At 41.9% G+C, this 72,089-nt stretch overlaps 1 protein-coding gene across 1 annotated transcript; it reads left to right on the top strand.

Moving 5' to 3' along the window:
* Positions 1–19,249: 19,249 nt before the first annotated feature.
* fam83c (family with sequence similarity 83 member C) lies at positions 19,250–48,838 on the top strand. The gene is made up of 5 exons (XM_079681016.1): positions 19,250–20,039; positions 31,798–31,965; positions 34,565–34,689; positions 44,930–45,157; positions 45,469–48,838. The coding sequence occupies exons 1-5, from the start codon at positions 19,533–19,535 to the stop codon at positions 46,235–46,237; spliced, it is 1,797 nt and encodes a 598-aa protein (XP_079537142.1). The 5' UTR covers positions 19,250–19,532; the 3' UTR covers positions 46,238–48,838.
* Positions 48,839–72,089: the final 23,251 nt, after the last annotated feature.

The following is a 72,089-nucleotide window of genomic DNA, read 5'->3' as shown; positions in this document are numbered from 1 at the left end:
AACATTTTGAGAAACTAAATCATTTTTACCACTTCCTGTTTCACCCAATGGCTGTTTACATGATGATGATGATGATGATGATGATGATGATGATACAGAGGGAAGAGTGTGGGCCTCTTTCAGTGTGAAAACATGAAGCTCATTCAAACATCTCAGAACATGACGTTTTCTCTCTCTTTAATTTGTGTTTTTAAACTCAGTGGAAAACCCCCTGACCTTCCTCTTTATCTCTGGAAGATTAAAGCTCATCATCAGTATCATGTAAACAGCAGTGGGTGAAACAGGAAGTGATCTGACTGAGTCATCTGTTCACGAGACAAGAAGTCAGCAGAGCTTCTTCTGTTTTCTGTTTTTCAGATATTTTTGTTTAATCGAATGAAATGCCAAAACATTTCAAACATATCTTCAAAATTATCCTATTTCCTTACTATTATTATTATTATGTTTAAATACTGTATGTCTATTATTATTATTTTATTTATTATATTTTTATTATTATTTATTTTTAATACAACTTTTTTGTATATTATTATTTATTTATGATTTATTATTATTTGTATTTTATTTATTTTTACCATATTATTTCATTATTATTACTTTTTTGATATATATTTTATTATAATTAATTATTATATTACTTTATTTTTCATTTATTGAACATATATTTATTCATTTTTCATTTATATATATTTTTGTATTATTATTAATTATCTTTATTTATTTTATACATTTATTTTTTTATATTTTGTACTTTTGAGTGTTTTTTGCTTTGGCCCCATTTAATTGAACTGAGTTTAGTAAGTATTAACAACAAAACAAATGTATATATAATATAGTACTCACTTTGATGTCTGTGTTTATTTTATTTCGCAAGTTCAACCAGGAAGACCGTCTTTACTCATTCATTTACTATGTCCATGTTCTCTCTCTCCTCTCAATGAGTGAACGGGGGCGTCACTCCCCAGCTTAACCAATCACTTCGCTCTATTCTCACAAGCCTATCATAGCGCTCCGCTAACTCATATCATCCGCTAACTCTTTTAAATCTGCTCTCCCCTCTGACAGCTGTCAGCTTTCATTTCAGGTGACTCGACGCGACTTATTGTAAGTCCCTCTGGATAAAAGCGTCAGCTAAATGCAACGTGATGCAACCCCCCTCCACCCCTTCCCACCTCCTGTCCCTCTGAATCCAGGGTCAAGCTAAGCCCCTCCCCTTCAGACCGACCCCAACTATCCATTCACCACCACCAGGGTCAAGCTAAGCCCCTCCCCTTCAGACCGAAACCCAACCATCCATTCACCACCACCAGGGTCAAGCTAAGACCCTCCCCTTCAGACCGACCCCAACCATCCATTCACCACCACCAGGGTCAAGCTAAGCCCCTCCCCTTCAGACCGACCCCAACTATCCATTCACCACCACCAGGGTCAAGCTAAGCCCCTCCCCTTCAGACCGAACCCAACTATCCATTCACCACCACCAGGGTCAAAGTAAGCCCCTCCCCTTCAGACCGACCCCAACTGTCCATTCACCACCACCAGGGTCAAGCTAAGCCCCTCCCCTTCAGACCGACCCCAACTATCCATTCACCACCACCAGGGTCAAGCTAAGCCACTCCCCTTCAGACCGAACCCAACTATCCATTCACCACCACCAGGGTCAAGCTAAGCCCCTCCCCTTCTTACAGACCCCAACTATCCATTCAACACCACCAGGGTCTAGACCCCGGGGGTTTCATCGGGTCGGTTCTCCCCCCCCCCGAATGATACTCCTGCACAACGGGGCCTAATCACCAAAACTCCATTACACTCATTTGTGTATTCCTGGCACTAAATATGTATTCTCATCAAAACCGTCTCCTGATCGAAGAAGAAGGATCCTGCAGATCTGAAAGAGTTTTAGGTCAGAGTCTCTTTCTAGTTTCTGTGTTGGGATTTAAATCAGGTCACCATCTGGGTCACTGAGAGGCAGAGTGCATGATGGGAAAACCTGTTTGAGTTCATGAGTCTCTGAGTGGCTAAATATGAGTATTTCAACTTTAATAAGTCATTATTTATACGTAAAAAGGCGCTGCTTTCCCTTTCCTGTCGTGTGTTAGAGAGGTTTTCTGAGAAACTCCCTTTTGGAGGAAACAGGGATTTTAGCCTCTGCAGACCATTGACATGCACTAAAACCTATAGTACACACAAATGAAACCTGTGTGCAGAAAGGAACCAGAAGGCCTGAGCTGTGACCTACCTGTGATCAGATTTACCTGCAGATTTTGCACACGTCTCTAATCTTTATCACATGTTATGTTTACTGCAAAAAGGACATTTAATATTAGGATGAATTCATGTTTCATTATTTGATCTAAACATGTCTGAACTGGCTGCAATCAAATGCAGTCGCTCATTAAGCAGGAGATATTGACGCTCCAGGTGACACACACACACACACACACACACACACACACACACACACACACACACACACACACACACACACACACACACACACACACACACACACACACACACACACACACACACACACAAAGGAGTCGCTCACTGTGTAATTGAGCCGTTGCTCTGAACCCGCAGCAACAGGATCAGCTTCAGGTGATTTCATGCTTTTCTCTTCGTTCTCCGGCTCTTTACTTCATTTTGATTTCATTACTCAGTGTTTCGACCTTCGTCCTCTGCTCTCTGGAGCCCTTCTTCATTATTTTAAGCTGAGGCAATTATTGAAATTGAAACTGAAGTTATTTGAAAAATGTAGTTAATTTAAATATACACATTAATAATACAAAATCAAAAAAAGATCTATCATTTATTATTTTAGGCTATGATATCACCCCTCGCCTACCAAAAAAAAAATCACAAAAAAGTCCCGTACACTATGAATAAAAAAATGAAAAAAAGTTCAAGAATTTAAAATATTAAAAAACTTAAAAATGTAAATATTTAACATTTAAAAAAGTTCAACATTTTAAAGTAAAATATATATTTTTTAAAGATCAAAAAAGAACATTTGAAATATATAAGTATATTTCAATAATCAAACAAAAATGTAGACAAAATTAATTAAATAACACATTTTTTGTATTTACTTGTACCAGAGTTTTTTTTACATACATTTTGTGTTAATAAACTTTTCCATAGAAATATCTTTGTTCTCCTCTGAAGCGCCCACATACTGTGTGCGTGTTATAAACCAGACTCTCTGTACATTATTATGGGATGCTCTTGAGTTAAATTATGAGCACTGACGTGTTTTTGTGTCACACACTGAGTCGCTGTCTTGTGTTCCGCAAACACCGACCGTTTCATAACTTCTGCGTGTCGCGCCATGAGAGGTCTATTGTGTGCTTTATTTTAATTTCAACCTTTCATTCTGCTTCTTGTCAGAGAGAACAAATTGTCTTTTGACAGAGCTCGAGTCTCTCACTGTTGTGTGCTGTAACCTTTAGCTGCTAACCGCGGCGCTGTCAGTGTGGAGCTGAGAGGCTGTGAACGTCTGTGCTGAGAGGAAGACTGCACGACTAAAAAAGGAGAAATATGAGAAAATAAGTCAGAGTTTGGGGGAACATTTTCAGAAAAAGTCAGAAATCTTAGATAAAGGCGAATTATTAGAAAAAAGTCAGACTTTAAAGTTTTCCAGAATATTATGACATGTCGCTGTGTGTGAAATGTGGTTTAGTTTCTTAAAACCATGAGGTCAACTCCCCTATTTATTTACACTCCTGGTTTATTGCAGCGAATAGATAGTTCTTCACATTCCTGCTCGACACTAGCTCTCTTTAAATCTGCACAGCTCTCCACTTGTTTGTCATATATTTTATATTCTACTGTACTCAGTCAGAAAAGAGTCCGAATATTGAGTTTCAAAAACAATTGGGAAAATAGAGCCTAGGAGAAAAAAGTCAGAAATGTTCATAAAAAAAATAAACTTGACATTTTATAAAAAATTCAAACTTGATATTTTCATTTAAAAAAATAAAACGTTTGAAATGTTCTAAAAAAGAGTCGGAATTTTGAGAAGTTCAGAGAAAGTCAGCCTTTGTGGTAAGAAAGGCAAATTGTGAGAAATAGGCCTAAGTCATAATTTTCCTATTTTTCGGAAAAAAGTCAGAATTGTTTCGATCCAAGAAGCGACCAGGAAGAGACTCAAGAAGACCGGAAAGAGACCGAAAGAGAGTCCGTGGCTGTAATTGGATCGTTGTTGGGGAATACAGCAGATCTGTGTGAACGCTGTGGGTGTTAATAGCTGTTCCAAAGTGCAATCCTCCCCCCGCTGCAACACTGCCTTGCAATTAGAATATTTCCTCGTATGACTTTAGATAAATGAGTCGTGAATAGCGTTCATTACTGCCTACAGAAACCCTCGTTTGGTCAGGAACAGGAAGTAAGTGGTTTACCTGGAAACCTTTTGCTTTGTCTTTTGTTGGTCAATTTGAATTTAACCCTGCAGGTTTATTGTTGTTGACGGCGTCATCGCCACATATTTCTCCGTGATGGTTTCTTTTGAAAATACAATTGTTATTAAATCTTTTAATCCTTCTTCAGAAATGCTGTTTGCTTCCTACAATGAGATTTAAAAATATCTGGGTTTCATCCACAGTCACTAGTTTCCACCAGACAGAGATCAGTGTTTCCTTTATGACATGTCTCGTGTTCACACTGTCCAACACGACTGCCTTGATGTTTGTTATGTAACACACACACACACACACACACACACCCCCCCCCCCCCCACACACACACACACACACACACACACACACACACACACACACACACACACACACCATTTTGCAGCAGAATGGAGTTTCACGGAGAGCGGCTGAACAGGAGGTGGAGTGGGTGTGTGTGTGTGTGTGTGTGTGTGTGTGTGTGTGTGTGTGTGTGTGTGTGTGTGTGTGTGTGTGTGTGTGTGTGTGTGTGTGTGTGTGTGTGTGTGTGTGTGTGTGTGTTGGGGGTCGGTGGTATCCGGTTGAACCTGATCTGTAGAACAGGAGGATGCTACTCCATTGTCATTTCAGTCCCTTTCTCACAGGACAGAAAAACATTATCAGTCAAATCTGTGTTTTGTCTTCAGTGGCCAAGGTTAACAAGAGAGAGGAGCGGGAATGGGTCTGAAAGCTGGGAATTAGAATATCAACACCTGGTCACATTTTAAATGTTGTTTGACACAGAGATTATTTCCTGCAATAATCCAAAATCAAATGGAGAAATCCCATTGGACCGGGGAGATGCTGCCTTCAGGGACCAACACAGAAACACAACATCACAGCACCACTTAAGCATTAAACTATAAAAGATCAAAGTCTTCAAACTGAGCAGGAAACAAATTAATTTAAGTATCGCTGCTCAGGTTTAGCAGTGTGTTACCGTCACTCTGTTCTCTGAATATTTTGTTATCGGCAGCGACTGGATGATCTCCAGCTGTAAACAAACTTCATTCCTGTCTTCACCTGCCAATAGAAATGACAAACAGCCCCATTGTGCGTGCCGTGGATCAGATAAGCTGCTGATGGATGAGTTATTCAAAGCTTCACCGTTGTCAGATCTTCATGCTTCATCGTATAGCTGTTGAGCAGCTTTCTGTCACAGAGTGATTTATACAGAAGTACACGCAGGTTCCAGCCGGATACATGTTTAATGTGTTGGGTTTAATGATATTGGTCATGTGTGGATAACGAAACAATGGGCACAGACATGCAAAGGGTGCCAAACATACGGCCCATGGACCAAAAGCGGCCCTCCAGAGGGTCCAATATGGCCCGCTGGATGACATCGCAAAGTATAACAAACACAGTGAAGACATAAGCTGCCACTTTCATAACTTGTGCATTTTGTACATTTACAAGACAGGGGGATAACTCTAACTTCCTCCTTAATAGTTCCCACTTTAGTTTGTTTGGTGGTGAGTCAGGATTACTACACACATGTGGAAATGAATGTCAAATCATTTCTAGATCTTGACAAGTTGTTTATATTGTTCAGTTCCAGAGACATGTGATCTGTACGTTGTGATGCATGTGAGTAAACGATGAGGCCTGAAATGGTTGAAATTGCACTTTTTGTTTTTTTAAATGTCAGGTTGTTCATGAGGTTTCATAGAAAGACAGTTCATAAAAAAAAAAAATTCAGAATGTGTTTTTTGCACTAAAACAAAGGAGTTGTTGTTATTCCTAGGTTATTATGCTATGTGTTATATAATGACTATAAAGGGACACAAAACAACTATGCATACTGGTCTGGCCCACCTGAGATCACATTTGTCTGCATGTGGCCCCTGAACGAAAATGAGTGCACCTGCTTTGTTGGTTGTGTTTAACCTAGTTTGTAGGGACTCTGTTTCCTGAGGGTCACTTTGAGGGTCTTTGTAGTTGCTTTTGTCTCCTTGTTGTCATTGTGTGTCTTTTTCTGACTGCTGTGATCTAAAAGAAGAATGTTTTAATTTCTCCTCGCCTATAAAGTGAATCAGCGGTCACACCTTAATTTGGAAAACAATCAAATGCTTAAGATGCCAGCGTCGCTCTGCATTCCAAACTATACAAACAAACTGTCATCAAGAATGTGTTGTAACAGTTCAAAGTATTTATATTCATCAGGTTTACTGTTACTACAGTATGACCTAGATTGCATGTAGGCCTACTGGACTTCGATTTCAGGATACAAAATCTAATCAGTCAGAGAAAAACCGAGCAGTCACCTGTTATTAGGATAAGGAATGAGCAGCCATTGATTTAGCAAAGGTGAAGATAAAGTGTTTTATACAATGTTGTGATATCTCTCTTACAAGATCGGGCAACACAGAGCGCTAATGTTAGCAAAACATGTGTCAAATGTTAAGCTAACATCACCTTACGTTTGAGAATTCACTACCTAACTAACGTTGACTACACGTCACCACCACTAAGCTAAAGGTGGCTAATGTTGGGCTATAAAGGAACTACAGCACGGTCACATGACTTCACGTCACCACCGCTAAGCTATAGGAGGCTAATGTTGGGCTATAAAGGAACTACAGCACGGTCACATGACTTCACGTCACCACCGCTAAGCTAAAGGAGGCTAATGTTGGGCTATAAAGGAACTACAGCACGGTCACATGACTTCACGTCACCACCGCTAAGCTAAAGGCGGCTAATGTTGGGCTATAAAGGAACTACAGCACGGTCACATGACTTCACGTCACCACCGCTAAGCTAAAGGCGGCTAATGTTGGGCTATAAAGGAACTACAGCACAGTCACATGACTTCACGTCACCACCGCTAAGCTAAAGGAGGCTAATGTTGGGCTATAGAGGAACTACAGCACGGTCACATGACTTCACGTCACCACCGCTAAGCTAAAGGAGGCTAATGTTGGGCTATAAAGGAACTACAGCACGGTCACATGACTTCACGTAACCACCGCTAAGCTAAAGGAGGCTAATGTTGAGCTATAAAGGAACTACAGCACGGTCACATGACTTCACGTCACCACCGCTAAGCTAAAGGAGGCTAATGTTGGGCTATAAAGGAACTACAGCACGGTCACATGACTTCACGTCACCACCGCTAAGCTAGAGGGGGCTAATGTTGGGCTATAAAGGAACTACAGCAAGGTCACATGACTTCACGTCACCACCGCTAAGCTAAAGGAGGCTAATGTTGGGCTATAAAGGAACTACAGCACGGTCACATGACTTCACGTCACCACCGCTAAGCTAATGGTGGCTAATGTTGGGCTATAAAGGAACTACAGCACGGTCACATGACTTCACGTCACCACCGCTAAGCTAAAGGAGGCTAATGTTGGGCTATAAAGGAACTACAGCATGTTTTTTTTCTAATACTGTCCTGATAACACTGGAGACGTGGACTGACTGAAGAACTCTTACTCTGATATTTAACACATCTTGCTGATTATACTTTACTACTTTCCCCTCAGGGTTTTATAGTTTGTTTTGCTATATTTACTGAATAAATGATCTGAATACTGGTATCTCCCAGCTCTACTACGCAATATGGACTCAGGTGTTTCCATAATGATCTAACCATGACTCAGGTGAGACTTCCCGGTCAGCTGACAAACCTCCAACATGTGACCTTGAAGCCTCTTACACCTGTAAACAGGAAGTGATGCCTTATAAGGACACTCACCTGTCTTGGTGAACCTCTTACAGTGACAGGATAACGATCATCCAGTTACCATAGACAGCATCTCTGAGGAAGAAGGAGATAATTACGGTTAAGCCTGAGGCGATGCAACTTCATCAGAGCACACAAGGTCAAAAGGTGATACAGCACCTTCCTGTCAAACACAAACAAGTTATTGTACTGAAAAAAACCTGCTTTAAAGAAGCCCTATTCTGCTTGCTGTGGTTATCCCCTTCCCCTCAAACTCCTACTGTATTTTAAATGCCAGCATCTCACTCTGATGAGGGAAGGAAGTGGAAATATTTTAAGGTTGAATGTGGTGACTGTGTCGGGGTGTCGGAGGGAGCAATGGGGGGTGTAATCCTGAAGGAGGTCGGTCAGATAGGTGGAGCTCCAGGTGGTGAAGGGCTTTGTAGGTGAGCAGTTTTTGTCAGTTGATCCGGGATTGAACAGGGATCCAGGTGGATGAGATTGAACAGGGATCCAGGTGGATGAGATTGAACAGGGATCCAGGTGGATGAGACTGAACAGGGATCCAGGTGGATGAGACTGAACAGGGATCCAGGTAGATGAGATTGAACAGGGATCCAGGTGGATGAGATTGAACAGGGATCCAGGTGGATGAGATTGAACAGGGATCCAGGTGGATGAGATTGAACAGGGATCCAGGTGGATGAGATTGAACAGGGATCCAGGTGGATGAGATTGAACAGGGATCCAGGTGGATGAGATTGAACAGGGATCCAGGTGGATGAGATTGAACAGGGATCCAGGTGGATGAGATTGAACAGGGATCCAGGTGGATGAGATTGAACAGGGATCCAGGTGGATGAGATTGAACAGGGATCCAGGTGGATGAGATTGAACAGGGATCCAGGTGGATGAGATTGAACAGGGATCCAGGTGGATGAGATTGAACAGGGATCCAGGTGGATGAGATTGAACAGGGATCCAGGTGGATGAGATTGAACAGGGATCCAGGTGGATGAGACTGAACAGGGATCCAGGTGGATGAGATTGAACAGGGATCCAGGTGGATGAGATTGAACAGGGATCCAGGTGGATGAGATTAGGGGTGCTGTGCTCGAGGACTTGGTTGGATTGTTGACATCCACCCGGATCCATCTTCTTCTTATTATAGACACATGCATTTCCAAGCATTTGGACGTTGTAAATATTCAAGGTTCAAGGCTTTTATTGGTCATGCGTGCAGCTACAGTTATGACGATGAAAATCTGAGGTCACAGTGTTAAATGTTTTATCTATTGCAGTCTGTCCGCCCTGAGAGGGGGTCCTCCTCTGTTGCTCTCATCCAGGTTTATAACATTGTTCCCATTGACTGAGGGGTTTCTCTGGAAGGTTCTCCTTGTCCGATGTGAGGGTCCGAGGACAGAGGGGGTCGTACTGATACTCTGTACAGACTGTGAAGTCCACTCAGACACATGTAACATTGGTGATAGTGGGCTATAGAGATAAACATTGATTGATGTCGATACGGGATGTGATGAATGCATGATTACGGCATGCAGAGAGAATATGTTTTATTTTAAATGCTTTTCATTGTTTACAGTTAGAAGGCTGAAACAGTCAAGAGCCTCTTTATTTAGGATAAGATGAAATGTACTTTATTCATCTCAATTTGGGAAATGTTTTTGTTGCAGCATCACAAAACAAAACAAGGCATTGCACAGAATGAGAAATAAAAAAAGCAGACAATAAACAATTCTAAAATATAAACATCTGGAAATAGAAATAGAAATAAACCAACATTAGAGAGTCAAAGAAAAATACAGATGACCGCGAAGAGAAAGATGGACCTTTATTAACCCCCGTGGGGAAATTCAGTGTTTTAGCATCAAAAGGGTGAGAATGAAAAACAGCCCGGATTCACACAAGATTAAAGATTAATTAAATTAAAGATACAATTCAAAGTATATACAGTTCAGTAACTTTTAAAATAAGAGCTGAATGAATGAAAGGAACAGTCTCTGCTCACACATAACCTCTCTCTGTGCCTCTGGATCTTTATTAGCAGCTTGAAGATATCGAAGTGACTGCTATTCGTATTGATTGATGTGTTTTTATTTTAATGTGTGCATATGTGTAAATGTGTCTGTTGATTGTATGCAGTAGAGCTTATATACACATTTTATGCATATTTGTATATTTGTATTTTGTATTTGGGTTGTTGGAAACGTTATTTGGATCTCTCTGCTGTACACACAGACATGTTGACTTTGAATGCCAGCCACAGGTTTGTCTGCAGGTTTATGGCTTCATCTTATCATACTTCAGATAACGCTGTGGAACCCGTCCGGCCGGTGTGACGGCTCTTACTTTCCACATGCCTCGTGACTCCAGTCCCTTCTCAATAAGTGACAGGCTTCTGTATTTACTTATCCAAACACACACCTCACCCTCATGGGCAAACACTCGCTCACAAGTGTTCGCGGATGTTTACCTCCAGAACGGTTTATTCTCCTGTTTCTATTGTTTGAAAAGTGAAGTTTAAAGTGACTTTTTGTCCTTTTTGGAACCGCGCGTCATCACAGAAAAATCTCATTTAGGACAGACGTTTAATTTGGTCATGTGACCCAGGGGAGCACAGATGATTAGTCCTTCCTTCTTCTAATTCTCTCTGACATCCATTAACGCAGAAACACTTCATGCTTTCCTAGAAATTAAACGGGAAATTATTATGTAGATTCCTGCAAGTTGGTTCTACTCATTGAGAAGCTGGAGAGGGTTTTAAATGTCTGGAGTTGCTGTTGCTACACCTTTTTGAACTTGACAGAAACACATGCAGTTAACAAAGGCAACAGATTTAATATCAACATTTGCAGCAACAAAACGTTTTTTGGGGGGAAACATAACCAGCTTCTGCAAATGACTTATTACATGACCTGTCACATGTTAGACGCTTTTTTCCAAAGTGACTTCAGTACTCGATACTTTGGGGAATCCCCACCGGAGCACTTTGGGGTCTTATCATTTTATTGAACCAACAAAACATCTCAGCTAAAATGAGAGCTATTTCTGTAGTCAGTTTGACCTCCTCCAGTCTGTGCTCGTTGTCTACAATAAGCAGTTTTTCATTAAACACTCTGTTCTTGTATATCTTGTTCTTTTTACATTAGTTTACTTCATCTGCATTACTTGAACAGTTTTATTCTCTCGTTATCTCTCATTAGTTTATTTTCGTCCTGTCGGTTTTGTCTAAATGTATTTATGCTGCTTTTTTATATATTTACTGATGGACAGCACTTTGGTCGACTGTTGTTTTTAAATTTGATTTAGATGAGAGTAACACATGCGTCACTTCTGGGCGAAAAGTACGGCTCCGCCCACTTTCAGGGGAAAACAAAGCTGTCATTTGAACTGCGGTCAAAACTAATTCTGAAGTTTTTGCCAATCCGATCAGAAATGTAAGAAAACCGTGGATTGTCTGATCTTCAAAGAGCCCGATAACGACGGCCAGACAGGCAAACAATCACATTAAATCATTGGAAATCGACGATCGGGCTCGATATATGGTTAAATTAAAAATCAGTAGGCGAGGCTGTAATCTCTCCAGCTGTTACTCTCATGAGCGAGGCAGAAAATAATTGTTGTATCACGCCAACAAGCTGCTGTGTCGTTTATTGCTCCTCAAACATAAAAACAAATCCAGAGTTACGTGTTTCTGAACTTCCTCTAAGAACAAAGGACAGTAACAGAAGATCTCTGTGGCTTCAGGCTTGATCGCCGTTCAAATGACAGCGTTGTTTCCCCCAAAAGTGGGCGGGGCCGTAAAGTGACCTAGATGTTACTCTCATCTATGACCAACAATCGCCTACTGCTATATTTAACCATACATCGAGCCCAATCGTCGATTTCCAATGGTTTCATGTAATTGTTTGCCTGTCTGGCCCTCGTTATCCGGCTCTTTGAAGGTCTGAAAATTCACGGATTTCTTACATTTCTGATCGGATTGGCAAAAAATTCAGAATTTGTATTGACGGCCGTTCGGATGACAGCTTTGTTTTCCCCCCAAAGTGGGCGGAGCCGTCATTTCTGCCCAGAAGTGACGCATGTGTTACTCTCATGTATATCAATAAAGTTGGATTGGATTGGATCTACTGTTTCTAGCACAATTTCTTTTATTAGTTTTTATTGTTGTATGTCCTATAAAACTATTGTTGGAGGATTGTTGGAGGAGCTTGGGACTTATTTCTAAACTGTAGCATCTGTGCATATGGCAATAACGCCTTTGAATCTTGAATCCTCTTATTTTTCATCTAAAATATGGGGCTATTTTGGTGAAGATGTTATTTATTAAACTCCATTTTAGTGACGTTATACTCATGAAACGATGGTTCATATTTGAAGAGTGGCTTCGAAACGTCTGTCCAGGAACTGCAGAGGAAAAATGTTGCAGTTAAAGCAATGTTTGTTAATGTGCACTCTGTTATATACTCAAATAAAAAAAAACGATCATTTTGTTGACGATAACATGTTTAACTAAGAGGGTTAACATGGTGAACATTGGTCTGCTAATTATCAAATAGTAGCGTGCTTCAATGCTAAGGTAAGATGGTTAGCATACTTAACATTGCACCTGCTAAACAGCATGTTAGCATCGCGGTAATGAGCATGTTAGCATGTCGATGTTAGCATCAATACAACCTCAAAGAGCCATCGCTACAGACTCTGAGTTTAAGAGTTGTGGGGTTTTTTTCAAAGGGGGTGGCCTACCTCTTAAGCCCCACGGATCCGTATCCGGGCCCGAAATCGCGTAATTTGCAAGAAACAACGTCTAAGGAACCTTCATATTTAATAAACTATGAATGTTTTATATTCATATAACGGGAAAAAACTCATTTAACAGAACTTTTTCATTTATTTTTTTTAAACTCAAAATGCTAACACTGAGCCTCTGAATTAGCCCAGAGCGAAAAATGCTAACCTATTTCTGCACCGAAAATCACTCCTAGCACCCTGATTACTTATCCTAGCTGCACATCCAACACATCGTTTATGATCGTAAGGAAACACAGAATCTATTGGTACCCACCTCAACACTCAAAGATTACAAATTCGCGGAGAAAATAACAAAAACCTACATCGAAACATGTTGCGCTAGGTAGCCCAAAACGCTAACATGGCTTACCTTGGTCTTTCTCTGGTCTAAACTGGTCTTCAATGGCATTAAAACGATAACAACGATGGTTTAGTTAATCCATAGGTTAATACAATGTGTCTGTGTCCCCTTTAAATGTTCTGATAATCCATAAGCAATAAAAACTGCTTTTCCGTTTCCATAAATCAGAGCAGGGATGTTCCTACGCTCCGCAACAAGATTGCATGCGCAGAGACGGCAGCTTTTTTTTTAACATGAGAGTCTATGGGACGATTTCCCTTCGATTCTATTGGCTCTAACGGTCAGGAAGAGATGTCACATGTCAAAATCGAACAAGGGGGGCCAGAGATATGGAAAATCCACCCAAATGGCCCCAGAAGAGGTTTTTTTTTAATAAATCTGTCTAATAAGATCAAATATCACTTGTTTTGCATCAAACTTGATACAGGGTACTTATTATATGTTGTACTTTGGATTCCTAAAGCGTTTAGTCTACTAACCCATCCCAAAGTTAGTTTTCACTAGTACAAAATGTTTTTTGGACGGACACTATAATTTACAGTTTTTTACCATGTTCAATCTGAATTTTCTTTAAAATAAAAACATCTATATTGATTCTGACTTTTCTACATCCAACTCACAGGTTTATCATTACTTTGAGAAAAAAGATTATTAATTTAACCCTTTTAGAATTGAAGATATGGTCATTTGTTCTGGGAATTTCATTTTCGAGCCTGAAACCTGAAAAACAGGCTTGGGGCCTGAAAAAAGTTTGATAATCACTGATATAGGGTACACTTTTTTTGGATGTCATTGATAAAACTGCAGACACTCAATGACCGTACGGTTCACCTCTTTAATCTGAAGTGCATAAAGTCAATGATTAACATAATTACATGGTATTAAAGGATATTAATAAAAGGGCAGTTACATGCAGATAAATACAGGATATTAGATGATTGCAAAAGCATTAAAGATATTGTTCTAAAGGCTAAATCGAAGGTATATCATTATAATGAGCACCGCCCATCCGCCAGATGATTATAGTTCATGTTGTCTATCATTTCTTTAGATGAACTAATATGAGCACAGTTTCATTAACAGCTTGTGGATCGACAAAACAAAAGACTAAAGTCACTAATCTGTGTCCGTAATGACTTGATCCCTAAAGGGCATATGGTCGTGTGTGTGTGTGTGTGTGTGTGTGTGTGTGTGTGTGTGTGTGTGTGTGTGTGTGTGTGTGTGTGTGTGTGTGTGTGTGTGTGTGTGTGTGTGTTTGTGGTGTGTGTGTGTGTGGTGTGTGTGTGTGTGTGTGTGTGTGTGTGTGTGTGTGTGTGTGTGTGTGTGTGGTGTGTGTGGTGTGTGTGTGTGTGTGTGTGTGTGTGTGTGTGTGTGTGTGTGTGTCTGTGTGTGTGTGTGTTTGTGGTGTGTGTGTGTGTGGTGTGTGTGTGTGTGTGTGTCTGTGTGTGTGTGTGTGTGTGTGTGTCTGTGTGTGTGCGCATTATTCTAGCAAGCATTTGTCCCACCACAAAGGGTCTTTGATCAACAGGGTATAATATTTGCCTAACAGATATCACCATGAACCCTCCCCTCTTCATCACTGACACGAAGACAATTATCTTTTATATTACAAGTTCTCTGACATGTTATATTTAAATATGCAAATGAGGCATTATGTTATTAACTTTGTGCTAATTTGCATCATTTCTGTCGCAGAAAGGTGAGCGTGTTATAAAGCCGGTTCATATTCTTGTCTCATCTTGTTGATATATTAGAGTCAAAGCTTTCGACAGAGGGAATGGTGTGAAAAGCTTCAGGATATAGAGAGGAATGAAAGTGGACAGTTTGGTGTGTGTAAAAGATGTCTGCTGAGATCGGAGGAAACATTCGAGCAAAGAAAGTCAAACACTTTAGAGGTAAAAGGTCGTAATAATTCCGAAAATAAGTTGTAATTTTTTTACTTAAAAATATTCAAATATTTACAAAAAGACAGTCGATAACATTTCAAAAATGGAAAGAAAGAAGTCATAATAAATAAGGTGAAACAAATACAAGGGAAGTCGAACATTTCAAAGAAAAAAGTCATCAAAGCACCCTGCAGGTGAAAGGGTAAACTTCACCACTTCATGACAAACACACAATTATTTATTTTTTTACAAGTTTTCTGAAATCTTATGTCTTAATATGCTAATGAGGCTTTATGTAACGCAAACTGTTGTTGAATTTAGGAAGAATCTGCAGACAGGAACAGACAAAGTTAGTAAAATAAAGTCCTGAATCTGTATCATAGCTGTTTTCTTTCCATTGGGTTAAAATAAGACGTGTTATGGTAGAAAAACCCAAACTGTCAGGAAATAACTATATTTTTGCCTTTGGTGTCTTTTCATAAGGGATTCTTATCATGCATATGGTAGAGGTATAACGGCCCGTCCACACGGCAGCGTCGCGTGCTTCAACGGAGACGCTTCCCGTTCACTTTGAATGGGATGACGTCACGCTTTGCCGAACTGCATTCTGGTTCCTTTGCGGCGCTTTGCCTCCGTTGCTCGCGATGAAAGTTGAGAAATGTTCAACTTTCAAGCATCGACGGAAGCGCCAGCCAATCAAATCATATGCCAGTACAAGCTCTAGCCAATCAAACCATGTGCTTGTTTGTCCGGGGCGGGAGATTCATGTGATTGGTTGTTGGTCGCACGCCAGACACGACGCTGCGTTGAAGCTTGAAAAGTTGAACTTTTCTCAACTTTCGAAGTGTGTGTAAGCTCCGTTACGGAGCATTGAAGCCTCAACACTTCTGACCATTCACTTTGAATGGGGTGACGTCATGCTTCGCCAGACTGCATTGTGGGAGCAAAGCGTATCTTGGCTGATCGCGTTACTCTTAGCTTCAAAAGTTGAGCAATGTTCTACTTTCGAAGTTTCGACGGAAGCGTCAGCCAATCAAATCATATGGCAGTACAAGCTCTAGCCAATCAAACTGCTGCTTGTGTGTCAGGGGCGGGAGATTCAGGTGATTGGTTGTTGGTCGAGCTTCAGACACGCCCACCGGCAAGCGTCAACGCACGCGGCCGTGTGTAAGCTCCGTAACGGCCCGTCCACACTACAGCTTCAAAAAAAGCTTGGAGCTGGGCGTATCAGAAGCTTGGGGATTTTATTCGAGCACCACGACCAACAACCAATCACATGAATGAACGCTTTTTTTGAAATATAGAAATGAATGGCGGGATATCTCTCCCAGCTTAGACGCGGTTTGATTGGCTAGGGCTTGAGCTGTCAGATTTTCAGAAACGGGATTTGATTGGCTGGCGCTGGCTACTCCGGCATCTCCGGCTGCAGAAGTTGAACATTGTTCAACTTCTGCAGCCGGAGACAGCGGAGACGGACCGCTATGCTACCCACAATTCAGTTCGGCGAAAAGCGAGGCAACGTGACGTCACCCCATTCAAAGTGAATGGGCAGACGCGTTGGAACCGTTTTTGAAGCTGTCGAAGCTGTAGTGTGGATGGGCCATCCACACACAGGCATGAAAAAAATCTTGAAAAATCTTGAAGCTGGGCGTGTCTGAAGCTTGGCTATTTTTTGCGAGCAACCAATCACATGAATCTCCCGCCCCCGACATACAAAGCAATAGCAATGTTAAAATGAAGTAAACTGGATATAAAATCTCCAAACAGGCGAAAACCTACCAGTTTCACCCACTGTCTCTGCCACCTCCCTCCATGCCTGGTTCCTCCGGTTTGTATCCCGGTAAATAGTTCTGGTCGTAAAGAACCGGGTGATTTGCTACCCTAATTTCTCGTTTGGAATATGAGGAAATGAACTGCGGTCTGGCTCTCCCAGCTTGCACGCGGTTTGACTGGCTCGCGCTTGCACTGGCGGGATTTCCATAAACGGGATTTGATTGGCTGATGCCAGCTTTGCAAGCATTGGGAGCATCAAAAGTTGAACATTGCTCAACTTTTGATGCTCACTATGCTTGCTAAGCCATGCTCCGCTCCCTACAATGCAGTTCGGCGAAGATTACAAATCTTCTACGTCACCCCATTCAAGTGAATGGGCGAAGCTTTGAAGGATTTTTTTCATGCCTGTGTGTGCCGGACGGGCCGTAAGAGTTAAGGAGCTCTTAGATAAACTAGGAGAAAAGCGTTCATGTAACATGCTCCCAGAGAGAGATACTCCCGGGGGAGGAGAGAGGGAGGGAGGGAGGGTTTCATATTTCACATCATTTATAGAAGAGAGGCAGAGAGAACATAGAGTGTTTACTAACATATTTCATCTAAAAATGAAATGTTAAAAGTCAAAAGGATCAGCCAGAGAGACATTTTTGCAAATAAATCAAGAAAAATAACATTAAATCAGCATTGACACGCAAACTTGTCCTTATTTGTTCTTGATTATATTGATACATCTAGATATTGTTATATAATATTAGTGATCAACCACACCTCATATTGAAGGAGCTAATGTTTATGAGCAACAGGAAGTGGAACAAAGAGACCTTTTCATGTTCTTTTTCTGGCCTTTTGTCTTCATATTTCATAACATATGTTCTAACATGTCTTCCACTATGGTCCATAACACACATCACAGTGATCTGACAGAGTTGCTTTTTGCTTTTGGGAAAGAAAGGGCAGCTCTGCTAACAGACTCACTGAAGAACCGGAAGTCAGGCAATACCGCCTTCAAAATAAAAGCACAGAATTCGTTACACCTGAAAATAAGCACACGTTGAGCCACAAACAAGATTTAAAGGTTGAGATATTTAATAAAACTGGTTATTGTATATTTTACTAAAGCACAGCTAAACAATATATCTTTATAAAGTGTATTTTATTTTGCATTAAGTGGGATGGATTGCAGTCGTTTGTTATGCACAAAGTACAGAACTTAGTCCGGCGATATACACCTGAACATCAGCAGGAGAGGACTCTTTAAAGTAGAGACACTACATACTGATATACACCTGAACATCAGCAGGAGAGTACTCTTTAAAGTAGAGACACTACATACTGATATACACCTGAACATCAGCAGGAGAGGACTCTTTAAAGTAGAGACACTACATACTGATATACACCTGAACATCAGCAGGAGAGGACTCTTTAAAGTAGAGACACTACATACTGATATACACCTGAACATCAGCAGGAGAGGACTCTTTAAAGTAGAGACACTACATACTGATATACACCTGAACATCAGCAGGAGAGGACTCTTTAAAGTAGAGACACTACATACTGATATACACCAGAACATCAGCAGGAGAGGACTCTTTAAAGTAGAGACACTACATACTGATATACACCTGAACATCAGCAGGAGAGGACTCTTTAAAGTAGATACACTACATACTGATATACACCTGAACATCATCAGGAGAGGACTCTTTAAAGTAGAGACACTACATACTGATATACACCTGAACATCAGCAGGAGAGGACTCTTTAAAGTAGAGACACTACATACTGATATACACCTGAACATCAGCAGGAGAGGACTCTTTAAAGTAGAGACACTACATACTGATATACACCTGAACATCAGCAGGAGAGGACTCTTTAAAGTAGAGACACTACATACTGATATACACCTGAACATCAGCAGGAGAGGACTCTTTAAAGTAGAGACACTACATACTGATATACACCTGAACATCAGCAGGAGAGGACTCTTTAAAGTAGGTACTCAGATGTATTTTCGTCTATCAAAAATATATTATCGAAAGAAACCCAGCAAAATTATTTGTAAATGTCAGATCTAAAAAAATAAAACACTATCAATACGGGTGTGCTGGCTCACATGGGACCTTTATTTTTGAAATATTTACCGGAAGTAGCATATCTGTTGCAAACTGGAGAGATAAGATGGTAAGGGGGAGGAGGGAGGAGGGAAGTGGGAGGAGACTCTCTCCCAGCTGGGGACCAATCACAGGACAGGTAGCAACAGGTGAGAGGGAAACACACACCTCTCACACACACACACTGCTGCGGAGACATGACAGGGAACTAGAGAAGCGAGGACCATTACAGCCTCGGATGAAAAACTCCTTCCTTTGGATTAAAAGCACTTCTATACCCCGGGACAGAATATAAAAGCACTTTAAAGAGTGCCCGCGCAGAGGGAGAGCTACTTTAGAGGTTACAAAACATGTTTTCAGGAGCGGTGTAGTTTATTCTGGGCTGCTTTAGTTTGTTCTGATGTCTCCTCTGTTGCAACAATGCGCGTAGAGACGCTTTATTTCAGGGACTAGTTTGAGGATTTTTAAAATCAGATCTGAATCATGCAGAGCTCCGAGAGTCTGAGGCCGGCTCAGTCGGCCAGGAAGCCGCTGGGGAAGCTCTCTTCCCGGCTGGAGGAGGTGAAGAACCCGTGGAGACAGGTCTCCTCTCTGGAGCTCAGCCACAACGAGGCGGCGCGCCTGGCCACGGACGCGCTCCTGGAGCAAGGTGAGCACGAGTACAGGAGGGTGCTGACGGAGGAGCGCGAGGTGAGCTTCCTGTCCCAGCAGGAGGTCCAGTACATCACCCAGTACTCTGCAGCCGCTGCCTCCAAGACCTCCTGCGGGCCGGATAGCTCCAATGACCGGGACTTCGAGGAGGATGTGTCCGAACTCACATCCGGGACTTATTTCCCCATGATGTCCGATGAGGAGCCACCGATGCTGGAGCTCGGCTGGCCGGAAAACCCTAACAGATTCGGGCCATCAGAGACCCAGATCTACTTCCAGAGGGACAAGAGCCACAACGTGAAGGACCTGATCCGGTCCCTGATCAACCAGGCCAAGAAGGTGAGAGGCTCGGGGTCAAAGTGAGGGATAACGAGGGTACCTGAGCTCATAGAGTCACAGAAACATGAGGATAATATATTGCAGTGTGCTTTAAATGAACATGAGCTGTTTATATATCAGTACATATATTTCTGGAGTCATTTGGTAGTTTTGCACTTTGTACTCTCTTTGGAAGCCAATATTGTACTTTTTATTTCATTATACTTATTTTTAGGGTTAGGGTTCATTTGTATTTCAGCATTCATCGTCCCACAGAGCAGGGGACATTGACATTCTGCATTTGACCTATCTTAGTGTTAGGAGCAGTATCTGAAGTGATGCAGTCACAGCAACATGAGCATAATGTGCAGTGAGCTTTGAAGAACACACATCTCCCTAAGTGCTGCGGTTGTATGTCAGTACATATATCTTTTGTATTATGTCTTTCTGGAGTCTTATTTTGGTAGTTGTTGGTCTTAATTTGGTCGTTTTGCATACTTTATACTTCTAAACCACTATTTTTGGAAGCCAATATTAAAGTTCTGAGTACTTCTTCCAACTCTGACATGTTGTATCTGCGGCTTTGAGCTCGTAGAGTCACAGATGCTCTCATTAACAACAATCCCCCTAAGTGTTGCTATCTTATATCGGCACATATATATCAGTGTCCTTTGTGTCCTATTGTGTCTCTGTCTCTTTTCAGTCTGTCTCCTTTCAGTCTGTCTCTTTTCAGTCTGTCTCTTTCTGTCTCTTTTCAGTCAGTCTCTTTTCAGTCTGTCTCTTTTCAGTCTGTCTCTTTTCAGTCTGTCTCCTTTCAGTCTGTCTCTTTTCAGTCTGTCTCTTTCTGTCTCTTTTCAGTCAGTCTCTTTTCAGTCTGTCTCTTTTCAGTCAGTCTCTTTTCAGTCTGTCTCTTTTCTGTCTCTCTCTTTTCAGTCTGTCTCTTTTCAGTCTGTCTCTTTTTAGTCTGTCTCTTTTTAGTCTGTCTCTTTTCTGTCTCTCTCTTTTCAGTCTGTCTCTTTTTAGTCTGTCTCTTTTTAGTCTGTCTCTTTTCTGTCTCTTTTCAGTCTGTCTCTTTTCAGTCTCTCTCTTTTCAGTCTGTCTCTTTTTAGTCTGTCTCTTTTTAGTCTGTCTCTTTTTAGTCTGTCTCTTTTCTGTCTCTTTTCAGTCTGTCTCTTTTCAGTCTGTCTCTTTTCAGTCAGTCTCTTTTCAGTCAGTCTCTTTTCAGTCAGTCTCTTTTCAGTCTCTCTCTTTTCAGTCTGTCTCTTTTTAGTCTGTCTCTTTTTAGTCTCTCTCTTTTCAGTCAGTCTCTTTTCAGTCTCTCTTTTCAGTCTCTCTCTTTTTAGTCTGTCTCTTTTTAGTCTGTCTCTTTTTAGTCTGTCTCTTTTCAGTCTCTCTCTTTTCAGTCAGTCTCTTTTCAGTCAGTCTCTTTTCAGTCTCTCTCTTTTCAGTCTCTCTCTTTTTAGTCTGTCTCTTTTTAGTCTGTCTCTTTTCAGTCTGTCTCTTTTCAGTCTCTCTCTTTTCAGTCTGTCTCTTTTCAGTCTGTCTCTTTTCAGTCTGTCTCTTTTTAGTCTGTCTCTTTTCAGTCTGTCTCTTTTCAGTCAGTCTCTTTTTAGTCTGTCTCTTTAGTCTGTCTCTTTTTAGTCTGTCTCTTTTCAGTCTGTCTCTTTTCAGTCTGTCTCTTTTCAGTCAGTCTCTTTTTAGTCTGTCTCTTTTCAGTCTGTCTCTTTTCAGTCTGTCTCTTTTCAGTCTGTCTCTTTTCAGTCTGTCTCTTTTCAGTCTCTTTTCATTCTGTCTCTTTCTGTCTCTTTTCAGTCAGTCTCTTTTCAGTCTGTCTCTTTTCAGTCTGTCTCTTTCTGTCTCTTCTCTTTTCAGTCTGTCTCTTTTCAGTCTGTCTCTTTTCAGTCAGTCTCTTTTCAGTCTCTTTTCATTCTGTCTCTTTCTGTCTCTTTTCAGTCAGTCTCTTTTCAGTCTGTCTCTTTTCAGTCAGTCTCTTTTCAGTCTGTCTCTTTTCAGTCTCTTTTCATTCTGTCTCTTTCTGTCTCTTTTCAGTCAGTCTCTTTTCAGTCTGTCTCTTTTCAGTCTGTCTCTTTCTGTCTCTTCTCTTTTCAGTCTGTCTCTTTTCAGTCCGTCTCTTTTCAGTCTGTCTCTTTTCAGTCTGTCTCTTTCTGTCTCTTTCAGTCAGTCTCTTTTCAGTCTGTCTCTTTTCAGTCTCTTTTCAGTCTCTTTTCAGTCTGTCTCTTTTCAGTCTGTCTCTTTTCAGTCAAGTCATTTTTGCACATCTACGTGTCTTCTTTTGGTAGGTTAGGGTCCCCCTGTGCTTTCAGGATGTTTTCTGTTCATTGAGCTCGTGAGTACTTTTAATGGACTCTACCTAATATTGAGGTACTTGTACACTATAGCTGAGTAGTATCTTATTTGCATAATACCTTTTAATCCTCCTCTACATTTTAGTTGACAATATTGTCCTTTGATATTAGTATACTTTGATCCCAACACATTTGTACTTGTACTTAAGGACGGTCCTGAAGGCACGACTTTGACTTACTTCTGCACAATTAACAATAATCTACAGTTATTTGAATGATTGCTGTTTTTATTTTGGATGCTGCCACCTAATAGTGGTAGTCCTGCCACATTAAAATATTACCACAACAACAACAACAACAACAACAACACAACCTTATTCACACATTAACAGCCAGTCTGAAGAGGTGTCTTTACGGTTCCTTTGTGTCTATCTGGTCTTTTTGCAGCAGTTGTTTGGTCTTCTTCTTGTTGTTGTTGTTGTTGTTTACGTCGGCTTTCTGTAGACAGTTTGCCTCTCTTTGCAGTCTTCTGTGTCTTAGTGAGAGGTTTGTTTTGCATGTCTTTCTGTGGTAGTCCTGCATCTGCTGGAGTCTTGCTGTGTGTCTCCATGTCAGGCTTGTCTCTAGTTTGCTTCTTGCTTCTTGCGTCCAGCTGTTCTGTGTATCGTTCTGGAGTTATCTATGGAATGATACTTGTCTCTTTGTTTTGCACAAATAGAAGAGTAGAAGAGAAGGAGGGTTTGATAATGGCCTCACGGTGACGTAGGGACCTGTGAATCAGAGCCACAGAGCCACGGTGTTGCTTCCTGACAACACGTCTCCTCCTGTGTCAGCACTTTTTTGTTTTTCATGCTTCCACCTGAATGCATCCTTTCTGCCTGCAGAGGTCCCCCCCCCTTCCCCCCCCCCCCCTGCTGTCATGTTGGATCCTCTTCTCTGAGCAGGCACTCGCTTAGCAACCAAACCTCAGGGAAAACTCTCTATTGCCTCTCTACAGTACGGAGGCCGCAGGTGCTAACGTGCTACAACGACCCAGAACACTTCAACACAACAGCTCCAAGCAGGAGGCAGATAGAGAGACACAAAGGTTCCACATGAAGAGACACCTCCAGCTACTTCACAACACGTGCAGCGTTTAGAGATGTCCCCTGGTCTCCCAGCTGTGTGCGTCACTCTTTAGTGTCCCCTGGTCTCCAGCTGTCTGCGTCACTCTTTAGTGTCCCCTGGTCTCCCAGCTGTGTGCGTCACTCTTTAGTGTCCCCTGGTCTCCAGCTGTGTGCGTCACTCTTTAGTGTCCCCTGGTCTCCCAGCTGTGTGCGTCACTCTTTAGTGTCCCCTGGTCTCCCAGCTGTGTGCGTCACTCTTTAGTGTCCCCTGGTCTCCCAGCTGTGTGTGTCACTCTTTAGTGTCCCCTGGTCTCCCAGCTGTGTGCATCACTCTTTAGTGTCCCCTGGTCTCCCAGCTGTGTGCGTCACTCTTTAGTGTCCCCTGGTCTCCAGCTGTGTGTCACTCTTTAGTGTCCCCTGGTCTCCAGCTGTGTGCGTCACTCTTTAGTGTCCCCTGGTCTCCCAGCTGTGTGTGTCACTCTTTAGTGTCCCCTGGTCTCCCAGCTGTGTGCATCACTCTTTAGTGTCCCCTGGTCTCCCAGCTGTGTGCATCACTCTTTAGTGTCCCCTGGTCTCCCAGCTGTGTGCGTCACTCTTTAGTGTCCCCTGGTCTCCCAGCTGTGTGCGTCACTCTTTAGTGTCCCCTGGTCTCCCAGCTGTGTGCGTCACTCTTTAATGTCCCCTGGTCTCCCAGCTGTGTGCGTCACTCTTTAGTGTCCCCTGGTCTCCCAGCTTTGTGCGTCACTCTTTAATGTCCCCTGGTCTCCAGCTGTGTGTGTCACTCTTTAGTGTCCCCTGGTCTCCCAGCTGTGTGCATCACTCTTTAGTGTCCCCTGGTCTCCCAGCTGTGTGCGTCACTCTTTAGTGTCCCCTGGTCTCCCAGCTGTGTGCGTCACTCTTTAACCGCTGGAGTTTCACCGCGGCTGTCAGCTGTGTTTACTCCTGTGATTCAAACAGGACGCGCTGGAGAGGGGGCGGGGCTTATATCCATGTAAATACTGTGGTGGAAACCAACTACGACAAAATTAACCTATTTTACCGTGATTTAATTGTAATACACGTTTCAAAATGATGCCAAAGTAACTAAATACTGATACCGGTTAGTAACCAAGCTTTCTAGTCAGGATTCAGACACTATTGCACTTAATTTATTGTCTTGGTTGATTCTGTTGGCTTATATTTTATTTTATCAATAGAGTATTTATATTGTTTTTCCCTTTTGAAACAGATGTTCAGTTATGCTAAAGTCTTTGATTGCACTTCAAGTCTAAAGTTTACATTTTAATTGTTTGGTACTGACTTTTCCTCATTGATGTTTGATGTTTTACTTAGTTATGTGTTACTCTCCTTTTCATGTGTATTGATGTTACATCAGTGCTATTGCTACCCAACACAGGAAGTGCATTTTTATACTGAGGAACTGTGCCTTGAATATTTTATTTTATTTAGCAAGAGAGTGAACTCTACTTGGTGAAGAAACCAGTGTTAACGTGTGTTGTGTAGGGCGTAGGCCTAGCTACTTGAACACTGAGGAAGTTCCTGTTGAATTGTTCACTCAGGGATTCATTGCAGAATTAAGACCAGCTTGAAATGGTATCTTGGTCTGTTACTCCTTTTTAGTTTATTTTGTGTTACCTTGTAGGTGGTTGTTCTGTTAAGTAACTTGAAAAATAACCATAATAACCGACATGAAAAAATATCTTGATAAATATCGTCTATCGTGATACTGCTTTAAAAATATTGTGATATTATATTTTTCAATATCGCCCACCCGTATGTGTGCGTCACTCTTTAGTGTCCCCTGGTCTCCCAGCTGTGTGCATCACTCTTTAGTGTCCCCTGGTCTCCCAGCTGTGTACGTCACTCTTTAGTGTCCCCTGGTCTCCCAGCTGTGTACGTCACTCTTTAGTGTCCCCTGGTCTCCCAGCTGTGTGCGTCTCTTTTGTGTCCCCTGGTCTCCCAGCTGTGTGCGTCACTCTTTAGTGTCCCCTGGTCTCTAGCTGTGTGCGTCTCTTTTGTGTCCCCTGGTCTCCAGCTGTGTGCGTCACTCTTTAGTGTCCCCTGGTCTCTAGCTGTGTGCGCGTCTCTTTTGTGTCCCCTGGTCTCCCAGCTGTGTGCGTCACTCTTTAGTGTCCCCTGGTCTCCAGCTGTGTGCGTCACTCTTTAGTGTCCCCTGGTCTCCCAGCTGTGTGCGTCACTCTTTAGTGTCCCCTGGTCTCCAGCTGTGTGCGTCTCTCTTTTGTGTCCCCTGGTCTCCCAGCTGTGTGCGTCACTCTTTAGTGTCCCCTGGTCTCCCAGCTGTGTGCGTCACTCTTTAGTGTCCCCTGGTCTCCAGATGTGTGCGTCACTCTTTAGTGTCCCCTGGTCTCCCAGCTGTGTGCGTCACTCTTTAGTGTCCCCTGGTCTCCCAGCTGTGTGCGTCACTCTTTAGTGTCCCCTGTTCTCCCAGCTGTGTGCGTCTCTCTTTTGTGTCCCCTGGTCTCCCAGCTGTGTGCGTCACTCTTTAGTGTCCCCTGGTCTCCCAGCTGTGTGCGTCACTCTTTAGTGTCCCCTGGTCTCCAGATGTGTGCGTCAATCTTTTGTGTCCCCTGGTCTCCCAGCTGTGTGCGTCTCTCTTTTGTGTCCCCTGGTCTCCCAGCTGTGTGCGTCTCTCTTTTGTGTCCCCTGGTCTCCCAGCTGTGTGTGTCACTCTTTAGTGTCCCCTGGTCTCCCAGCTGTGTGCGTCACTCTTTAGTGTCCCCTGGTCTCCGTTGTATTTGCAGCGTCTGGTTTCTGCAGCTTGTTGCTGTGTGTGTTGGTGTTGTGTTTTTGTAGTTGTTTTGTAAATGTTTCTGTGTAGTAGGGGTGTAACGGTTCACAAACATTTCGGTTCGGTACGTACCTCGGTTTTTAGGTCACGGTTCGGTTCGGTACGTTTTCGGTACAGCAGAAAAAATGATCACGAAACATAAAATATATATAAATTTGTTATTATTATTAAACTGTGAATAATGTATTCACTCAAATAAATACAAAATATAATAAAATAAACATTAAGGTGCAGCATTTTGATGAACTGAAATAATCTATATTTGAACTGTACTGTACTCGTACCTAAGCAGCCAGTTTGACATTAGGACTTGCTGGTCATTGTGTTTTCATGTTTGTTTAAAGAAAGATGAACGTGTCCACATTGCTTGCTGAAAGGCAGATCTGCTGGCACTAACAATGTCTCCTGCTGTGGAGAACACCCTCTCTAGGGACAGAGGTAGCAGATACAGCCAGGTAGCGCTTTGCTAACATGGCAACATAAGGAGATTTGGCGTTTGTAATAGCTTTGGCTCGGTCTGAACTTGTTGCAAGTGGTGGAGGCTTAAATGCTAGCGGGAGTTGGGTTTGCACTTCAGTCTTTTTTCTTTTGGTACCGGTGATATTCAGGCACGTGATGCCTTTTCAAATGAGTGTGCAAGTTTGATGTATTGCCAGCCGTGTAACCAGTTTTAGTTGAACAATGTCGACAAACAGCTTTGGTTCGGTCCACCTGTCTTTGTCCATCATCCTTGTACGTAACTGTGAAACCAAAATGTTCCCAAACCGGAGACTTCAATGATGCTGGAGGATTTTAGAGCTCAACTTTATCTGCGTTCACCATTTCGACGGTTCCTCAAATTACTGACTACATTTTGAACGCATCCCTGTGACCAGCTCTCGTAGTATGCCTCTCGTCCAATGAAATGACTCGCTCTATGACGCGTTGAACCCAATGTGAGCAAATGACTCTGAATGCTGCGACGCAGCACCTGAGATTACTTCCAAGAAGTTTTTCACATTTAACGTTATATTCGTTCGGTACACCTCGGGACACACGTGTACCGAACCGGAGGGCCCGTACCGTTACACCCCCACTGTGTAGTCATGTCATGTCTCCTGACGGTTGCTCTGTGTCTCTCTTCTGGCATTGTTCGTTACATTGCATTCGTTTTGTGTCTTTTCAAATGTGTTGTGTTCGTCACTCTTTATTTTGTGTCTCATCTTGGTGGTGTTGCCTCTGTCCAGTCATCTTCTGTCTGCTGATGACTGCTCTCTGTCTCTCTGTTTGTCTCTCTGTCTCTCTGTCTCTCTGTCTGTCTCTCTGTCTCTCTCTCTCTCTGTATCTCTGTCTCTCTGTCTGTCTGTCTCTCTGTCTCTCTGTCTCTCTGTCTCTGTCTCTCTCTGTATCTCTGTCTGTCTCTCTGTCTGTCTGTCTCTCTGTCTCTCTCTCTGTCTCTCTGTCTCTCTCTCTCTCTCTCTCTCTGTCTCTCTGTCTGTCTCTCTGTCTGTCTCTCTGTCTCTCTCTCTCTCTCTCTCTCTGTCTCTCTGTCTGTCTGTCTCTCTGTCTCTCTGTCTCTCTGTCTCTGTCTCTCTCTGTATCTCTGTCTGTCTCTCTGTCTGTCTGTCTCTCTGTCTCTCTCTCTGTCTCTCTGTCTCTCTCTCTGTCTCTCTCTCTGTATCTCTGTCTGTCTCTCTGTCTGTCTGTCTCTCTGTCTGTCTCTCTGTCTGTCTCTCTGTCTGTCTCTCTGTCTGTCTCTCTGTCTGTCTGCAGCCTTTTGGATTCTCTCAGCAGTTGCTTTGTGTTTTTGTGGACTTCTTGTGTCTTTTGAGCGTCTCTCTGCAGGCTTGTTGTGTCTCTGTGTGTCTCTTGAGCGTCTCTATGTAGTCGTTGAGTCTCTCTCATGTTGAGTTTTATTGCAGTCGTTTCAATCGCTGTGAAATCTGTTTGTCTTTTTAGAAATGTCACGTCCCTTTTTATAGTTGTTTTTCACAGCTTTCTGTCTGATTTTGGTCGTTTCCGTTCTGTATTCAGTCAGTTTGCATCTTTCGGTCATCACTTGTGTCCTTGTGCCGTCCCTTTGTGTCTCTGTGGACGTCTTCTGTCTCCTTTGATTTGTTCTGCTCGTCTTTCTGCTGTCGTGTTGTGTCTTATTTTGGTAGTCTGACTCTCTGTTATTGGACTTACCCCTCTGACATGTTAATGTCACTTCAAACAGAAGCTCTGCTATCAATGATGACCTCTGACCCCGTGATGACCTCTGACCCCGTGACCCCGGGCCCCGACAGGCTCTGAGAAAGCTGTCAAAATAAAACAAAGCAATAAATAATGTCTGAATTATTCACCAGCCATCAGCTCTGTTTGTTGCATGTCGCAGAATAATCTCATAAATAACAAACAGTCAGTTCACTGGCAGACCGTCGGGCACACGCTGCATGAGTCACACACACACACACACACACACTCTCTCTCTCTCTCTCTCTCTCTCTCTCTCTCTCTCTCTCTCTCTCTCTCTCTCTCTCTCTCTCTCTCACACAGAGACATGTAAACCTGTTCACACAGAGTGCAGGGGCCATTGACCAGAGAAGAGCAGGAGCTGTGACGTCACTTCTGCAAAACTCAAATCAAGATGCGATCCCTGAGCAAGGAGCTAAAAGAGATCTTAAAACTGAGAGAATAAGATTTAAAATGGTCAGAGACATGATGATAAGATGACACAGAAGAGGATTAGTGCCACGTGTGAATCTGTTTTTGGAGTTCTGACTCAAAGAGATTGATTGTTTTTGACTTTTTATTAAAAATTCTGACTTTAATTTCAGAACTAAAAACCAAAAACGTCACTTTTGTTCCGATTTCAATTTCTTTTCCACGCACCTCGGCTGATGCACCATTATGCCTCTTGCATTTATTTTGTTCCTTTTATGTAGGGCTGCTCAATTCATCGTATTTTAATCGCAATTACGATTATGGCTTGCAACGATTACAAAAACAACGCAATCGAAATAAAACGATTTTTTTTTGGTATTATTACTTTATTTAATTACTTTTTTTAATTACTTTTTTGTATTATTGTTTGTTCAGTTGAATTATACTTAAAGTTCGGGGTAATCAACTGTTAAAAACATACTGTTTATAAAAAAATTCTCCAATAAATGGGTGTTTTCAAAGCAAATGGATAATCGTTTTTAATAATGGTGATATCAATTATTGACCCAAACAGATTATTGTGTGTGTGTGTGTGTGTGTGTGTGTGTGTGTGTGTGTGTGTGTGTGTGTGTGTGTGTGTTGCGTAACACACACTGTATGGAGGCCCTTTCATTTCTTTGTGTTGCATGTGAAAGAGTGTGTTTGCACATTGAGGCGTCCACAGTTAAAGTGAAATGGAAATCCAGATGTTTACTAGTTTGTGAAACTTCTTTCTGATTCCTGCGTGATGTTCTGTTACAGAGTGTCCTGTACGCTGGAAAAAATGCTGCTCCAAAAACAGGTTAAACAATAATGAAAACAAACTGTTTTCATTGAAATAAGTCCAAACAATCTGCTAATAGAACAAGTGAACATGTGCCTGGTTAGATGTCTTGAACTAAGAAGGGATATTTAGATCAATCAGATCTTGTAATTATCTGGAGAACTCATTTTGAACTATATTTGACCAGAATCAGGAAATGCTGTTTCAATATAAGCCGCAAATACTGTTTTTTTTTTTCTGGTGATTTTCTAATAAATGTGTTTAATCTGAGATGAAGCATTGTCTGAAAACAAGAGCTGATATCGCACTGAAGTGTTAGGTCTGAAGTTAGTGTGTCTCATATCAGGTGGTTCTGACCAGATATTAGACACATGGGCAAGATGTAGAGTTTCTGTCCTGTACTTGATGGGATCGTGGAGGCATGACAGACACATGCTCCAGGGGACTGAGGACAGGTTGAACGTGTTTCTCAGAGACAAGCAGAACTTTCTTTTCCTAAACGGTTGAGTCATAAAGGCTCAGTAATCTACATTTTATAGATGTGTCATTAAACTAGGGCTGAACAATTTAAAACATGACTAGCTGCGATTATTTCAACTGATATTGAAATTGAGATATATTCTTCGAATTCAGAGGGAATGATTGAGAAGGGCATGTACTGCTCATTTTGGTGGACTTTGAATGGTTGTGTGTAATAATGTTTCAGCAAAATCTTACTCTCCTGATGTCTAAATTGAAAAATGTTGTATTAAAATGTTCAGATTACTTTATTGTCAGTTAAATGAACATGGCATAAAACTGGTCTCTAATGACGCATTTCCACTACGACGCGGAGCTCGCTTTAAGCGTGCCGTGCCCGGCAGGTGTATATCAGTATGTAGTGTCTCTACTTTAAAGAGTCCTCTCCTGCTGATGTTCAGGTGTATATCAGTATGTAGTGTCTCTACTTTAAAGAGTCCTCTCCTGCTGATGTTCAGGTGTATATCAGTATGTAGTGTCTCTACTTTAAAGAGTCCTCTCCTGCTGATGTTCAGGTGTATATCAGTATGTAGTGTCTCTACTTTAAAGAGTCCTCTTCTGCTGATGTTCAGGTGTATATCAGTATGTAGTGTCTCTACTTTAAAGAGTCCTCTCCTGCTGATGTTCAGGTGTATATCAGTATGTAGTGTCTCTACTTTAAAGAGTCCTCTCCTGCTGATGTTCAGGTGTATATCAGTATGTAGTGTCTCTACTTTAAAGAGTCCTCTCCTGCTGATGTTCAGGTGTATATCAGTATGTAGTGTCTCTACTTTAAAGAGTCCTCTCCTGCTGATATTCAGGTGTATATCAGTATGTAGTGTCTCTACTTTAAAGAGTCCTCTCCTGCTGATGTGTAGGTGTATATCAGTATGTAGTGTCTCTACTTTAAAGAGTCCTCTCCTCCTGATGTTCAGGTATATATCAGTATGTAGTGTCTCTACTTTAAAGAGTCCTCTCCTGCTGATGTTCAGGTGTATATCAGTATGTAGTGTCTCTACTTTAAAGAGTCCTCTCCTGCTGATGTTCAGGTGTATATCAGTATGTAGTGTCTCTACTTTAAAGAGTCCTCTCCTGCTGATGTTCAGGTGTATATCAGTATGTAGTGTCTCTACTTTAAAGAGTCCTCTCCTGCTGATGTTCAGGTGTATATCAGTATGTAGTGTCTCTACTTTAAAGAGTCCTCTCCTGCTGATGTTCAGGTGTATATCAGTATGTAGTGTCTCTACTTTAAAGAGTCCTCTCCTGCTGATGTTCAGGTGTATATCAGTATGTAGTGTCTCTACTTTAAAGAGTCCTCTCCTGCTGATGTTCAGGTGTATATCAGTATGTAGTGTCTCTACTTTAAAGAGTCCTCTCCTCCTGATGTTCAGGTGTATATCAGTATGTAGTGTCTCTACTTTAAAGAGTCCTCTCCTGCTGATGTTCAGGTGTATATCAGTATGTAGTGTCTCTACTTTAAAGAGTCCTCTCCTGCTGATGTTCAGGTGTATATCAGTATGTAGCGTCTCTACTTTAAAGAGTCCTCTCCTGCTGATGTTCAGGTGTATATCAGTATGTAGTGTCTCTACTTTAAAGAGTCCTCTCTCTGCAGGTGATCGCTCTGGTGATGGACGTGTTCACGGACGTGGATCTTCTTTGTGATTTGATGGAAGCGTCCAATAAGCGGCGAGTCCCCGTGTACATCCTGCTGGACGAGAAGAACCTCGACTCCTTCACCGATATGTGCACCGCGCTCGATATCCAGAGCTCGCACATGAGTGTGAGTACTTTTTTATTTATAGTTAAACCTCAGATGCATGCGTTTCAAATGTCTACTTAACCTTTGCGCACATTTTCCCGACACAGTAGAGTGTAAGTACTCACTCTGATCTGTGTCACATCTCAAGCTATGTTACTTTTCTGGCACCTTCCTAGAAACAAACTTTAAACCTGACTTAAAACATTTGGAAACGGGTAAATGTGACCGTATGAACAGAATGCACCTTCGTGATCTCCACACAATCACACACCTCACATTTAAAGAGCTCTTTGATGAAAAGGTATCACAGTAGACGTCGTGGCTTCCTTGTTTTTCTTTCAAGCCACTAGACGCCTTAAACAGTTATATTTCCTTCATATTACTTACAGTTGAAGAGTTGTTTGGCCTCCGATGGTTTGGTTGATGTTATGCGATGTGTTTGATCAAAATAAAATAACAAACTTCTACACATGCAACAAAGAAAAGAGGCCTTTACAATATTCAAAACGAATTTGCAAAACTCAAATAAAATAACAAACAACTTATTCTTTCCGTCTTGATGATGCTTAACTTAATAACTTAAAGGGTAATTGAACGGTTAAAAACTTCCTCGACGGCGTCTTCCTAGCAGGTTGCTGACCATCACTGTCGCCGTGGGAATTGTAGTCTTTTATCGTGTGTTGACTACAGACGTCACAGTTAGGTGGTCTTTCTTATCAAACAGAGCACTGGCTCTCACACTAGAGACGATGCACACTGATGTGAACCTGAGCATGACTCGCGTAAGGCTCTTAGTCCTGTTCCCTTTCAGTCCAAGATGTCTGAACGTAAGCAGACCTGTCCTCGGGGGTCTCCTGTGTGTTGCATCAGAGTGTTTTGCAGACTCAGCAGTGTCACTGAGCTTCTAGAAGTCTCACTGCAGTGTGAGAGAGGAAGCAGAGGATCAGCATGTACAGGACCCTCCTGTCCAAACACTCCTCACGTCGGTTTGATCTAAACCTTTTGGTGTTCCTCTTCACCGACATGATGGGATAGCTGTGAGGAATCAGCTACACATCGACCCCCTAAGATGACATCACAATCTGACTACTAATTTATCCCGGGGAAATGGGCTTCGTGAAAGTTGCTCCAAAGAGTCCTGGTCTTAGAGTGACCAGGTGCCAACAAGCACCATGTGGGACAAAGGGGACGTTTTTGTGGGACATGTTACATACATTAGAGAAGACACACACACACACACACACACACACACACACACACACACACACACACACACACACACACACACACACACACACACACACACACACACACACACACACACACACACACACACACACACAGATGATATCGTATGTTCCCAGTTATGAATCATCCGTCACACACAGGTTCCTCTGTTTTTATAATCGTGCTGTGAGAGCATCTGAGAGCGTTCAGGAGAAAAGTGTAATGCAATACAAAGATGCTCCTATGCCTTCAGCTTAATGCAGGGGTGGGGAACCTCCGGCCCCGCGAGACCATTTGGTACGGCCCTCGAGGTAATTTATAAACACACGCAAAAAAGAAAAAATGTAAAGAAATCTAGACCGCAAAAAAATTAAACAGGCGAGTGCCTGTTTTTCCTGGCCAAGGTCAGGGTCCTTGAACACAACACGAGCCTAACGTGTCATCACGTGGTATATGTCTCGTCTGATAGAGGTGCAGTTCTGACGGAGAGCACCAGAACGCCACTCCAGCACCTCCAAGCAGTACCCATAAGAAGCCGTACACATGCTGCAGTGTCTGCGTGGCTGTGTCTTTAGTTGAAAGCCCAGTGGTGATCTGCTCATCTGTCTTACTGATCATACAGTCAATAACTTTGCTGTTATTAGCATCTGGTTAGCTAGCTAAGCTAACAAATATAAGAAGCTTTTTCTACAACCAGTGAGGTGAAGGCACATCTTTATATGATCATTATAGTTATAGAAAAATAAGAGAATAAAGTAAACGGTTATAAATACTATGATACAGATATACAGTTTGAAAGGGGAGTGATTTGTAAAATATCCATAAAGAAAAAGAACATCTGCTTCCAGTTGTGTTTCATCTGGGTGTTGAGAGATGTATCCATAGATCTCCTCATGTTGCTCTCAAAGTGCACCAGGTTGATGTTTTTAACTTCAACATTTAAAAAAAAATCTTCCCGGGGGAGCATGACCCCCGGACCCCCCTAGAGGAGGTTAGGTCCCCCCCCCACTTAAATCATGTCCACATGGAAAGGAAACTAAATACATTTGCACATATCTTGTGTCCACATCTTTCTGTTTTGGTGGTCATGCCACACCGTGCACGTGCATGCGCGAGTCATGGTGAGATCTCTGGATTAAGAGGTTGCTTTTTCTTTGCACAGCATGAAAGAAAGGCCAAATGAATGGGCTGTGATTTGAGTTTTTTTAAGAAGAGGTCAATCATTCGTACGGCCCTCGGAGGATGTTGAAAAAATTGAAATGGCCCTTGAGAGGAAAAAGGTTCCCCACCCCTGGCTTAATGTGTGTGTGTGTGTGTGTGTGTGTGTGTGTGTGTGTGTGTGTGTGTGTGTGTGTGTGTGTGTGTGTGTGTGTGTGTGTTTGTGTGTGTGTAGAATATGCGTATTCGGACTACTTGTGGGGACACGTACTGCACAAAGAGCGGCAAGAAGTTCAGCGGTCAGGTCCTCGAGAAGTTCCTGATCATCGACTGTGAAGAGGTCATCGCAGGGTCATACAGGTGAGACACACACACACACACACACACACACACACACACACACACACACACACACACACACACACACACACTTATAATCACTATGCATGTGCATCACTCTTTAGTGTCCCCTGGTCTCCCAGCTGTGTGCATCACTCTTTAGTGTCCCCTGGTCTCCCAGCTGTGTGCGTCACTCTTTAATGTCCCCTGGTCTCCCAGCTGTGTGCGTCACTCTTTAGTGTCCCCTGGTCTCCCAGCTGTGTGCGTCACTCTTTAGTGTCCCCTGGTCTCCCAGCTGTGTGCGTCACTCTTTAGTGTCCCCTGGTCTCCAGCTGTGTGCGTCACTCTTTAGTGTCCCCTGATCTCCCAGCTGTGTGCCTCACCTTTTAGTGTCCCCTGGTCTCCCAGCTGTGTGCGTCACTCTTTAGTGTCCCCTGGTCTCCCAGCTGTGTGCGTCACTCTTTAGTGTCCCCTGGTCTCCGTTGTGTTTTGAGCTTCTTGCAGCGTTTGGTTTCTGCAGCTTTTAGTAAATGCTGCATGTCTCCTCAAGTTGCTGAATGTTCTCTAAACGCTGCATGTGTTCTCAAGTAGCTGGAGATGTCTCTTCATGTGGAACCTTTGGGTTTCTGTATCTGCATCCTTTCTGAAGCTGCAGCGTGTTTCCCCAGCTGTCAGCCTCCGCACAAAAATGCCTCATTACCAAACTAAATAGTTAGAAACAGAAGGCCTGCAAAACTTTGAAAAATAAATCTGAGAGCCACAACAATGATTCATTGTACGATCAGAATGTGATCCATTATGTCCAGTAAAATTAGACTTAACAGACTCACAAGAAGATGAGTGTTCTCGTCATCGTTAGCACTCCTCAGCCTGTGAAAACACTTGTGTAATATCTTCTGTTGGAGCTCTGGTGAGTCTGAGTTTGCACCGAACACTTCAAATATATAACGGCAACCCTGGAACCTGGAAAAAGCTTAGGAGACATTAACGTCTCATGGAAAGTATAATACAATATGTTATTGAGGTTATGATAACTGCAGTCCAAGAGTCTCTGATGCAGTTTGTATTCAGTCTGTCCCCTGCATGTTTGGATCGCAAATCTAAAAAGCACTGGGCAGCAGACGACGTAGTAGTAGTAGTAGTAGTAGTAGTAGTAGTAGTAGTAGTAGTAGTAGTAGTAGTAGTAGTAGTAGTAGTAGTAGTAGTAGTAGTCGTCTAATGGATAGTGAGGTAGGCTGAAGATCAGAAGGTTGTGAGTTCAAATCCCGCCTGGAACACCACCCCTAGTGAGTAAGGCACTCAGCCCTCAGTTACTCCAGGGGGAATGTTCCTGTAATCGGTAATTGTAAGTTGCTTTGGATAAAAGCCTCAGCTAAATGAAATGTAATGTCAGTGAGGCTGTCATGATGCATCAAGCTGCAGAAATGTAACAAGGCCTGGATTAAAATATGATGTGTGAGAGGATGTTAACGCTTCATACGGAAACATGAAGAGCGATGAAGGGAACGCAGGAAATACAACAAGTGTACACGTTCAAATATCAGAGTCTGTGGCCTCGCACGATTAGCATTAGCATTTGACTTTGCATGCTGCCTGATAAGCAGGAGGTTCTGCAGGCTGCAGTGTGTGAACAGTGCTCTTATTGTGACTCTTGGTGCCATTTGAAACTGTCGTGAGAATACCTGAGTAATACCTGTAATTACTGCTGTAGCTCAGAGCGGACTGTCAGCCGTATATGATTTAATACCACTATCATTTATTGTTTAAAATACTTTCACTGTACTCATACTTGCTGCTTAGTATTTAACTAATGAAAGAAAGGTTTCAGATATAATCTACAGGTGCACTAAACTATTCATTTGAATTAAATTCATATTGAAAAGCTATAGTTTGTTATAACTGGAGATAATTACATTGAATTCCCCCATGCAGGATGAATAAAGCAAGTCTTCAATTTCTTCTTCTCGTTTTAAATCACTATTACTTTAGGTAAGGCTGCTGTTGGACAGATTGAGCAACCTCCGTGAACAATGACCAGCATACACTAACGATGTCATTTCAAATATTTGTCGGGACCTTCAGAGTTTATATTAACGCATTCTTTCATCTACTCCTGAGGTGTGTCTTCAGCTACACACCTTAAATCCTCTCAATCATTTCATTTCCTTCCTTGTTATGTCAAATACTGTCCCATCCTTGTTGTTTTAATAATATCGTATTGTTTTAGTCTGACACATTAGCCCAACATTAGCCGCCTTTAGCTTAGCGGTGGTGACGTGAAGTCATGTGACCGTGCTGTAGTTCCTTTATAGCCCAACATTAGCCGCCTTTAGCTTAGCGGTGGTGACGTGAAGTCATGTGACCGTGCTGTAGTTCCTTGATAGCCCAACATTAGCCACCTTTAGCTTAGCGGTGGTGACGTGAAGTCATGTGACCGTGCTGTAGTTCCTTGATAGCCCAACATTAGCCTCCTTTAGCTTAGCGGTGGTGACGTGAAGTCATGTGACCGTGCTGTAGTTCCTTTATAGCCCAACATTAGCCTCCTTTAGCTTAGCGGTGGTGACGTGAAGTCATGTGACCGTGCTGTAGTTCCTTTATAGCCCACCATTAGCCTCCTTTAGCTTAGCGGTGGTGACGTAATGTGACCTTGTTGTAAGATAAGATAAGATAGGAATTTATTAATCCCGAAGGAAGTTGTAGTTCCTTTATAGCCTAACGTTAGCTTTTTACTTCAGAAATCACAAAGTGGTGTTAATATGTGGAGATTATCCTAATGATCACCACATTTAACGTTAGCTATGTAGCCAAGATGGTGGTCGTTGAGTGTGAGAAGTGTCCAGCGTTCCACGTTCAACTTTTTTACCGTTATGAGAGAAATATCCGGTCCTAATGGTGCATTTTGACAGACATTTGACATATTGGGACATTATGCTCTTAAAAAAGCTGCTCTTGCATACACAGTACTAGTGATTAATTTGAGACTCTGCATTGGTGTGTGTTCAGGTGTGTGTGGATGGCGTGTTCAGCTGTGGAATGAAGGGCGAGGTGTGGGGAGTTGCCAGGTGAATTAGTTGAGGCAAATATTTCCTCTTATCACCTGAACACACCTGTCCCTCCCTCCTACGCTATATATAAATGCTTCAATGCTGAAATGAAAAATGCTGCTCGGCACTTTGATAACGGGAAGTGTCCGCTGTGAGAGACGGAGACAGATACCTTTGTTTAAGAAGCAAAGAATAACAATCACTGATTCACTGATAATAAGGAGGTAATTATGAGCTGTCGTTAGCTGTTATCTGTTAATGCACCACGTCCTGTTTAGTGTTGACACACACTCTTTTCAGTAAGGAATAATGCCCGCTTCGCTGCACATTATTATATAAACCAATGACTTGAATTCTGTCTTCTTCTGCTGTTCCCTTTAGTGTTAACTACCCGTCTTTCTTCTTCTGCTATTCCCTTTAGTGTTAACTACCTGTCAGTCTTCTTCTGCTGTTCCCTTAAGTGTTTACTTCCTGTCTGTCTTCTTCTGCTGTTCCCTTAAGTGTTTACTTCCTGTCAGTCTTCTTCTGCTGTTCCCTTAAGTGTTTACTTCCTGTCAGTCTTCTTCTGCTGTTCCCTTAAGTGTTTACTTCCTGGCTGTTTTCTTTTTTCCCTCTTTCCTTCCCTTCCTTCATCCTCCTAAGCAAAGGTCATTGTTTTACCTAGCAACAGTGTGTTATCGACTATTACAACCTCTGAAATGTCCAAATTGACCAATCAGAATTGTGTATTCAACCAAGCCGTGTAATAACAATTAGGGATGTACCAATACATCGATGAAAAATCTGCATCGGCCGATGTGTGAGCGGGAGAAGCTTCGTTTTTTTAATATCTAACGAACAAAATCTGAAGTCCGGGCATTATTTTTGAAGCATTACATCTGTGACTTTGTTAAACTGCTGCTACTCCCGTTCACTTCGAGAAACTACGCTCGCTAAACTTCTCTCTCGCTTTCTCTACACGCACGCGCCACACACATAGCCCCCCCCCCCCCCCCCCCCCATTGTTACTGCCCTTAAGTTCATGTTTCTGGTATCAGTACTTTACTCCACTACTTATTTTTCTGACAACTTTTTACTTTGACTTCTTACATGTTGAACTCAAATACCTGTACTTTCTACTTCTTACATGTTGAACACAAATACCTGTACTTTCTACTTCTCACATGTTGAACACAAATACCTGTACTTTCTACTTCTCACATGTTGAACACAAATACCTGTACTTTCTACTTCTTACATGTTGAACACAAAAATACCTGTACTTTCTACTTCTTACATGTTGAACTCAAATACCTGTACTTTCTACTTCTTACATGTTGAACACAAATACCTGTACTTTCTACTTCTTACATGTTGAACACAAATACCTGTACTTTCTACTTCTTACATGTTGAACTCAAATACCTGTACTTTCTACTTCTTACATGTTGAACACAAATACCTGTACTTTCTACTTCTTACATGTTGAACCCAAATACCTGTACTTTCTACTTCTTACATGTTGAACTCAAATACCTGTACTTTCTACTTCTTACATGTTGAACACAAATACCTGTACTTTCTACTTCTTACATGTTGAACACAAATACCTGTACTTTCTACTTCTTACATGTTGAACACAAACACCTGTACTTTCTACTTCTCACATGTTGAACACAAATACCTGTACTTTCTACTTCTTACATGTTGAACTCAAATACCTGTACTTTCTACTTCTTACATGTTGAACTCAAATACCTGTACTTTCTACTTCTCTCATGTTGAACACTAATACCTGTACTTTCTACTTCTCACATGTTGAACTCAAATACCTGTACTTTCTACTTCTTACATGTTGAACACTAATACCTGTACTTTCTACTTCTTACATGTTGAACTCAAATACCTGTACTTTCTACTTCTTACATGTTGAACTCAAATACCTGTACTTTCTACTTCTTACATGTTGAACTCAAATACCTGTACTTTCTACTTCTTACATGTTGAACACAAATACCTGTACTTTCTACTTCTCTCATGTTGAACACTAATACCTGTACTTTCTACTTCTTACATGTTGAACTCAAATACCTGTACTTTCTACTTCTCTCATGTTGAACACTAATACCTGTACTTTCTACTTCTCACATGTTGAACTCAAATACCTGTACTTTCTACTTCTTACATGTTGAACACTAATACCTGTACTTTCTACTTCTTACATGTTGAACTCAAATACCTGTACTTTCTACTTCTTACATGTTGAACTCAAATACCTGTACTTTCTACTTCTTACATGTTGAACACTAATACCTGTACTTTCTACTTCTTACATGTTGAACTCAAATACCTGTACTTTCTACTTCTTACATGTTGAACTCAAATACCTGTACTTTCTACTTCTTACATGTTGAACTCAAATACCTGTACTTTCTACTTCTTACATGTTGAACTCAAATACCTGTACTTTCTACTTCTCTCATGTTGAACACTAATACCTGTACTTTCTACTTCTTACATGTTGAACTCAAATACCTGTACTTTCTACTTCTCTCATGTTGAACACTAATACCTGTACTTTCTACTTCTTACATGTTGAACACAAATACCTGTACTTTCTACTTCTTACATGTTGAACTCAAATACCTGTACTTTCTACTTCTCACATGTTGAACTCAAATACCTGTACTTTCTACTTCTTACATGTTGAACTCAAATACCTGTACTTTCTACTTCTCTCATTTTCCAAACAGGCTGGTTCCTTTAGTCTGAATGTGTGTTTGGTGGCGTGATCATTATTATTTAGAGTCATTGCGTGCCTATTGATTTGAACACGATCCGTGTATCCATCATTTCCTGGTCTTCTCTAAAGAAGAGGGACCAATGGAAACGTTGTCATGTTGCCGTTGTTCAGCATGGAAACATTCATTAGCTAACAATGACATTATTGTTCTATTAATATAAAGGGAGGTCAGGTACTCTTTAAAACAGCTGCTAGTTATTGGTACTTTTTACTGAAGGACATTTCAAAGCCTCTTTACTTTGACTTGAGTAAAGAAGTTTAGTCAGTACTTCTACTTTCACCAGAGTATTTTCAAACACCAGTATCTGTACTTCTACTTGAGTAAAGGATGTGTGTACTTTTGCCCTCTCTGATTAAATGTCAGTATGAGATGAACTGGGACATTCCAAATGACCAGCACACATAACTTTCTTTGTACCTTCAGGGACTCAAACCAGCAACCCTCCAGCTACTGCTTTGCTGTAGGTTTGGTGTGTCCGGGCCTCCATAGGGACCCAATATAAACACCGTCACAAAGATAAGCTGAAGCAATAGAACTTAAAATGCCCCTTTAACGGTTACAGTATGATATGACATTTTATGACTTCTTCAGTAGAATTGGAGCATCAAGCACAGCCTCTGTGTTGCATGCCTGTAAGACGGTTTATGAAGGGCGTGCTCCGATCCGTTCCTCCTTAACTGGAAGTCCTCTGGAGGCGAGTCGTGTGCACAGCATGTGATCAGTGAGTGATTGATGGCGGAGGAAAAGCCGTCCTGCAGGTTCTCTCTGGAGCTGCTGTGAAACATTCAGAGTCAGAGCATGCATCTGTATCCCTGCAAACCTTCAACAATATTTCAATTCAGAAACAGATGTGTTGTTTGAATGCAGGATTGTTTTATTTTTGTGTGGTATCGTCCCTTGCAGAGATTAATACATATCTTATTCAATGTTCAGTACGTTGTTGGATAAAGTGGATTATTGCTGACTCTGGGACAAGTTACAGCAAGTTCTGCAAAGCAGCCTGAGATCGAGCATCTGGCATGAGGACGAGCCAGATTCAAATCTCTATTTGAACTGTGTGTGTGTGTGTGTGTGTGTGTGTGTGTGTGTGTGTGTGTGTGTGTGTGTGTGTGTGTGTGTGTGTGTGTGTGTGTGTGTGTGTGTGTGTGTGTGTGTGTGTGTGTGTGTGTGTGTGTGTGTGTGTGTGTGTGTGTGTGTGTGTGTGTGTGTGTGTGTGTGTGTGTGTGTGTGTGTGTGTGTGTGTGTGTGTGTGTGTGTGTGTGTGTGTGTGTGTGTGTGTGTGTGTGTATTCTACTGTGCAAACGTGCGATAGCTGTGTGCGTCACTCTTTATTGTCCCCTGGTCTCCCAGCTGTGTGCGTCACTTTGTGTTGTCCCCTCGTCTCTCAGTTGTGTGCGTCACTCTTTAGTGTCCCCTGGTCTCCCAGCGGTGTGCGTCACTCTTTAGTGTCCCCTGGTCTCCCAGCTGTGTGCGTCACTCTTTAGTGTCCCCTGGTCTCCCAGCTGTGTGCGTCACTCTTTAGTGTCCCCTTGTCTCCCAGCTGTGTGCGTCACTTTGTGTTGTCCCCTCATCTCTCAGTTGTGTGCGTCACTCTTTAGTGTCCCCTGGTCTCCCAGCGGTGTGCGTCACTCTTTAGTGTCCCCTGGTCTCCCAGCTGTGTGCGTCACTCTTTAGTGTCCCCTGGTCTCCCAGCTGTGTGCGTCACTCTTTAGTGTCCCCTGGTCTCCCAGCTGTGTGCGTCACTCTTTAGTGACCCCTGGTCTCCCAGCTGTGTGCGTCACTCTTTAGTGTCCCCTGGTCTCCCAGCTGTGTGCGTCACTCTTTAGTGTCCCCTGGTCTCCCAGCTGTGTGCGTCACTCTTTAGTGTCCCCTGGTCTCGCAGCTGTGTGCGTCACTCTTTAGTGTCCCCTGGTCTCCCAGCTGTGTGCGTCACTCTTTAGTGTCCCCTGGTCTCCCAGCTGTGTGCGTCACTCTTTAGTGTCCCCTGGTCTCGCAGCTGTGTGCGTCACTCTTTAGTGTCCCTATAATAGACTAACCTACTAAAGAGCTACAAACAGGATCTATAGATTCTAAGGGTGGAAAGTTGTTGCATTTGATTAAATTAAAATGCAGTGTTGTAGAGAGTGAGTACAATATGTTCTAAATCTGTTTTCAAATGTCCAGGACTTCAATTCCCCTTGGTAGGGAGTCCCAGTGTGTTTATGTTATCCCCTGCTCAGCCGTAAAGCTTTATCAGCTCTGTGTTCCTGTCGTCAGCTGCTGTCAGATCAGCTGAGTCATCTGGTGACTCAGCATTTCTCAGGGAACCGTTGATCCGCAGGTTCATCAGCTGGAGGTGGACGGAGATCATTTACTCAAAGACAGCTGATAATGAGTCTGAGTCACACTGGTGTTTTGTAATTCCTGCTTTACATGACTCTGATTTAGTTCATTATACCTGCAGTCTTTTAAAAGACACGATGCACACCTGATACCATTGTTCCTACCCAGTGTTTAATGTTGTGTACCTTCCTGATGTCACTTCCTGTTACCATTCTTGCTGCCTATTTTGCATTCAGTTGTTCCTAATTATCATCGTTTAACACTTGTGGGTAGTGTCATGAACAATAATGAGCACATTCGTTTTTTTTTAAACACTTAAAGGACAAGTGGCCGAATAATTAGCTCCGCCAACCAGGTTATATTTGGCTCATTTATTTGTCCGTCATTTCATTACAGAAACATCCACCCTGGTGTCCATGAGATCTACATCTAGCTTAGTGAACCCGGAACTGTTTAGTTCCACCTGGAGTAAATCCACCAGCTACCCTGCAGTATACAAAGTCATTCAGACTAGCTGCTCCTTTACCAGCTTTGAGAACACTTTCATGATCAATCATTATAAAACATATCATATCTATTATTCTGAAATGGACCAATCTGCACAATGACTACTTTTACTGTCTTTCACTATATTTTGATGAGAATACTTTTCTACTTTTACTTGAGGAACATTTTGAATGCAGGACTTTTACTGTGACAGAGTATTCCTACACTCTGGTACTTCTACTTTTACTCAAGTACAAGATCTGAGTACTTCTACTTTTACTCAAGAACAAGACCTGAGTACTTCTACTTTTACTCAAGATCTGAGTACTTCTACTTTTACTGAAGTACAAGATCTGAGTACTTCTACTTTTACTCAAGAACAAGATCTGAGTACTTTTACTTTTACTCAAGAACAAGATCTGAGTACTTCTACTTTTACTCAAGTACAAGATCTGAGTACTTCAACTTTTACTCAAGTACAAGATCTGAGTACTTCTACTTTTACTCAAGAACAAGATCTGAGTACTTTTACTGAAGTACAAGATCTGAATACTTTTACTTTTACTCAAGTACAAGATCTGAGTACTTCTACTTTTACTCAAGTACAACATCTGAGTACTTCTACTTTTACTCAAGTACAAGATCTGAGTACTTCTGCTTTTACTGAAGTACAAGATCTGAGTACTTCTACTTTTACTCAAGTACAAGATCTGAGTACTTCTACTTTTACTCAAGTACAAGATCTGAGTACTTCTACTTTTACTCAAGTACAAGATCTGAGTACTTCTACTTTTACTCAAGTACAATATCAGAGTACTTCTACTTTTACTCAAGTACAAGATCTGAGTACTTCTACTTTTACTCAAATACAAGATCTGAGTACTTCTACTTTTACTCAAGTACAAAATCAGAGTACTTCTACTTTTACTCAAGTATAAGATCTGAGTACTTCTACTTTTACTCAAGTACAAGATCTGAGTACTTCTACTTTTACTCAAGTACAAGATCTGAGTACTTCTACTTTTACTCAAGTACAAGATCTGAGTACTTCTACTTTTACTCAAGTACAAGATCTGAGTACTTCTACTTTTACTCAAGTACAAGATCTGAGTACTTCTACTTTTACTCAAGTACAATATCAGAGTACTTCTACTTTTACTCAAGTACAAGATCTGAGTACTTCTACTTTTACTCAAATACAAGATCTGAGTACTTCTACTTTTACTCAAGTACAAAATCAGAGTACTTCTACTTTTACTCAAGTATAAGATCTGAGTACTTCTACTTTTACTCAAGTACAAGATCTGAGTACTTCTACTTTTACTCAAGTACAAGATCTGAGTACTTCTACTTTTACTCAAGTACAAGATCTGAGTACTTCTACTTTTACTCAAGTACAAGATCTGAGTACTTCTACTTTTACTCAAGTACAAGATCTGAGTACTTCTACTTTTACTCAAGTACAAGATCTGAGTACTTCTACTTTTACTCAAGAACAAGATCTGAGTCCTTTTTCCCTATTCTTTTGTTGTCTGTTGTGAATCTCTTCGTATTGCCTCGTTGTTGATATATGTTTCATCACTAAACTCACCTTGTCTCTAAAACGGTCTCCTCCCTCCTCTCCAGCTTCACCTGGCTCTCGGCTCAGGTGCACAGCAACATGGTGATGCATTTCTCCGGCCGGATCACGGACAGCTTCGACCGGGAGTTTCGCTGCCTGTACGCCGACTCGCAGATCGTCGACTGCTTCTTCAACGCGGAGGAGGAAGGTGGGGGGCTGCCTTACTACCCCTCCTACCAGGCCATGATGACCCCCGGTGGCCTGGTCCCGGGGCTGGACCTCCTCTCAGACAGGTAATAACAATAATAATAATAATAATACAAGTTATTTAAGGCGTCTTACATGACACCCAAGGACACCGTGCAATTTGTTAAATATTCTGTTAGAGAACTGTCTCCCTGGTCCCCGGCTTGAGGACTGTGTAACTCCCTCTTGGATATCAGCATGTGAAGGACACTGTTCAGGAACTAGTTGATGCTCTGTATGTGATGACTACTTCCATTCTGGAGAGGATCACAGATACATGGATCCTGAGACTGAAGCTCAAGCTGGGGACCAGGGAGAGTTCTCTAACACTAACCCTCCCTTCCCTCTCATCCTGCAGCAGACAGCGGGACAGGGTTTGCTCTGAGAACTCCAGCAGCCAATCCAGTAACAGCGTGTCGAGTGTGAAGGCTGCGCCCGGCATGACCTCCAACACAGTCTACAAGGTCACCCAGAACCACGACAAGAAGGAGTCCAACAGCAACCCCCTCCTGAGCCCAGAGCGGAGAGGCCAGACCCCGACACCCCCGGGAACACGAGGCTTATCCAACGGGGGAATCCATCAAGATCGACCCCCGCCGGCGTACGGTCAGCAGATGGGCATCGAGTGGAACAAACCCAACGCGGCGGACGTCATGCGGTCCAACATCGGCGGGGCTTCGTCAAAATTCCAGGCGATGGGGTTGTACGATCAGAAACCGAATATGTTCCACAGTCCAACCACAAACCTTCGGACGCATACGCCCTCCCCCATCACTGACATTAAACTCGCCCCCAAGCAAAGGACTCCCCCAAACCAGTTCTTCAACAAGCTATCGGACATGTTCCTGCCCAACTCCAAGGAGACCCACAACACTCGGGGGTCTACGTCGCCTCTGGAGATTCCTCCCTGGGGGGGGCCGGACCTCACGATGAACGAGCCGGAGAGCGAGCAGAGCCTACCCCCCCCGCCCTCCCCCACCGTGCTGATGAACCGGCATGAACAGAAGCGATTGACGCTGGGACACAGCAAGCTGGACCTGGTGAACCAGTACAACAAGATGAAATCCAGACAGGTGTACAGTCGCTTTGAGCTCAAGACATCCGATTTAAACCGGGAACAAATTTAGTTTCAAACCCTTTCCATTCCTCCGGCGTCTCTTCGTCTACCAATCAGAAGGTCGGTGCTTCGCCCGTTGTTGTGTTTTAGGGCAAGATATTGACATCCCCAAATGCTCCTGATTGTCAGCAGTGTGTTTGAATCTCCTTGCAATGAATGAATGTGTGTCAATGGGTGATTGATGACTTCAGAGCGCTTTGAGGTGCCTTCCTCTCGAACACACTCCAGGGATTAAAGGAGGGTTTTCCAAACTACACGTAGAAACAATCCAGGTGATGCAATAAAAGTCCATTTTCACCGTTTGTATTATGAAGTCTTTTAGGTAAACTTTTCTACAGCTGTGAAGATCAGTTTTTATGTGTGTAGCATCACTCAGTGCACATTAACAGAAAACTAGAATTCACTAGGACACTCTCACGTCAGAAAATAATATAACTATTAACGATTTTGACTTCAAACGTTCGAAATCTAGGAGTTTGACGACCAACTCATTTCTACTTTCAGTGAGACTTTAAATTCCATTTCAGCTTTCATTGTCAGTTACTTTGGTATGATGTTTAACCTGAAACAACTAAGAAGTCAAAGGTCACCTATTCTGCAAAATCCACTTCTTCATGTCTCTTCTACATCAACATGTGTCCCCTCTTCTTCTACATCAACATGTGTCCCCTCTTCTCCATGTCTCTTCTACATCAACATGTGTCCCCTCTTCTCCATGTCTCTTCTACATCAACATGTGTCCCCTCTTCTTCTACATCAACATGTGTCCCCTCTTCTACATCAACATGTGTCCCCTCTTCTTCATGTCTCTTCTACATCAGCATGTGTCCCCTCTTCTCCATGTCTCTTCTACATCAACATGTGTCCCCTCTTCTCCATGTCTCTTCTACATCAGCATGTGTCCCCTCTTCTTCATGTCTCTTCTACATCAGCATGTGTCCCCTCTTCTCCATGTCTCTTCTACATCAACATGTGTCCCCTCTTCTTCATGTCTCTTCTACATCAACATGTGTCCCCTCTTCTCCATGTCTCTTCTACATCAACATGTGTCCCCTCTACTTCATGTCTCTTCTACATCAACATGTGTCCCCTCTTCTACATGTCTCTTCTACATCAGCATGTGTCCCCTCTTCTCCATGTCTCTTCTACATCAACATGTGTCCCCTCTTCTTCATGTCTCTTCTACATCAGCATGTGTCCCCTCTTCTCCATGTCTCTTCTACATCAGCATGTGTCCCCTCTTCCTCATGTCTCTTCTACATCAACATGTGTCCCCTCTTCTTCATGTCTCTTCTACATCAACATGTGTCCCCTCTTCTCCATGTCTCTTCTACATCAACATGTGTCCCCTCTTCTCCATGTCTCTTCTACATCAACATATGTCCCCTCTTCTTCATGTCTCTTCTACATCAACATGTGTCCCCTCTTCTCCATGTCTCTTCTACATCAACATGTGTCCCCTCTGTGGAAAGAGACTCTGAAAGTTTCAGGAACAAAGATTCTCTCTCTTTTTGATCCATTTCTATAAAAACCTGTCTGAAAATGAGCTGATCAGATTTTGGCCACTTTATGATGTCATACCGATGTTTTGGCTTGCGTGACCATTAGCCAATCAGCAACCAAGGTAACCAAGGTAACAGGCCCTCGGATAAAGTATAATGGAATATGGACCACGCAGGAAACTGTGGATCAATTATCAAGCGTCATTTACCTACATTTGATTGATTTGTCTAACTTAACTGATGAGGCAGTATACCTCATGTGCGGTGAGGGGCCCTTCCTTTATTCTCCTGTATGTTTAGACACCTCTGGTTTAGATCATTCCTACAACACTCCGGTTTTAAAGTGTAATACTTGTGCCTTAATCATCATGCCTTAAGGTTTACAATCACATGACATAATAGTCATAATAATAATAATCTGTCCAAATGTTACTAAAGGAACACACAAGCCTATTTCAAACAATAGGAAATAAAACAATATTATTTGTAATTTCTCTGAATTCTGGGACGTTAGTTTGGTCATATCTTCATGAAATGTATTGCATTTAAATGTCTGTTCTGTTCTTTACATGTGTTTCCCCATGTGTGCATTTTTAGTTTACAACACACAGCAGAGGTAGATTTGTAAATACTTAGATACGGTTTAAACTAATGGTATTATTTACGTTCTCTTCTCGTGTTTTTGTGATTAATTGTGCTGGTGCGGTAGTTTCAAAACACAACAGGGCTACATATTCCTCCTCAGCGTGGAGCAGCAGCCTTTGAGAACTGATTTGTACTGGTGTCTCCTGAGCAATAACGATTGATAGCGATCTATAATTGTAATATATGTGTTTACATTGTCTTTACTCCGATCAGCCGTCAATCTGCAGCCATCTTTGTCTTTTTTTTTTTTACGGCTAATGTATATAACGTTGTATATAATACACTTACAGACTATCAGGAATTTGGGTTACTGTTATAGAAACACTTCTTAATAAACTCCTTGTTTACGGTATTTTATTTTTCACTGTGTCATGTACTTGAGAATGTGAACTTTTTGTGTTTAAAAGTTGTTCTTCATTTGTAAGATGAACAATTGTGGATTTAATAATAAAAAATAAGAGCTGTTTTGGGTCCACGTTTTTTTATCTGGAAACAAAAGTAGCAGGGTTAGTAAAATGTCTGTCTATTCACCTTGGGTAGCCCCGCCCCTTTTCTCACTTCTGGTTAGTCCGATATGTCAGAGTTAGTCTGTCTCATAACTGTTAGTGTTTGTGAGTAAATCTGAAATGACTAGGTTAGCTACGTTAGCTAGCTAGCTTACAGCAGATCTGCAGTGACATCAGGAGTCATGTGATCACTTTGTTTAAATAACACCATCAAACATTTTAGGTGAGTTTCCAACAACAGAGACAGATGTTCAGCTTTATGATCCTGAACGTCACCAAGCGCTCCGTCCCAGCTGTGTGCATCACTTTTTAGTGTCCCCTGGTCTCCAACTGTGTGCGTCACTCTTTAGTTCCCCTGGTCTCCCAGCTGTGTGCGTCACTCTTTAGTGTCCCCTGGTCTCCAGCTGTGTGCGTCACTCTTTAGTGTCCCCTGGTCTCCCAGCTGTGTGCATCACTTTTTAGTGTCCCCTGGTCTCCACCTGTGTGCGTCACTCTTTAGTGTCCCCTGGTCTCCCAGCTGTGTGCGTCACTCTTTAGTGTCCCCTGGTCTCCCAGCTGTGTGCGTCACTCTTTAGTGTCCCCTGGTCTCCCAGCTGTGTGCGTCACTCTTTAGTGTCCCTTGGTCTCCCAGCTGTGTGCGTCACTCTTTAGTGTCCCTTGGTCTCCCAGCTGTGTGCGCCACTCTCTAGTGTCCCCTGGTCTCCAGCTCTGTGCGTCACTCTTTAGTGTCCCCTGGTCTCCCAGCTGTGTGCGTCACTCTTTAGTGTCTCCTGGTCTCCCAGCTGTGTGCGTCACTCTTTAGTGTCCCTTGGTCTCCCAGCTGTGTGCGCCACTCTCTAGTGTCCCCTGGTCTCCAGCTCTGTGCGTCACTCTTTAGTGTCCCCTGGTCTCCCAGCTGTGTGCGTCACTCTTTAGTGTCCCCTGGTCTCCCAGCTGTGTGCGTCACTCTTTAGTGTCCCCTGGTCTCCCAGCTGTGTGCGTCACTCTTTAGTGTCCCCTGGTCTCCAGCTGTGTGCGTCACTTTTTAGTGTCCCCTGGTCTCCGTTGTGTTTGAGCTTCTTGCAGCGTCTGGTTTCTGCAGCTTTTAGTAAACGCTGCGCATGTCTCCTCAAATTGCTGAATGTTCTCTAAACGCTGCATGTGTTCTCAAGTTGCTGAAGATGTTTCTTCATGAGCACAGGAACATGTTTTTATATCTGCATCGTTTCTGAAGCGAGTTTCTCCTGATGGAAGAGTCTTAAGCCGATGTAACACGTTTGAACCTGTCAGCAAATAATCGTTCTTTTGAATCTATAAATCACTTCGGAGACAATCGATCCTTAGTAACGACGAGTGAGTGCTGCCAAGACCATCCATCTTATGGTTTCTTATGTTCATTGAAACAAGGATGTTTTGCTGGACTTGAGACCACCTTTCCCCCCCGGAGCGTCTGTACTGTATGTTTTCCTGTCAGGAAATCCAGCCCAGGGGGATTTGTCGCAGGCCAACCAAAGAACAATGTGACAGATACATGAACAATGGAGCATCCAATGAACCAAACCCAAAATACCTCAAACCGGACTGCACAGAATCTATCAATAATCCAGACAAATGCTGAGACAGAAGGTGTTTTTATGTGAAGGAAACAAACCAAATTAAAGTTTGATCCCACCAGACCAGTTACCTGCTGGGGGGATTCTGTGTCTTGCATTAATGAACATCGTACCTGTGTTAGAGTATTTTAAGACCCCTAATACGAGCTTTAAAAAGAGGTCAGGAAAGCTAAAAGGGTGCAGGAGTCCGTGTGTTTTAGGTGTCCTGTTTACTTCTGCCAAACATTACTCGGCTCACCTAGAAAGGAATCTCCCAAAACAATGACACCCTAAGCCACAGCGCTAAACGTCAGTAGGCCTACCTGGTTACTGGTTTGCCCTGCACTCCTGGCCTGGATGTGTTTCTCGGTTTGTCGTGGTTACAGGTGAACAGGTGGACTCCTGGTGGTTTATAAGGTAACAGGTTGGTTGTCTTTGCTGCACATCACAGCCCGGACTTTGTTTTGTCAAAACCAGGGTGTATAGTTTCTGATCTAAACTTGGCTTTAATCCAATGGCTGTCATGAAAAAAAAACAAGAGATCAGCTGTGCCAATCGATCAAGAAAGTCTGGAAATGTGTTTAATTATGGGTGTAGCCGGTAGAGGGTGAGTCCCAGAGAGTGTTTGTGAGACATGACAACGTTTCTTTTGAATCGCGCTAAGGGGTGCACTACGTGTGAGACTCTCCTCATCCTGGGCACCTGGTCACCCTAGTTGAGTGTAGATAAATATAAACATTGTGGCTGAATGCCAGCCCTTCATTACCCATAAGTCCTCATGTTTCTGTAGGTGGAAGACAGTGAGGAATGAGTTCCCAGAGAACATTTCTTTGATTGGGAGTCACGTCTGAAACAAGGCACAGGTAACGTAGGTCTTTGGATCTGAATGCTGCTTACCTGTGGCTTTGTTAGGAACATGAATACATAACAATGTTTGAAAAAGACCTAGAACTAATGGTCTATGAGTCTTATTGATACACTTGAAGGAACACACAAAGCAGTAAAAGCTCCTCTCTGTGAGTCCGTCGCTGGTTCGTCGAGCAGACGAGGAAACACAATCTTCCCCGCTCATGTTTCACATTCGACCGTTGTTACCGGATTCAGTGACAGGCAGCAGAGAGAGGAACTAACACCGGCAACAGACACTTTCTCTGTTGCTTTTAGTAGCGTCTTCCATTTGCATTAAACAGATACCATACATAAAGTTATCCACTAACTAATGAGAAGCCAGCCCTTTTTATTTAAAATGTACTTTCTCTAAGTCATACCCATCCCTACCTGCTCATGTGAGATCAAGATTAGCCTTTGGTGTTGTTGTTTATGTTGTTAGCACAGTACACTCAACGCCATGTTATAACTTACATCTGCACATTAAACTGTAAAGACTACTTTTTTCTTCCGAAGTGCTTCTGATATCCAGCCCCCTTTCTGACAAAGTCACGGAAAACTGAACCATCAGTGGTGTACTCAACATACCCCACAGTGTGTGCCTAATAAAGTGACCACTGTTCATAATTATAAGTTCATACAACAGTTGATATATATGAGGAGTAGAGCAGATTCAACATCTATCATTCTGCCTTTAAGAGCTAGTAGGTATAGCACATATAAAGTGGTTTTAGTGTGCGTGGGTAACAGCGTTTATGGAACAAAGTTAAGAATTGGACGTTGAAAAAGATTCAGAGAGAGCTTTGAATATATTTGTCAGTGTTTCTCCTGTGGCGGCAATAAATGCATTTAGATATTAACTATTGGTTATTGTTGGCGTGGGTTTGTGCCATGTGGGGGTGTGTGTTTACGTCACGGGGTAATGTAGGGTATTTTAGCTCTGAGCACAGGATTAGCTGAAAAGAGTCCAGGAAGCTTATTTACAAGTTAACAGCGTTTAATTAAACAATGATACGATGATACAATGAAATTGCAAAATGGTGGCTCTCCCCGATGGATGGACCTCCCTTCACTATCCTTGATGGACAGCTGGGGAAGAGACCGACTTCCAGCTGGCTTTTCGTTTTATAATCTGTAGTCTTCTCCTATTGGCTTAGCGCTGACGGGGGCGGGTCCAAGGCACGTCCTGTCATTTTCTGATGTTCATTTTACAATATTCTAATATCTGTTTGTCATTAAAACATTCCCTAATAATAGTATTGCAGCATCAACGAGTGAGGGTGAAAGACAGTGTGTTTAGTATGCAACAGCACGCGTCGTTTCTCCTTCAATTGACGTACACAAAACATAATATTAGCTACATGCTAATGCTAACCGGAAAATGACGATATTTACTCACGAAAACAGGAAGTCGAGTGTGTGAACATCCGGTTTTCATAATAAATCAGCTTTAAATTAGAACAGTGTGTTAATTTTAAGTTACAGCACATAATATTGATTTTATTTCCTCACAGTTATTAAAATCAACTGCACCTGTGAAACATAAGTTCTGTTTGTGACAGAGGGGGAAAAGTAGGGAGCCTTTATTGCTGTTGAATGCTAAGGCAATAGTCCCTACACAATAGCACATCTCTGGTTTTGGTACGGGCTTCATGTACGGATTTTATTTTGACATTTAACCAAAAAAATAAAAGGTTTGGACTCTGTCTCTATTGGGCAGACCTGCCTTCATTAGCCTTCTCAGCAGATAAATTGTTCACGTTGAAAGTCGCTGAAACACCCTGCCTTATGGACTCTGGCCTGGTGACTTTAAACTGGTGAAAAAGGCCATTACCACTGCAGCAGATCCATCAGTGTGTAGCCTGAAACACGTACTGTATGTCTTGTGTGTGTTTCTCACTGCATACCGAGGCAAAGGACAAACAAACATCTTTGCCTGTTAGGCAGGAGTTTGGACCAGATTCTTTAGCCACAGACTGACATGGGAAAGTAACTAACCAGGTGTTTTTGTGAAGTTGTTTTTCTGCTTTGGATGTGTGATTATAATCTTGGAACAGGCTAGATGGACATATCACGTGGACTCAGAATAATGGGATCCTTCTCTGTCATCTTTACTCTCACAGGAAACAGCCAGCCAAGACAAACACTTTATCACTCAGTCGTCATCACTATCAAAGTGCAACCCAAGTCAAAAGACTTCCACTACAGTCTTCTAGCATCGTTCTGGTTTCCCATACCCGTCAGGTTATATGAAGGTCAGCTTTCGTCACTTCCACGGCTTTGATAGAATAAGATCTGAAAGTGATTTTGGCAAGTAGATCCAGACCTTAGTTGCATCATGCGGTATAGGGTTTAGGTTATAGGCCAGATAGCTGCTTTTGCTTGTAGTTTTAGACCATACATCTGTTCTAGAGTTTGGTGATTCTTCCATGTTAGGGTTAAATCCCATCGGCCATATATCTGCTGTAATGTAGGATGATTGTTTCTGGTTAGGGTTATAGTTATAGATCTGTTCTAGAGTTTTGTGATTCTTCTATGTTAGGATCAGGGTTAGATGTATAGACCAGTGGTTCTCAACTGGTGGGGTCGCGACCCACTACGTTTCGAGTGGGTCGCGGATGTGAGTGAAGACATTTTTATTTTTGTATTTCTTCTGACAAACAAACAATGGCAGAAAATATTATTAATGTCGGTAGTAATAGATGTATTTATTTTCTTCTCAGAGTGTACCAGTATGCGTAGTTTATATGTTAGTATTTCTAAAAATGCTGAAAAGCGTATATATTACAGCACGATTTTTTGTTGAATAGATTTGAGTGGTTCAAGATGGTGGGTCGCGATTTATAGACAAAGTAAAAAGTGGGTCCCGAGGCCTGACCAGTTGAGAACCACTGGTATAGACTATAGTACATCTGCTGTAATGTTGGGTTAGGGTTAGAGAACATACATCTGCTGTAATGTTGGGTTAGGGTTAGAGAACATACATCTGCTGTAATGTTGGGTTAGGGTTATAGAACATACATCTGCTGTAATGTTGGGTTAGGGTTATAGAACATACATCTGCTGTAATGTTGGGTTAGGGTTATAGAACATACATCTGCTGTAATGTTGGGTTAGGGTTATAGAACATACATCTGCTGTAATGTTGGGTTAGGGTTATAGAACATACATCTGCTGTAATGTTGGAGGATTCTTCCAAGATAGTGTACCCGGCAAAGAAGGTTTGTGTAACACCTGTCGACAGGAAGATGGAGTCGATCATTGATGGTCCAGAGCCCGGAACTATACATGAGGATGGGTTCGACGGTTGCTCAGAACAAATCCAAGTTTCATTGTGTTCGACATGTCGGGTAGCCATATTTGTTCAGTAGTTGCATGCCGCCCAGGATATGGCTTATCAAGACAGCTGTCTTTCCCAGAGTACATGCTGAAGGATCCCAGGTTGTGAAATCATTGATGAGTTCGAGCGGGGATCCATTTCTTGCACACATGGTAGGGTTTGTGCTGTTTGAGACTAACCTCTTTGCAGTAAAGCCCTGCGAACCCAGCAGCGTCTTCGAGGCTGTGGTCCTAAGAGAGCTTCAGTGCCTGTGACCATCAAAGAAGGGATTGCGTGATTGTCTGCAAGGTCAAAAAAGTAACAGTGATGTCATTCCTGAAAATCAAACACAGACGTACACAAACCTGAGGAAACTATCATGGCTGAGTGTAAACATCACAGAAGGTCCTACTTGGATGGAGCAGCAGCATTTCCTGCATCGACACACTGGGAATGTGATTGTTGTGATGTTATCTTCAGGATGTGGTGTGCTTCCTGCCTCTCAGAGCTATTTCTGCTGACTGAGTACAGTATCAGACCTTCAGTGCGTGTGTGCATGCTCCTGGGAATGCGTGTGTGCATTTGCAACTGTGTGTGTATCAATGAGCGTCCTTGACAAACTGTTTTTGTCTTCGGTCCCTGCATATGCATGGTTTTTTTATGTACTGTGTGTGTGTGTGTGTGTGTGTGTGTGTGTGTGTGTGTGTGTGTGTGTGTGTGTGTGTGTGTGTGTGTGTGTGTGTGTGTGTGTGTGTGTGTGTGTGTGTGTGTGTGTGTGTGTGTGTGTGTGTGTGGTATTGTCCTCTTAGCATTCTGGGACAGGTTTCATCTTTTTTTATGACGTTCACAGTCCGTCTGCCAGCTGATCACAGTTTTATTCTTTCCAAAGGACACAGAAGAAACAGGTTTTTTTAACAACACAATGACATTTAGGCGGTTAACTATTTCCACACAGTGCTTTAAGAAATGAGTAATACATTCTTCAATGAAGGATTTATGCAGATGTAGAGGAATCCAACATACAGTATGTAATTGCACATGGTCCCTCTAGCAGGGATTCCCAACCTGTTCCCTTGGTAAGAGACCTCTTTATTGTGTCACTGACTATCCTATCAATGCACAACAACAGAACAACTTATTATCTGTAATATTAACCCAAACATGTGCAAAACAAGCCATTTTGAGTACGTTTTTAACTGATTTCTTGTGTGAATACCGCATCAGAGATCAGTTCACCTCTTATTTGTATGGCTGTCTAATGCAAGGGCCTGTCTGTTAAATGTTCTACTTTTCATTTAACACTTATAAAGGCTTCTGTTTGTCCAATTTAACGATCTCTTCCTTCCAATTATTGGCTATTATTCAATTTCAGTAGCTCTTTGGCTGTTTGGCTAAGTGCATCATTTTCCAATACAGGACGGTGATGTGGCGTAGCCAGGAATTATTGTGTGGGTGGGCCTGGAGAAATGTAGGTGGGCCAGGGGGAGTTTTTTTAATGCACTAATAAAACATAAGCATAAATTAGCAGTGAAAACAAAAACATAGGCACGGCGGCCTCAGAATGTGTGTAAAACTGACATCCACATAGGGATGGGTATCGTTAAGGCTTTAACGGTACTATTACTTTTATCGATAGCGCTTATCGGTCCGGTCTTTTATCGGTTCTTTTGGAGTAAAAAAAGGTAAACTAACTAAACAAATTGTGAACAAAACTAACATTGCTTTTTATTTAAATTAAATACATAATATTTCACATCAAAAGAAACAACAATGTTTTAACAAATCGTATTAAATAATGTGATGACTGAACTGTAAACAGAATAGCTGAAACTTTAACTAAATAAATAACTCAGTTACCTATAATCATCAATTCCTTCTGGGCTTCCCGGCTCTGCGCTATGAAGCGCTGATTGGCTGTGGGTGGGCCCAGGCCCACCCGGGCCCACCCACAGCTACGCCACTGGATGACGGTGAAATTTTTTTTATATTTGTAACATTAACATGTAATAATTAAAACTAAATATATAACTATTTTAATATATGCACTAGTAATAGGTACTTTTCAAGGAGCAGTAGAACATTAAACTGGATGGACACTTGTACACGACAAGCCATACTTTAAAGAAGAAGGTCTAAATACCTCACTGAAGCTTTGGTGACCCCCACTGGAAGAGGATGGTTCTGACCCATCAAATCAAGTTATCCGCAGTATATGCATCGGCAGCAATAGAGACCCTAATACTAACAACTTCCTGATCTGCTCTGCAACTCTTGATATGCATTCTGCCAAGGCACACATGCTGTCAAAGCATTTAACAATGACACTTGATAAAACTGTTTGATCTCTGTAGATACTAATTATTATCTTGAACGATACTAGTTTGGATTGGATGGATACGTTGCTTCACAGCTTGAAACATATGACAAGCTGCCACCTGAAATAAAGACAGACATGTTTCTGACTGGAGGTTCATCCTGTAACCCTAACCCAGGGGGGTCCAAACCTTTTTCACCAGGGCCACATACGCTCACTAGAGGTTTATTGCCTCATAAGTTCAGTTATAAGTTAGCAAAAACAATCAGATGTAGGTAAATGATGCTTGTGAGTGTTGGCAGCTCATCCCTGAAAACAGAAGCTCAGATTGATTATAATAAGGAGAAATAGGAAGGGTACATTTCAAGCTTGTTGTGTGAATAAGTTATTTGGCTTTTTTCTTATCAACTAATATTTGTTAGAAAATGTTTCCAACTTTAACTGACTGAATTTATTTGAAAGGTGGTCTTGAATGAAATGAATGAATACTACTGTGTAATATATTTATACATTTAAGAAGTACAATATAAGACGAGTTCAATTTGTGGGCCATATTCCATTATACTTTTTTAATTTGCTGAGGGCCGATTCAAAATGGTCCCCAGGCCGCATTTGGCCCCCGGGACGTAGTTTGGACACCCCTGCCCTAACCCTAGCCTCCAACAGAAATTCAAAAGCTTCCCTTAAAGTTCTCCCCCTGTTTTCAGCCTCTGCGTGTCTCCCTTTATGTATTTATTTATTTTTATTTTATTTAACCTTTATTTAACCAGGATAGGTCTCATTGAGATTAAAAATCTCTTTTTCAAGAGAGTCCTGGCTAGGGGTGCAACAACTAATCGACTTAATCGATTAAAATCGATTACCAAATTAGTTGGCAACTAATTCAGTCGTCGATTCGTTGGTGACGTCATCACATGTGTTCTACACCCCGTTAAGCTCCAACGTTATCGCTCTTTTGTATCGGTACAGGAGACATTTAAAAACATATGTTATGTATTATTGCTACATAAACATTATATCGCAGTCTTAGTGTCGCCAACTCAGTTTCTAATATGCAATATGACTACAAAATGCGTCTATAATGTATTTTCGATCTTCCGAATTCAGACGAGCGATCTCTCCCCCGCCTGCTTGCGAGGGGGCGGGGCAGTTTACACACACACGCAGGAGATGGCGGAGAGAACGCGCTCCGAGGTGTGGTTAAACTTTATCCGTCTCGATGTGGACAATGCTCGTTACCAAAATTGCAATAACAGTTTATCATATAAGGGCGGTAAAACGAGCAGTTTGTCTAAACATTTATCAAAGTGCTCCACATCCAGACGGAGGAATGCACCGGGTTCGGCTGTCTTTCTAGTAGCTCTGTAGCCCCTTCCAAGAGTAACCTTTCCACGTCAGGTGTTATGTATGCTAGCAGCAACACACGGAGTTAACTCAGTTATAAAAACATAGGTTAATGATTAGAGGTAACTGAATTAGTTATTTTGTTAAAGTTTCAGCTATTCTGTTTACAGTTCTGTCATCACATTATTTAATATGATTTGTTAAAACATTGTTGTTTCTTTTGATGTGAAATATTATGCATTTAATTAAAATAAAAAGCAATGTTAGTTTTGTTCACAATTTGTTGAGTTAGTTTACCTTATTTCTTGTCAAAAGAACCGTTAATACTATCGTTAAAAGGACCGGATCGATAAGCAGTATTGATATAAGTAGTAGTACAGTTAAAACCTTAACGATCCGAATAATCGATTAATCGTTTCATTAATCGATTATCAAATTAGTCGTTTGTTGCAGCCCTAGTCCTGGCCCAAGAATGGTAACAGCACAGTTTCAGACAGTTTTACAGTTACAAACAATTAAAAAAAAAAAAACACACAATCACAACACAGTCATACACCAAGTTTAGCCAAAGCATTTACAGACACAGCGGCCTGCTTCGAGGTCAGTTAAAGTTGCTTTGAGTGTTTCTAATGAGACCAGCTCTCTGAGTTTCAGCTCAGTTTGAAGCAGGTTCCAAGCTTGAGGGGCAGCGTAACTGAACGCCCTTTTCCCAAGTTCAGTACGGACCTTTGGTACAGTTAAAAGGAAAAAGTTCTCTGAGCAAAGCCGATAGGATCCAGTGCATTTTCTGTTTATGTACATCCTTAGATAAGGGGGAAGAGCACCAAGAATAGCCTTATATATAAGGACGTGCCAATGTTTCAGTCTACGCGTGGTCAGGGAAGACCATCCAACACGAGTGTATAGATTGCAGTGGTGCGTCAAGGATCTGAGGTTTGTGATGACTCTCAGTGCACCGTGGTAGACGGTGTCCAGCGAGTGAAGGCACTGAGAAGATGCATTCATATAAACCACATCTCCATAATCCAGCACAGACAGAAAGGTTGAAGGCACTAGTCTCTTTTTGGCCTCATAGGAAAAACAAGACTTGTTTCTAAAGAAAAAACCTAATTTTATTCTTAATTTTTTCAAGAGTTCCACAATGTGTGGTTTAAAAGAGAGCGAATTGTCAATTATAATTCCAAGATACTTATACTGCAACACAGATTCAACCTCCGTCCCCTGCAAGGTGGTGATAGGAGGAAGGTTCAAGACCTTGGCTTTTGCTTTCGAGAACATCATTAGGTTTGTCTTGGCAGCATTTAAAACAAGTTTCAAATCACACATGTTGGATTGTACAATGTTAAAAGCATTCTGGAGCTGACAGAGAGCCTGCTTCGGGGTGGACGCAGAACAATAAATAACTGTATCATCAGCATACTGCCATGCCACTGTTTGTGCCAATTTCACAACAGTTGTTACTCAGAGGGAATTCCTTCATACCGAGGGTTTAACACTGGTGCGTCACCTGAGACAGAAGCTGAGTTTCAATCGAGACAGGATTACACATACACTCCACACAAAGCTCTTGTACTGCCTCCCTAAACTCAACCCATAACTAGTGCCTGCAGAACCTGTACCTTTTAGTTAGTTACTATTCAACGTACAGACAGAGGGGGGTATCAAGCTTCTACAGTTCTGACAAAGGTGTAATGGAACATCTCAAAAAATTCAAACTATTCTTTAAGGTTGACTTTAGGTGGATCCTCAACCTCAATTATTCCACCATTGATCTAAATACATCATAATGCCAAAATACGTGTACTTCTACTTCATGGTCCATGGTCTAACGCAGGGGTGCCCAAACTACGTCCAAATGCGGCCCACGGACAATTTTGAACCGGCCCTCAGCAAATTCAAAAAGTATAATGGAATATGGCCCACAGATGAAACTTGTGCTTGTCTTATATTATACTTCTTAAATATAAATATATTACACAGTAGTATTCATGTGTTAATAAGACCACTTTTCAAATAAATTCAGTCAATTAAAGTTGGAAACATTTTCTAACAAATCTTAGTTGAGCCTCATGACTTATTTAAATAACAAGCTTGAAATACACCCTTCATATTTCTCCTTATTATAATCAATCTGAGCTTCTGTTTTAAGGGATGAGCTGCCAAAACTCACAAGCATCATTTACCAACATCTGATGGATTTTGCTAACTTATAACTGAACTTATGAGTCAATAAACCTCTACTGAGCGGCCCAGACCTTCGTATATTTTCCTGTATGTGGCACTCGGTTGAAAACTTTTCGACACCCCTGGTCTAGATCAATTAACTTGAATCCAAATTGGACAATAGTGTTTGTTCCTACTTTGTGGCTAGAGTGTTGGACCACATTAACACCTAATGATGCAGCTCAGGGAGGCTGTGGCGCAGTGGGATAGTGTGCTAAGCTTTGGATTAGTGGAGACCTGGTTCGATCCCCACTGCAGTCAGGATGTTGTTGTGTCCCTGGGCAAGACACGATACAGTATTGAATGTATGTAAGTTGCTTTGGATAAAGCATCTAACAGGTGACATGTAATGTAACCAGAAGACTCCGATATGTTCAGCGTCGGCTGGAGAAGCTTCAGACAGTTAGTTAAGCCCCAAGCCTGTTTTCAGGTTTCAGGCTCGAAAATGACATTCCCAGAACAAATGACCATATCTTCCCTTCTAAAAGGGTTAAATTAATAATCTTTTCTCTCAAAGTAATGATAAACCTGTCAGTTGGATGTAGTAAAGTCAGAATCAATATAGATGTTTTTTATTTTAAAGAAAATTCAGATTGAACATAGTAAAAAACTGTAAATGATAGTGTCCGTCCAAAATATATGTTGTACTTATAGTGAAAACTAACCTTGGATGATGGGTTAGTAGACTAAACGCTTTAGGAATCCAAAGTACAACAGATAATAAGTACCCTGTATCAAGATTGATGCAAAACATCTGAAATTTGACCTTTTTAGAGAGGTTTAGGAAAAAAAACCTCTTCTGGGGCCATTTGGGTGGATTTTCCATATCTCTGCCCCCCTTCTTCGATTTTGACATGTGACATTTCTTTCTGACCGTTAGAGCCAATAGAATCGAAGGGAAATCGTCCCGCTCACACTCATGTTAAAAAAAAAGCTGGCTTCTTTGCGCATTCAATCTCGTTACAGAGCGTAGGAATGGCCTCCTCTGATATTTGAAAACTGAATTGCAGTTTTATTGCTTATAGATTATCAGAACATTTCAAAGGGGACACAGACACATTGGATATTAACCTATGGATTAACTACATCATCGTTGTTATCGTTTTAATGCCATTGAAGACCAGTTTAGACCAGAGAAAGATGAAGGTAAGCCATGTTAGCGTTGTGGGCTACCTAGCGCCACATGTTTTGATGTACGTTTTTGTTGATAACGTCGCGAGTTTGTATCTTTCAGTGTTGAGGTGGGCACCGTTAGATTCTGCGATCATAAACGATGTGTTGGATGTGCAGCTAGGATAAGCAATAAGGGAGCTAGGAGTGATTTTGGGTGCAGTAATAGGTTAGCATTTTTCGCTCTGGGCTAATTCAGAGGCTCAGTGTTAGCATTGAGTGTTTTTTTAAAAATAAAATGAAAAAGATCAGTTTAATGAGTTTTTTCCCGTGATATGGATATAAAATATTCATAGTTTATTAAATATTAAGGTTCCTTAGAAGTTGTTTCCTGCAGATGATGCGATTTCGGCCCCGGAACCGGGTCCGTGGGGCTTAAGAGGTTTTAAGGATGTTAGCAACACAGTAATGAACATGGCGTTTGAATTATATATTCATCAATCACATATCTTAATGAGAAGTGGTACACACAGTTGCGTACTAAGATGTTAAACGTGCCACTAGATTTAGTTTGTATTGAATCCTAGGTTCCTTCACATATTGTCAGATCTCGAGATGTAAAGATGAACCTCATCCCTCAGAACTCTACGACCAAAGGCGTGAAGTCCAAACTTAGGGTTTCCATAAGAGTGGAAAGACTGTACAGGAGAGCTCATGTGAAAAGCAAAGTTCCACAGGGCGCGTTCGACTCTGCAGACTGTGGTTGGCCTTTTGTTGCAGAGGAATGCATTGGATGTTAGTGCAAGAGATCAAAGCCAAGCAGTGTCTGTCTGCGGCTTCAGTTCGAAACACACAGTGTCAGTCATGTGGGGGAAGAGTCAAGAGAGACAGACGCACTGACAGGGAACATCAGTGTGGTGCATGTGTGCAAAGAACTAAATGACATACCGGCATTTTATTTCCCACAATATTTTTTATAAAGATTTTGTATGCAACAAACATGCTTCATCCGTATATGACAAGGCAAGCATATGAAAACATTAAGCAGATAAGGAAACACAGAGTCTGAGGAAGTGCACCTGTCCATCCTCTTGACCAACATTCAGATCCTTTACATAATCAATGAAGGCTCTCCAATCGTTCTCAAACACATGCTGTCTGGACCTTAGGATGTCTCCTCCAATGGGAGGCCCGACAGCATCCGATTCAACCAATGCTTGCGATGCTTGAGCTGTGAGCCTTTTTCCAATACAATGCAATGTAGAGCAGGCTGAGGCCTCTAACTGTTAGCTCACTATATTTGTTCTTCTCTGGCCAAAAACCACTGTATTAGTTCAAGTGTATTAATAGACCTTTAATGAGCAGCAACGCAAGCACATACACACTACATACACAAACTCAAATCTTGCCCAGTATGTGTGTCTAATATCTAGTCAGGATGTGTCTCTACTCCTGATATGAGACACACTAACTTCAGACCTAACACTGCAGTGAGATATCAGCTCTTGTTTTTAGACAATGCTTCATCTTGTTCAGTCAAAACATCTGATTTTGAGTTGTATCTCAGATGAAACACATCTTTCTTTACATATTTATTAGAAAATCACCAACTAACAGAAAAAAACTGAAAAATGTTGAGCATTTGCGGCTTATATTGTAAAACAGCATCTCCTGATTCTGGTAAAATATAGTTCAAAATGAGTTCTCCAGATAATTACAAGATGTGATTGATTTAAATATCCCTTTTATCTCAAGAAATCTTACCAGGCTAATGTTCACTTGTTCTATTGGCAGATTTTTGAACTTATTTCAAGTGAAAACAGCTTGTTTTCATTATTGTTCAACTTATTCTTGGAGCAGCATTTTTTCCAGTGCAGGCATTTAAACAGAATAATCTATTTCTGAGTTGCTTTTCTTTGATTACTAAAACACGTGTTTACCTTACTTTAGGATTTGATCTTGATGTTTCTTTATTGTTGACAAGAAACTAGTCACCAAACAACGTGCCTTTGGAATTGTTGTGGTTATATTCTGCAGCCAACAGGTGGAGAGCGCGGTGTGTTGCCGATGACAGAGTTCAGTGTCTGGGTCCGTGCCCTCCTGTGTGCACTCGGTCATTGCACTAGAATGTAAACTGAAGTTTCATGGTGACACTAATGTCTCACATCTCATTGTGAGACTGTGTTCAGCCCATGTGGGGTCTCAACATCCCTGCAGCATGTGTCGCCATGTCACCACCTGCACACCTGCCCACCTGCACACAGACATGCAGTTTGTGGCCGCTGCGTGTTTGTGTCTCCCAGTTGGTAATATGCAAAGGAGACACATCCGAGTCATAGAGTGTGTCACAACAGTTCATCTACCAGAGCTGAGAATAACAAAGACCAAGCAGCCGCTCTCCTCCCGTCTGTCCCATCTTTTTACGTCATTGTCTCTGTCTGTCTCTTCTTTACTTCGTCCGTCTTAATCTGTATTTTCTAAACAGTGACTGTTGCTTTGATATTTTCCCACTCATATGATTACATTTCATTTAGCTGACGCTTTTATCCAAAGCCACTTACAATTACCAATTTCAGGGACATTCTATCATTTAATGCGTCAATAAATGTTTTTGAAACTAAAAATCAACTCTTTCCTGATAGAAATGGTTACATTTGACTGGAACACCTCACAAGGGTTGAATAAATACTATTTAATATTCTGGTCCGGAGTTGATGTTCTTTGATGTGCAACAACCCTGCTATTTGGAGTGTTCTCTGTTAACTCTGCTTAACCAGGGCCTGACTGAATCATACTGCTGTGCAGAAAATGACATTATAATGTTATATGTCAAAGAGTAGAGTGAAGGGTTAAACCTTCGTTCTGGGACTGGGATCTGGACCTTAGACACACTGGGACTTTAGAGAAGAGTCAGCAAATACGCCTCACTTTGCAGAGGCCTGATTGGTTGTTGATATGGTCCTCCTGCTTATATGTGAGTGAGCTAACAGGATTTCATCTCAATGCATTCTGGTTCTGATACACCGGTGTTCAGACGATTGGTCGTGGTACATTTGCACTTTGTGTGAGTCTCACGGATCAAGTGGTTCAAAATGGGTTGGACTACTGCTTTCAGAAACAGATTTTGCCGCTATCGTTGTAAAGGCAACAAATATAAGGCATGCAATGATGAGACAAAATGTTCATCCTACATTGAATATTGTGACAGAAATATCTGTAGACGTCCTGAATTCACTGAGGCTTATGTGAACTATGTTTTCTCAAATTATGAACCAATTCTAGGCTTAAAGAGACATTTTTCAGACATGAAAAACAACCTCAACACTCTTATCCACCAACATGGTTCTTACGAGGTTAGTCAGGTAACGAAGAATTCCTATACTTTCCGGGTTTACATCCCCCGTGCCGCACCCTGAGATCCTCAGAGGCATCGCTGAAGGTCATTCCAAAGTCCAGGTCCAAACACAAAGAAGAGCCTTTTCTGTCAGAGCTCCTGGACTCTGGAACGACCTGAGCAGATCAGGGCTGCAAAATGTCAATTATGAATAAAGCGTATTATTCTTATTATAGACCCTTGTGAGGTTTCCTATTCTATTCTTAGCTGCCTTTACCTCTTGAGATTTAGGAAATTGGGATTGAGGTCAATTCATCAAAGAATACTCACATTCTATCTGTAAAGGTCTCACTAGCACTGAGCTAGCTATCCATCCAGTTAAACCGTTTGAAAGAAAACTCCAGCGCAGTTGTCAGTTTTACTGAAGTCTCTTTACTTGGTGAAACTGTTGACTGCCCGACTGACGAGCTAAATAAACAGAATACTTCACACAATGAGCTACGGCGCACAAACTGAGAAGCTAATCAGCCTAGCCGCTAGTAGCTTAGCCGCAAGGAATACTCACTGCATTCCTACAAACATAAACATTTTACATACAACATATTCCCATGAAGCCACAGCCTGTCGGACAATACTCACAGGCGATGCGTGAACCAGCGGGAAATACGAAGCACAGCCCATGGAGAGCAGACGTCCGTTCATGAAACAACCCAAGCTACACGTGGAGCACACTCGGAAACAAACAAGTTCGTTCTCCTAGCAACAGGAATCGAATAAACCACTTGGGGCAGCAGTGTCAACCAACCACCACAAGGTGGTGCCAAAACACAGCCAAGAAAACACATACACGACAGATATACACCAAAAACACACATCAAAGACAGAACACTATCATTTAATTCAACTCTTTCCTGATAGAAATGGGTAAATTTGACTCGAACACCTCACAAGGGTTGAATAAATACAATTTAATATTCTGGTCCTGAGTTGATATTCTTTGATGTGGAACAACCCTTCTATTTAAATATGGGCTGTTCTCTGTTAACTCCGCTTAACCAGGGCCTGACTGAATCATACTGCTGTGCAGAAAATGACATTATAATTGTGTCAAAGAGTAGAGTGAAGGGTTAAACCTTTATTCTGGACCTGGGCCCGAGACCTTGGACACACTTGGACTTTAGAGAGGAGTCAGCAGACATTATGTAATTCATGAACTGGCCTCATTGAGGGGAAGGATTTCTCAGTCATTTGTTGCATAAGGAAATGTTGTGTTAAAGTGTCAGATGAAATGTAAAATAAAAGCTTTGTAAACACTTCTTCTCATCTTCTGATCCTCGTTTATATTTGATCTATTTTCCTGACGAGATTGTGACTTGCTGCACAGTGATGTCTGTAGATGTCTTGTGTTTTTTGAAATTCAGAATATATTACAATGTAGATACTGCTCATCTCAGACAGCTGCTCTCAGAGATATGATCCCTCCTTCAACGGATGGAAATCTAAAATGTTTGTAGTTTTAGATTCTGCATTTGACGTAAGCTTCAGCATAAGCTCAACTTCTCAAAGACGGCAGTGCTGTGTTTCAGTGCATTTCCTCACACAGCCCTGCTGCAGACACTGTTTAGTGTGAGGGAATATTTAGACCACAAGATGGCAGCATTATAATGTCAGTTACCTGAAGGAAACTGTAGTTCTGACAGTATGTATAGTCTCTTTAATCACCTGAAACAAACTGGCATTAGACTTACTTCTGTACCATTAAGAGGAACAACATATGGAACATTTACATAAAGTAAGACACGTATAAATGGAAATATACTGGATACCTCAGCTTTCATTTAGGAATAAAAACAATTAATCTCAAATCAAACAACAATGGCAAATGCTTAAATGTACTTTACTTCAGATATTTTTAATAATTCAAGCATATCAATCACGGTGACACAGATCTAGATCAAATATAATTGGAAATAACACCAACAAGTATGTATCCACACATAGAAAACTATTAAAAAACCAAATCAAACGTATGTTTAAGTGCATTGTTTGTGTGCATGAGTGTGTATGTGTTCTTGTACATCGATATTTCTGAGGACCAAGACGAGTTTTAGACCTAAGATAGGGGGACAATCTGTGATTGACTTTCAAGGTTCTGTTGGCAAGTTAATTCTCAGATTTAAGGTAAGGCTTATACTCAGGATTGGGTTTATTTGTATATTCTTCTAAAGGGTTGTGAGTATGCCTTTAGTTTGTATGTTTATCCTGCAATTGATGACTTTGGCCACCTGGGGGCAGCAGGAACCAGTTTTAAACACAACATTGACATTTCATCACCTTTCAAATTCAACATAACAGTTTTAGAGTGCAATTTAGTTTCTGAAATATTCACAGTTGTAACATTAACCTTGAATTTCGTATGATTACATCATTTATATTCAAACACAAGATCATTTAAACTTTGTTTCAAACTAAAAGCAAGTGCAGTAACAACAGACATAGCAAGCCATAATATGTTGATGTTATAATAATATCATTTGTTGAGCTCACCATGTCGTTGGTTACTCTGCTAACTTAATAAGAAATGTCATCTGCTAACAAACAGTTAGCTGAACTATTCGTGCTTAGTTTGGGCAGTTTATGGAGCTTTTGCCATGAGGTTGCCTGTGAGAAACCTAATGTTATTCCCTTTGTTAAAACCGGACAAGCTGGAGCCAACAAGTGACGGCCTCTTTGCCTGAATCATAACACAGCACAAGAGCAAATGCACATCTGCTGGACTCCACCCAGTCCGTGTATCACGGTTAACTGAGCTAACAGCTAGGTGGTTGACTGCTACTGTTAGTTAACAGTTAACATTACTTTAGCAGCAAGTGCATCATCTCGTTCATCAGTAAACTATGTGAATGACAGAAAATTGAAAGAGCAGAAAAAAGATTCTCCAGAAATATGATCCAGTTTCACCAAAATCAACCGGAAATCTAAATGAACCCAAACGGTTATTTCCCTCTAGGTCATTGTTAGGTGAAAACATTTGCTGTCATTTGGCTTAAAACATTTCAGAATACAAATTCTGCGGTCTACACAAATCGGATAGAAAAATTAAGAAAACCTTTTTGTATCTACTTGGAGTCCAATTATGAAGGCCAGGGGCAAAGGGCAAATGTCCCGATGTCATTGGAAATTGATGATCGACGGTGATATGGTGGAATTAAAAGCAATAAGAAAATCGTTAATTTGGATCTGTTTTGTTGTTTGACGTGCAATACTCGACATAGCAGCTGTTAGAGGATGAAACTATCTTTTCCACTTTGCTTTATTCTTTGTTTTCATCAGAAAGGGGGCGGGCCATCATTTTGCTGTGCAGTGTCGTAGCACTGCTCTCATCTATAGTTACACAGTGTTGCTTAAAGTTGATTTGTTAAACTTGTTAGTCGACTCATTTCCACATCCAACAGAGGGCACTTCAGTGACTTTTTTTTTGTTTCCGTCTGATGAATCTTCCAATAGTCCAATGTTCTCCTTTTAAGCTCTTTGTAGATAAATATCAGTTTTGATCTGCTCAATGATCCTCTTTGTTCACCAGCCGGTCTCTAAAGGCACCTTCCACTGCAGCGGGGTAGCCCTGTTTAAGCGTCCCTAAGCGTCCTCGCTCAGGCCTCGGGCTGCCTCGCAGGCCGTCCGAGGCCGTGGCGCATTTCCATTACAGTTTAGGACCTGGGATAGCAACGCAGTGTAGGCGGGGCGATCGGCTTTTTTTTGGCCAATGAGATGTAGGAACGTCGTCACCTCCTCGGTCGACCACGGTGTGCTTTTCTTTGACGTTGCCATTTTTGTAGCTCCTCCGTTTACAGAAATGCTGTGTATAAAAATGCTGCAAGCTTGCTTCTAGATATATATGCGACGCTAGGGATGATCTCGCGTGCGATCTTGTGACGATTCTCCCTGACCAATCAGCAGTCGAGAGTGTTGACGTCACTAGTTCAGCCCTGGCCCTGGCCTGATAGAACCACGATTTTATGGGGCCGGTAAAAGTACCCGCCAGCCGGTGCTACGCTATATGGAAAGGCCACCAAAAACAGCCTGGCTGCTTGAGGACGCTTAAACGGGGCTACCCGCGCTACAGTGGAAATGCGCCATAACTGTGTCCGTACGTTGTCTTCCAGTCTGAAATCTACCAGAGATACCGGAGACACATTGTTTTCACGTTTTCATTTAACAACATCAAAATATAGATTGTTGAAGCTTTAAATATATGTGTGCAGTTCTGTATGTACATTTAGTGGACACTCATCTCTGGTGTGTTGACAGTGAACGCTGCAGAATAGACGGAGTCTCACGACTGGACCAGAACAGAACATGTCAGCTGCTGGGAAGTGGGTCACAACAGAGAAGCTGTTAGATGAACAGGAGGGAGGAGGAGGTGTGAACCGGCTATCTGAGAGTGAGGAGGAGTATGAACTCTAAATGAGAGCAGAGAGAAAATGATGGAGTGATGAAGGACAGAAGTGTAGGAGAGGACAGGGATTTAGAGGAGTTAAACAGGAAGGCAGAGACATGTGCTGTGTTTCAGTTCGGATACTTTCACTTATCACCCTGCCATGTCATGAACTGTGTGGATTGTAGTGTTGTCTGAAATCCCACAGGAGAGGACTCTTTAAAGTAGAGACGCTACATACTGATATACACCTGAACATCAGCAGGAGAGGACTCTTTAAAGTAGAGACACTACATACTGATATACACCTGAACATCAGCAGGAGAGGACTCTTTAAAGTAGAGACACTACATACTGATATACACCTGGACATCAGCAGGAGAGGACTCTTTAAAGAGACACTACATGCTCATATACACCTGAATATCAGCAGGAGAGGACTCTTTAAAGTAGAGACACTACAAACTGATATACACCTGAACATCAGCAGGAGAGGACTCTTTAAAGTAGAGACACTACATACTGATATACACCTGAACATCAGCAGGAGAGGACTCTTTAAAGTAGAGACACTACATACTGATATACACCTGAACATCAGCAGGAGAGGACTCTTTAAAGTAGAGACACTACATACTGATATACACTTGAACATCAGCAGGAGAGGACTCTTTAAAGTAGAGACACTACATACTGATATACACCTGAACATCAGCAGGAGAGGACTCTTTAAAGTAGAGACACTACATACTGATATACACCTGAACATCAGCAGGAGAGGACTCTTTAAAGTAGAGACACTACATACTGATATACACCTGAACATCAGCATGAGAGGACTCTTTAAAGTAGAGACACTACATACTGATATACACCTGAACATCAGCAGGAGAGGACTCTTTAAAGTAGAGACACTACATATTGATATACACCTGAACATTAGCAGGAGAGGACTCTTTAAAGTAGAGACACTACATACTGATATACACCTGAACATCAGCAGGAGAGGACTCTTTAAAGTAGAGACACTACATACTGATATACACCTGAACATCAGCAGGAGAGGACTCTTTAAAGTAGAGACACTACATACTGATATACACCTGAACATCAGCAGGAGAGGACTCTTTAAAGTAGAGACACTACATACTGATATACACCTGAACATCAGCAGGAGAGGACTCTTTAAAGTAGAGACACTACATACTGATATACACCTGAACATCAGCAGGAGAGGACTCTTTAAAGTAGAGACACTACATACTGATATACACCTGAACATCAGCAGGAGAGGACTCTTTAAAGTAGAGACACTACATACTGATATATATCTGAACATCAACAGGAGAGGACTCTTTAAAGTAGAGACACTACATACTGATACACACCTGAACATCAGCAGGAGAGGACTCTTTAAAGTGCAAACACCCACATGTATAACTTTGATTTTCCCCCAACATACAACTTCCGTTGTGTAGCCAAGACGGCTAGATGTCAATGAGAGCACCATCCGGTACTCAAAGTGCATTTTGCCGTACTTTGCATTAGGACACATTTATGTTCTCAAAATAGCACAGAGACACAGAAATGAAGAAAGTGTGAGAAGCGACAGGCTGGTTTACTGAGAGGGCAGATGATGAGTTCAAGTGTTGCAGAGATTGACAGCTGACCAGCCGAGGTGAGGAATACAAATGAGGGAATCACAGCTTTACAGAGAGAAGAATAATGGCAGATATGAATACGAGCAAGAGAATGATCTGTGGGGTTAGTTGGCGGCCTGTTCTCCTCAGATGGTGTTTATTCACACACTGTCTGAGAGTGAGCAGGGAGGATTGTGGGTAAGTTCCGTGGTTTCACGTCTGACCTGAAGAGAGACTAGTTGTTGTGCTTGTTCGTGTGTGAGAAAAGACTTGAATACGGCCAGAGAAGTAGAAACATATCAGTTGTTTTATTCTGCTTTCCCCTTAAAGTGGTAAAACGATTGTTAAGTGAACATCAAACAGCTGTTTCATGCATCTGTTTACATGTGTACTAAACACTGCGTCACTTTAATCTCACCCACACACCCTTTATATGTGATAACTATGTGTTTCTATGTGACAGAGTGTGAACACAGAGAGAGACATACGCATACTGTAGGAGGAAAAGATGCATCATTCAGAGAAATCACAGAACATGTACTTAACAGACTTTGTATCAAAATGTACGCAGCTGCTAAAGCATGGAAATCTCAAGCAGCACTCAGTCAGATCGTATCCTCAGATCTGCAGCTTCAGGAAAGTCTCTGAAGTCTTTGCTGTCATTGTTAACGTCGTTCCAAGGTCGTTTTCTCCCACTCTGTTCCACACGCTCTGATACCATGGATGAGTATTGATTCATGAGGCATTTGTCCTCAGGTGTGTTTGAAAGTGTACGGGCAATACACGTGCAACAACACATCGGTCCACTGAGATGTAGAGGAAGTATTTTTTAACCTTGACACTGAAATATTTCATTAAACCGAGCCAGAAAAGACAGGAAGGGAGGGGGGAATGAAAGCAGCAGAAAGGGGGGATTAAGAAGAGGAGATCATGAATGAAGGTAAACGATGAAGAGGCCTTGAGAGGGGGATTAACACAACACATTATATTAGGTTTAAAAACAATTCTGAGGCCACGTTCAGACCGACTCT

This window comes from Notothenia rossii, assembly GCF_949606895.1.
Source record: "Notothenia rossii genome assembly, chromosome: 5".
NCBI lineage: Eukaryota > Metazoa > Chordata > Actinopteri > Perciformes > Nototheniidae > Notothenia > Notothenia rossii.
This window is presented reverse-complemented; position numbering and strand designations above follow the sequence as displayed.

Coding starts and splice junctions, on each gene's coding strand:
- fam83c (XM_079681016.1), top strand. CDS start 19,533: ATGCAGAGCTCCGAGAGTCTGAGGCCGGCTCAGTCGGCCAGGAAGCCG. Junction 31,966..34,564: donor TCCAGAGCTCGCACATGAGT/GTGAGTACTTTT, acceptor GTGTGTGTGTAG/AATATGCGTATTCGGACTAC. Junction 34,690..44,929: donor GTCATCGCAGGGTCATACAG/GTGAGACACACA, acceptor CCTCCTCTCCAG/CTTCACCTGGCTCTCGGCTC.